Source organism: Anguilla anguilla, chromosome 3 (genome assembly GCF_013347855.1).
Source record: "Anguilla anguilla isolate fAngAng1 chromosome 3, fAngAng1.pri, whole genome shotgun sequence".
NCBI classification, from domain to species: Eukaryota; Metazoa; Chordata; class Actinopteri; order Anguilliformes; family Anguillidae; genus Anguilla; species Anguilla anguilla.
In genome coordinates, this window is record NC_049203.1 from 30437624 (window position 1) to 30509712 (window position 72089).

The 72089-nt window shown below is 40.0% G+C and overlaps 1 protein-coding gene across 2 annotated transcripts; it reads right to left on the bottom strand.

The window, feature by feature from the left end:
- Nucleotides 1-10240: 10240 nt before the first annotated feature.
- bbs5 (Bardet-Biedl syndrome 5) lies at nt 10241-57853 on the bottom strand. Of its 2 annotated transcripts, XM_035409210.1 has the most exons (12): nt 57657-57853; nt 42280-42362; nt 41405-41470; nt 31446-31495; nt 25771-25898; nt 25388-25523; nt 17983-18078; nt 17674-17736; nt 16665-16799; nt 11482-11565; nt 11246-11269; nt 10241-11144 (listed from the first exon to the last, which is right to left on the bottom strand). In XM_035409210.1, the coding sequence occupies exons 1-12, from the start codon at nt 57722-57724 to the stop codon at nt 11040-11042; spliced, it is 1038 nt and encodes a 345-aa protein (XP_035265101.1). In that variant the 5' UTR covers nt 57725-57853; the 3' UTR covers nt 10241-11039. The 2 variants fall into 2 exon arrangements, with proteins under 2 accessions (XP_035265101.1, XP_035265102.1); XM_035409211.1 differs by lacking the exons at nt 41405-41470; nt 42280-42362.
- Between the last annotated feature and the right edge of the window lie 14236 nt (nt 57854-72089).

The window sequence follows — 72089 nt, forward strand, 5'->3', positions numbered from 1 at the left end:
TGTTTATCTCTGTATATTTACTTTGTGGGGTGAGAGTGATGTTGGAGAACCTATCTCGGTGTGGGGAAAAGTGGTGTGTATGTACAGTATGTGTCAAATGTAAGATGTAATATCTATTATTATGGCTCTGGTTTTATGTTATGTTATGTTATGTTATACTGTGAATATGGAAAATGAATAAACAGAATTTTCTAAAAAAAATTTAAAAGCAGGAAAATCTGAATTTGGCACCGATTGGCTACTTGGTGACATTATAACTGTCATTTGAATTTCCAGTATTTAAAAATCATAGCTCCTGGATCTTTTGAGGTAGAGACTTGAATTTTGCTACTAAAATGCTTGTCCTCATGGCCAACTCAAGCCCTTAGTCATAAGATCCACCATTTAGATTTTTCCACCATTTAGAATTTTTTGAAAAACATTTAACACAACATCTCCTCGTAGACCATCTGACATGTCAAAATGAAACATTCACCATTTTTTTCATGACATAACATGAACAATTTTTGAAATAAATTGATGAAACATGGTAGCTGCATTGGTACTCCCATCAAGAGCATGAACTTAACCTGAAACATAAATCTGTACCTTTTTTATTGCCACCATTTTGGAAATGCTATGAGCCATTTTCCTCAGTTCAGGCCTAACCACATAGGTGAGACCTATGAAACATGGTGCAGTGGTATCAGGTACCTCCCTTCGGCCACCGTGATTTTGGCACTGATTGGCCACTTGTTAAGTGGCGTATAATTGGCTGTGTGTGCTTGGACCCAAAATATCACTGCTTGCAGCAATATTTTTCCTTTTACAGTGCCAGCTATTGGAGAAAGAAGACCGAACTTAGTATGCTGCCTCCAGGATCGCCACTGTATATTTATGCCAATTTTCAGCTGTTACTCAATTTCAGACTCCACAGATGGCCTAATTTGGTGATGTTCAGCTTAGGCCTTGGACTAGTTCGCAAAGGCAGGTTTTGTCAAAATTCAAAATGTAGTAAAAGCAAAGTTGTTATCTGAATGAGTTGGATCTACTGATGTAAATCATATGATTTACCATTAACCACAGCCAAAGATACATTCTTTCAAAAGCTGCTTATTTGTTGTAGCACCTCGTAATGGTTGACTGATGCCAAATTTGGCATGGTAGTACCAAGTCAAGCAGTTAACATACTGTGGCAGGCTCACGGGTGTGGGGTTTCCACGTCACCAATTCAATAACTAAACAATCACACGAAACACGACCGGAGTGAAATAGGGGGGATTTATTTAGGGAAAATTTACACAAGGAGGGGAAGGGGGAATTCAGCAACCAATCCAAAGTCCACAATCCGTTCTCGTTGTCCTTTTCCGTAATCCAGGGATATCCAAAAACCAGGTCCTCAGCCAAAACAGTTCGGTACACAGCGGGGTTTGTCAAACAGTCCGGGTCACAACAGGTAATCACACAGATAATTTTCGCTCTCACTTTCTCTCCACCACACGCGTTTCCCTCACGGTACTTTGCGCCGTTTGTTCACTTCGCTTCCCCTTTTATCCCTCTGCCCTTAATGGCTTAATTAGGCCCAGGCTTGCCTCGTTGGGGCAGGAAGTCCATATAAGGCTCGGGGGTGGAGCCAGCGGGCGGCAACGTATCTGCCCTCAATTACTACTCCCCTCACCTCTCCCTGCCGTCTGCCACACACCCCCCCCCTCAGCTCCGACCGGGAGGGAGGGGCGGTCCAGCTCCCTAGAGCATCCCTCCTGGAGAGGGCATCGGCATTTCCATGTGCTGCACCTGATCTGTGGATGACAGAGAATGCAAAGGGCTGTAAGGATAGGAACCAGCGGGTGACCCGGGCGTTACTGTCCTTATTACGTGACATCCAAACCAGTGGTGCATGGTCCGTTACGAGGGTGAAGTGCCGTCCCAATAAGTAATACTTCAGCGTTTCCAGGGCCCACTTGATCGCTAGACATTCTTTCTCCACAGTGGAATATCTTTGCTCCCGTGGTAACAGCTTCCGGCTAATGTATACGACTGGGTGTTCCTCACCTTCTTGTAGCTGTGATAGGACGGCCCCCACCCCTGTTTCGGACGCATCGGTCTGCACCACCAGTGGTTTGGAGAAGTTTGGAGTCACCAGCACGGGTCCAGAACACAGTGCTCCCTTTAAGTCCTGGAAGGCCTTCTCCGCCTCCTCGGTCCATATCACCTGGGCGGGCAGATGGCTCCTGGTCAGATCCGTCAGGGGGCTGGCTCGGGAGGCAAAGTTGGGAACAAATCTCCGGTAGTAGCTCGTCAACCCCACAAACGTGCGTACTTGCTTCTTGGTGCGGGGGCGTGGCCAGTCCCGAATCGCCTCCACTTTCTTCACCTGGGGTTTTACACATCCCCACCCGATCGTGTACCCCAGGTATTCAGCCTCCCGTAGGCCGAGTCGACATTTTTTTGGGTTAGCTGTTAGCCCCGCCCCCCTTAAGGCCTGTAAAACCGCATTCACCTGGTTTAGGTGGATCTCCCACTCGTTCCCGTGGATTACAATATCGTCAAGGTAGGCTGCGGCATACTCACGATGGGGACGGAGAACCTTGTCCATCAACCTCTGGAAGGTGGGTGGGGCCCCGTGCAATCCAAAGGGCAGCTTTCTGTAGTGGAACAGCCCATCAGGGGTGGCAAAAGCAGTTTTCTCCCGTGCCTCGGGAGCTAAGGACACCTGCCAATAACCCTTTGTCAGGTCAAGTGTGCTGATAAACTGGGCGGTCCCCAGCCGTTCTATTAGTTCATCAATTCGGGGCATCGGGTAGGCATCGAACTTCGAGATTTCATTCAATTTTCTAAAATCATTACAGAAGCGAATGGTGCCGTCTGGTTTCGGCACCAACACTATGGGGCTGCACCACTCACTATTTGACTCTTCGATGATTCCTGCTTCCAACATCATTTTTACCTCGTCCCTTATGGCGTCTCTCCTCGCTTCTGGTATGCGGTAGGGTCTCAATTTTACCTTTTTCCCAGGTTCAGTGATGATGCGGTGCTGTACCAGATCGGTGTGTCCCGGTTCACTGGAGAACACATCCTGGTTCTGGCCGACCAACTCCCTCAGCTCCTGCTTCTGTGCTTGGCTCAGCTGCTCCCCCAGTGGCACCTCCACAGGCTTGGTCTCTGTAGTAGCCTTCTTCGGGGGAATAGAATATAGTACCTCACGTGCATTCCATTTTTTCAACAAATTCACATGGTAAATCTGGGTCAGATGCCTACGCCCTGGCTGTCTGACCCTATAATTAACTTCACCCACCTTCTCAAGGACCTCATATGGCCCGTTCCATCGGGCCAAAAACTTACATTCTGTGGTGGGGACCAACACCAACACTTTGTCACCTGGCTGGAAGTCTCTGCGTTGCGCCCCTCTGTTGTACACCCGCGCTTGGGCCTCCTGTGCCTCCTGCATGTGTTCTCGTACCAGGGGCCACAGGGTTGCCATCCGGTCTCTCATGTCTTCCACGTGTTCCACCATGGTTCGATGGGGCGACGGTTGCTGTTCCCAGGCTTCTTTAGCCACGTCCAGTAGTGCTCGGGGTCGTCTCCCGTACAGGAGTTCAAAGGGAGAGAAACCTGTTGAAGCTTGGGGCACTTCTCGGATCGAGAACATCAGGTAGGGTAGTAGCTGGTCCCAATTCCTCCCGTCCGCCTCCATCACCTTCTTCAGCATCTGCTTTAGGGTTCGATTGAATCTTTCCACCAATCCATCGGTCTGCGGGTGGTACACTGAGGTGCGCAACTGGGTTATTTTCATTAGTTTGCAGAGATCCTTCATGATTCGCGACATGAACGGGGTTCCCTGGTCGGTTAATATCTCGTCGGGGATGCCGACTCGGGAGAACAGTATGACTAGCTCCCGTGCGATTCCCTTGGTAGCCATGGTGCGCAGGGGGATGGCTTCTGGGTACCTGGTGGCATAATCCAAAATCACCAGGATGTATTGGTGACCTCGGCTGCTCTTGGGTAGAGGTCCTATCAGGTCCATTGCGATCCTGCTGAAAGGGAATGAAAGGATGGGTAGGGGAATTAAGGGGCTACGAAAGTGTCGTTTTGGTGCCACCTGTTGGCACTCCGGGAAACTGTGGCAGTAATCTTCCACTGCCCTTTTCACACCAGGCCAGTAAAATCGTGCCTTGATCCGGTCTAAGGTCTTCTCCACCCCTAGGTGGGCCCCAAGAAGGTGGGAGTGCGCCAACTGCAGGACAGTTTGTACAAAGGGTCGGGGCACCAACAACAATTCCAAACATTCGTCGTTTTTCTTCACCACCTGATACAACAATTTCTTCTTTATCGCAAAATGAGGGTATGTGATCTGACTTACCCCCTCGATAGGCTTTCCATCCACCACTGTCACCTGCTGGAGAGCGCTGGCCAGGTTGGAATCCTCCAACTGGGCCGTCCCAAACCGGCCCATTAGAGAGGCGGGCTCTGGCGCCCCCTCGTGATCCATTGGGAATATGCTGTCCAGACTCGCCTCACCTTCCTCCAGTCTTGCATCATCTGCATCGTCCTCAGAGAGGGGTTCTGTTGACGCCTGGGGGTCCACTTCCTGGAATCCGCACATCTGGTTATCACCCCTTCTGGTGTCCCTCCCGCCTCTCCGGCTTCCTCCCTTTTGGTTCCCTCGTCTCCCCACGTCTCCGGACATACTGGTCCACAGTGGACGGAACATCGGGGAATCTCTCCCGATAAGGACCGGCACCGGTAGGTTTGGGACGACTCCCGCTGGTCCTGTGTGTTGTCCCTTTGTGGTCTGTAGGTGGAGGAGTGTGGTAGGGTAGTTCTTCGTTTCCCCGTGTATACATGTGATGGCCACGGTGTCAGTCAGGTTTGGGGACTGGGCGTAGTCGGGGCGGATCAGGGTCACCATACTCCCGGAGTCCAAAAGTGCTGTGGTGTCCTTTCCATTGGCCCTTACCGGGGTAACAGGGGTAGGACTACTTTCCTCAGCCCAGCATGCCATCAGCAACCCGCAGGGACGCCCGGTGGCTACCTCACTGGCCGAGGCCGAAGGCATCTGGACATCATGGTTTGGACAGCTCCAGGCGATGTGTCCCGGCTCACCACACTCGTAGCACTTCCTGCCGTCTGTGTTCAGGAAGGGGCGTCGTCTCGGGGAGCTGACCCTCGGGGTCCCTCCATCCTTGGTCGTGGTCCAGGCCTGGTCCTCCGTCCTTTTCCGCTCTTTCGGGCGAGTGGAGGGTTCCGCCTTCAGTGGTCGTCCGCTGCGCAGGACCTCCAAAGCCACCTGTTGACCTTCCACCAGTTCCACCAGCTGATCCGCGCTCTGTGGGTTAGCTTGGCTTGCCAACTTCTTAGCTTCAAATGGGAGAGAGCGTAGAAATTTATCAATGACCACTTTCTCGAGGGGCGTGGTCGTCAGTGGTTCCGCCGTTAGCCAGCTCTTGGTCAGCCTAATCAGATCATGCATTTGTGATCGGGGGGACGCTGTGGCATCATACGTCCAATCATGGAACCGTTGCGCCCGGCCGATCAGCGTGTAACCATAGCGGCGCAGGATCTCCTTTTTCAGCCCCTCATAATGCGTCGCCTGTTCAGCCGTCAGATCCTGATAGGTCTTCTGTGCCGCGCCTGACAGGAAGGGTGCTAGCAGGCTGGCCCATTGCTCATGGGGCCATTTCTCCCTAGCCGCCGTCCTCTCAAAGGCTTGGAGGTAAGCCTCGATGTCATCCGCTTCTGTTAGTTTCAGCAGAAACATACTGGGTTTAGGATGGGAGACTGCGGCGCCTGCGGCCACGGCAGCATGGGCGGCTGTTAGCTGGCTGAGTTCAGCTCGCAGGAGAGCGGTCTGCTGACGCTGTTCCTCCAGCAACTCCCGATGCATAGCCTGCTGCGCTATGTTGGTCTCCACTAGTTGTTTCACTAAGGCTTCCATTATGCTCCGTGTCTGTTTAGTTATTGAGCTTGGGTAGTGCCCGCATTCTCCACCATATGTGGCAGGCTCACGGGTGTGGGGTTTCCACGTCACCAATTCAATAACTAAACAATCACACGAAACACGACTGGAGTGAAATAGGGGGGATTTATTTAGGGAAAATTTACACAAGGAGGGGAAGGGGGAATTCAGCAACCAATCCAAAGTCCACAATCCGTTCTCGTTGTCCTTTTCCGTAATCCAGGGATATCCAAAAACCAGGTCCTCAGCCAAAACAGTTCGGTACACAACAGGTAATCACACAGATAATTTTCGCTCTCACTTTCTCTCCACCACACGCGTTTCCCTCACGGTACTTTGCGCCGTTTGTTCACTTCGCTTCCCCTTTTATCCCTCTGCCCTTAATGGCTTAATTAGGCCCAGGCTTGCCTCGTTGGGGCAGGAAGTCCATATAAGGCTCGGGGGTGGAGCCAGCGGGCGGCAACGTATCTGCCCTCAATTACTACTCCCCTCACCTCTCCCTGCCGTCTGCCACAATACTTACAAAGTTTCATAATGATCGGTCATTCCTAAGCCTCTCAAATGGTTGCTGATATCTGATTGGCTGATGGCAGCCATGTTTTGTAAGATCTTTTGGTGATTGCACTAGGTTTTGATGCAGGACACAAAATTTCAACTCAAATTGGTTTAACTGCATTTGTGTACCAAGTTTAGTGAAGATCATTTAGTAAAAATGGCTACACCCATATAAATTGATTGATTTTTTTGGTTATTATTGATGCAGAGACTCCTGAGATTCTTTCACACCTAATTTGATGATAAGTTTGCAAAAGTAGGTTTTACAAAAAATCTTAAATGGCAGGGACTCCAATTTGGCCAGATTTAAATAGAAAATATATGTTTTGTTGGGCATGAGCGATCAAATCAAAATAATTTTTCTTCAAGAGCACAAGACTAACTCATGAGTTCTGGGCCAAAATGTTTATATTTTGTTACAGTGCCACCATCTGTCCAGTAGGCATCATTGTGATATCCTGAGTAGTGGGGGTGCATATGAACATACTGGCCAAGTTTCATATTTTATTTACGGTTTTTGCTGCCCATTCAGTTTTAGGGAATGTTACGGTTCAAGACTGCTGAGTTGCAATAACTGGCTGCCAGCACAAAGGCCGAACACGTTTAAAACACCACAGCGTCCTTTTGCACAAAAAATAAGTAATTCATTATAACATTGCACAAATCTGTAACACACAAACAGGACAGAGCCAGAAGGACAGACCTTTCTCTCTCAGACCAGAACCGATCTGAACTGACTAAAAGTAATTCTTCTGACCTCACACAAAACGAGGACGGGACAGAGAGTCAAAACAAAAGGGGAGAAAGGGGGAGGTGAGTCTTCCGGGCTGCTGCTGACCTATCTTGACTAACTGAAAATAAAAAGGTGAAATAAAGAAAACAACCATTTACCACAATGCCAACCAGCAGTGTTAACCGCTTTTAAATAAACCACTATTATTTCGATAAACAGAACTAAAATCGCAAGTACAAGACAAAAGAACAAAACCAATAGTCACGTTGTGTTGAGGTGCGTGCCTGCAGGATCAGAGAGAGAGCAGCTGCCTCGAATCGCCATCTTTAGCTTCTTTTCCACTGTAGGGCCGAATGGTTACCAAGGGCGCTCCGTACCGTTCCGCACTGCTCAGGACTCATGGGAACGGTTACCATTTCTGTTTCTATCTGTCGGGCTGCTAAAACCCCAACTAGGAAGTATCTAAGAAAAACTAGTGATGACAGCAAGTGATGCAGTGGATCAGCGACGGCGTCCCTTTGTGCATGTAATAAACATGCGCAAGTTGTTTTCGTTGCTCCCCATTCTGTTTTGTTTTTATGTTCTGTTTCGTTGGCTGACGATATGGACAAGGATTCTGTGTACTTTGGTCTGTTTTTGGTTTCTCTTTTTAGCGTATCCTCCACTGACAATGACACAGTTTCGGGCATTTTTATTTATATTAGCTTCTCGGAAGAGGACGTGAAGAGACCGGATGCAGAGTCACAAAACTGACGTAATGCTAGCTCGACACAGTTCTGTGACACGCAGGTCATTAACCCATATGCAGTTCAGTAACTATGGAAGTTTAAACTACTTTATGATCGTGATCCTTGTAGGCTATTCATCAATTGCACTAATTAGTCATATGTTCAGTTTTATGCTGGCCAACTAGATTCTTGTGTTGACATACGATGAGTAAAACAACTCCACTAACTCTACAACTTATCGAATCATGCCAAGTAAAATCACATATTCTTATATGTAATTTGGGTATAATTGGGTTGAAAATATGACTGTAAATCACTTGCTTTGGCAGAAAAAGACAGGAGATTTTCCATTGTCGTGGATTTTACCTTCAATGGAGGCAAATGATTAAGTCAGGTCACAAAGTAATTCAGCAATACAACTTTTATTTGGCCAAATAGGAGAAACCGTTCAAGCACTCATTTCAGAGTTCAAGAAGGGAGCCTCAAACTTCTGTTCACAAGTTCTGCCTCTTATATCTTTCTGTAAGCCGTCTTACCAACTTTCTGTTTTCCTGAGAACCTTTTTGCTTCATCCCAGAAACCCTGACGAAAAGTCTAGGTTCCTGGAACCTCAAGGCGGGGGAAGGTATTCTTATTCTCTCTTGCATACCATCTTGTTTCATACAGCTTATCTTCATTTGACATCATACACAATACATGCAGTATTCAATAGAAATGCATAGGCTATTGATTAGGATATGACATTTTGCAAGCAATGGTCATACACCTGATTATATGCTTATAGCAATGGTACTTTTAGCTATGAATTTTACGCCATTTACAAAGTATCCCTCAAGTCATGTTTACATATTCGTGACCTTCTCAGACCCCTGTGTCAAGCCTCTTGTCTCCCCTTGGTACCAAAAATTATTGCTCTTTAAACTTGGTACACACAGATCGTTATCTATCTATCTTAGCTCATCCACATGCCTTTCTCCTATTTTAACAGTTAAATTGCGTTTCTACTATATTTAGTGGATGATATATAAATAAAATGGTTGTTTATGGTGATTAAGTTTTCACGTATTAAGCCACACCCACATTCATCAATCATAACCAAACTGTTTTGAACAAGCACTTGGATCAAGACCATGGCTTTTCAATTTCATGATAATCTGTCAGTTAATTTCTAAGAAACAGTGTGTAGTGCCCCCTGTTAACCAATTAATATCATATCTTGCAATCCGCTTTAATGTACGATTGGAAACGTCTGCCAAGTTTTGTGATGATCTGATGGAAATTGAGAGATACAGCCATTTTTGTTTGAGGAAACCACATCAATCTCAAATTCATTTGGTTCACAGTTTCTGTGCTTCTTATCCCATTTAGTTACAAAGCGTATTTAGGTAACCCGAATATATTCTACAAGTATCGTTCAATTTGGTGCAGAAACAAGAAAGCTTTAGGGACAAAACTGTTTTTCGTAATATGGAAAATAGAAAAAAAATCCAATATGGCGGACTTTAAACTGAAAGTAGCAGCATTGTACAGGTTACTCCTGAGATCATGTGTAAAACATTTCATATGAATTAGACAAATGGTGTAGGAATTAAGGAATTTTAAAGGGGTGACAATTTGACATTTAATTATAGCACCACCATGTGGGCCTAGGGGAAATATTACATATGTGCGTACCCTCTGTATTTGAATCTTGCTGCCAAGTTTGAAGTCACCTATGGCATGTACCCCACAGGAAATTGTGCAAATGTGAGGAGAACAACAATAGTAAACATGATGATAATAAACGCACTGGAAAACAATAGTGGTTAAAGCCATTTTTGACAAAAACAAGAGGGTTCCTGTAGCTTCACTGCTTGGAGACCTAATAATAATAACATTAGTGAAAAATTACCATTGGTGACTTTGCAACTGTTGGCACTTGGCCCCAAAAAAAAACTTGGCGAACTTCCCAGTTTTGCTGCTGGCATGCGCAGCCGTGCTTCAATGTTTGCGCAAATGCATCTGTGTACACAGTGGATGGAACCAAAGCCCTAGAAAGAGTTAGTTATTTCATTTCCTGTTATCTCAGGGAAGAAATTATGTTCCTAGTTTGTTAGACATGAGCATTGCATTTTAATATAAACTTTTTTTAATGTTTAAATTTAAGTATTCTTCAGTTTACTTCCATATAATAAACTACTTTAGTATTGGGACTTCATGTCCAAGATCAAATCTGGGTCCTGAAGCAAAACCAGTTAAAAACCACTGACCTAGCACACATGAAGATGTTTTATTAAAAAATAAAACAGGTTTTGTTCCAAACACAAGCTTTTTATTGTTATTTAAATTTTTATTCCATAAGATTGGGAAACTGCCATAAAGATGTTGATGTGGAGCAGTGGGGGAGGGGTATGCTATTTGTAAGCCACCATCTACCTCAAAGCATCAAATACATTACCATATGACATTAGTCCTTGATTCATTCATGTCCATGATCTGACATCCAATAATATGAAATATAGAATTAAGTTTTGGCATCTTCATAGGTCAGGTCAGATGTCCAACAAATGACCTTTTCTTATTTGTATAAAAAAATCCTTCAGCCTTCGGCAAATTTGTAAATAGTACTTGGATCACTGTTCATGTGGAATCACAGCTCTTTTCCCTTTTCAAACAATTTCACTCACCTGTGTGTCATTGACAAAAACATTTTCAAAGCAAAAACCCCACTAGTTTTTCAACAATTGTATCATTTAAAACTTAACAATGAATTGCAACATTGTACATAAACAATGTCTTGCTATATAAAGCAAATACATAACATTTGGTTTATACATATTTTTTCCTCAAGTGAAATTTACAGGACAAATAAGTCTAGCCATAAAGTCTACAAACACTGATTAAATGTTTACTACTGCTAACAGAATGAGATACTCAGTAAAAAACACACTACAACAACATACAGTTATGTATATTCCTATTTCACCAAATGCATGCAATAACTCACAAACATTAAATTACTCTAACTACCAATGAGTCAATAACTCATGAACATTAAATTACTACACTAATCATACAATGTCATTATATGAAAGTAAGACTTCTCAAATTAACAACCCATAACTTCCCAGAGCCCTTGAAGATTAAAGCCATCTTTCAGCTTCTCGATGGCTATGCCAAGCTCTTCAGAAAACACAGGTTCCCGGTCTTGTTGCTTTTGAAAGAAAGAAAACATTTGAAAAAAAGAAACTCAAAACCATTGTTTGTGTGTACCAGAAAATCTCACACACAAAATGTCTCACAAAGAAACATTACCTTGTTGCCATCAGCAAAGTATGCCTTGGGGGTGGGAGTGGGGGGGGGGGGGGTAGAAACAAAACATAATTAATAAAAATGTGCATGGATTCATTCACCAAAGCATTTCAATCTAAATTCATAAAACTTAACGGATTTTTGAAGAACACTGTGGAGGTTGCAACCTGCCATTAGCAATGTGCTATTATGCTAAGTGTCAAAAAATCTTGAAGAAGAGTGTGATGCTGCCTACTTACTGTGAAGGCATCAGTTTGCTCATCTGGCTCTATTTCCATATCATCAGGAAGCTGTTCCACTGTCAGCTCCTCTAATGGTTGAGGCTGGAATTAAAGTTGGTTAGAATTAAATCAACTCCACCACCACCACACCAGTAAAAACCTAATTTGGCACAACTGATTCTGCTAATTAGTAGCTCAACAAGATCTCTAGCTGTTGAATGAGGAGTGCTTTAAGTGCTTTGATTATAGTGAAAACCTATGGGGTGGTAGACCTCCAGGAAGAGCGTTGGGCAGACCTGTGCTAGACACATCACTTAAAATTGTTCTGTGGAGGTACAGTCTGAAGGTTTTGGTGCATTTTGAATATGTTTGGCAGACATTTTTTATTGGAGTGGCTCAGTCAGAATCCAGTCTCATTTTCACTCTCATAACATTACAGTATTACCAGCTTCACCAGTTTGACATGCTAACGCGAGAAATGTCTGCCCAAATTCTGGGGATGCACTCTGATATTAAACCATTCACTTAATTTTTGTTCTATTCCGTTACTTCATCGGTCACATATTTCTGATGAATCTGAAGCAACTGAATTCAATTAAGCCACAATTTCACACATCCATAACATGCCTACTACATTTCAAGTTTTCACCATACCATTTGGGAGATATGAGCGTTTTCCCAGATGAAATAATAAATAAAAAAGTAAATAAATACATATGCAAGCAGCAATGACGGGGTCCAAGCAACCTACCCTAAATAGCAAAAAAAGGAATAGGCATTTTAATGGTTTCATTACATAGTAGAAAATGTAACGTATGCTTTTTGTTCATATTTTGAGCTCTATAGCACCATCATGTGTTTTGATTTAGCCAATACTGTAGTCTTTGAGTGCCCATCAATGCATATACCAAAGTACATCATATTAAGTCAAGCCATTTTTGATTCATTAGCATTTTTGTAAAAAGTCACACCCACTGGTAGTTTATTGGCTTACTGCGGCCATGTTTTTGGCATGGCAACTTTAAAAAAAAGATTGTCTCCTGAACAAATTTTTTCATGCTGCATTCCAATATGACAAACGGCCTAGGAGGAGATTTAAGTGTTTTACAAAAAATGGTTAATATTTTCCACCAATTTTCCAATATGGTGGACTTCATGGGTCCTTAAAGCATATTTATTCACTGTGAAGACTTGCACCTATGTACCAAATTTAGTAACTCTACATCAATCTACATGCTTCCAAAATTTGCACATTCAAGGATCTGTTATAGCGCCACCATGTGATTGATAAACACCATGTTAACAGAGCTTGCACTTACTCTGACCCTCAAACCAGCCAAGGTTGGTGAGTTTTTGTCAATCCCTGCTGATATTTAGCCCTTGGTGTCAAAAACTAGAAGGAGAAAAGGTGAAAAACAAACCATCCAAAATGGCAGCCAGTTAATGATGGGGCAACCCATAGAGATGATAAATATGTTCCAAATGAAGCTATTGATCACTGGATAAAGTTAGATCTCTGCAAAAGAACTGCGATTTTATGTGAATTTTTAAATTATTTTCATAGATTGAGCTCTGTAGTCCCACCATAGGTTTATATTTGGCCAATAATGTAAAGTCTAAGCCTCTGTGTGCCTGTCAATATATATTCTCATTTTATGTCAAACGATTTTTGATTTCTAAGCATTTTTGTAAAAAGCCACGCCTACTGAATGTTCATTGGTGTACTGTGGCCACTCCGCTTTGCAGCAGCAGGGCACCTTGCACCCCCTCCCATCCGAGTAAAGGGATCACGGAGCTTCTCCACCCTAGCTCCCCAGGGGTGGAAAAAACTCCCTGTCCCTCTTCGAACCTCTCCCTCACTACCCATCTTCCGCCGTGGTTTATAGTCTATAGTCTCTACAGACTATACCTGGACTAACTGCCAACAATCCGTGAATCATTTCACTTAAAATCCCCCCTTTCATGGCACTCATGTTACATGTACCCCCCATTCCAATCTCAATTAGGCATTCAAGTGCTGAGTAAATTGCTTGAAAGCAAGCCGCCACTACCTGAAAAAATCAATCCTCTCTATCATCTACCCATCCTAACTTTTACCCCTGCTTGGAAACCCTGTATATGTTAGTTAGCTTACAGTCTTATGTTCTTCAAGCTCATGTCAACAGCTTTCTAACACAGTTTATGGCTTCCTTCTAGCTGAAATTATGGCTTAGTTATTCCGCTACATACCCAGTTACTTTCACTTTGCATTTTTGTTAACACACAAGTGGCAGCTTAGTGCACGCTTCATCAATTGTTTATTGGAGCTTTGGTTATCAGTAAATCCTGGCATAAACGACACTGCAGTACTGACAAAGGGGATTATATTACTGTAAATCATTTATGATTTTATTCTATATATTTTATTTTATTCTATATATCTTTTAATAATTTAAATTCTCCTCCTTGTGGGCTCCGTGATCAGAAATATTGTACCTCTTTGAGCTAACAGCACCAGTTGGGGAAACCTTTTTACCACGCTGGACAGCTTTTTTTTACCACACTGGAGAAGGTGAGAGGTCAGCATAATCTCACTGTTATTGTAGAGAGCACTGCCTGCTCACATACGCGTGTGTGTATGTGTCTGCGTGTGAGGCTGTTGTAAATTCTGTGATGCTAAACAAGTGTCTCATATATAATTTAAAAGTTGTGTGCAAAGGTACTTTTGAGGGTGGCAGTGTAGTATAATTGGTAAGGAACTGGTCTTGTAACCTAAAGGCCGCAGGTTCAATTCCCAGGTAGGACTCCAGCTGTGGTATAAATCAAGTGCTTTAGGGGATTAAAGGACCTCTAGGCCCACATAGTCAGTCTTAATATGTCTCCCTGATACTACCTTATGATTGGCTAATGACGAGTAAATTGAATCTTTGCACATGGTGATTAAATTAATCTCATAGGCTGGAACAACAGTTCTTTGTCTCTGAAAACTATATAAACTCATGCATTGCACTTAAATTTTTGAAGACTACTTGTACCTCTTCCCGACCGGTCATTTTATTAAATTATATATTTTGTTAAGAAATTCCTACAGTGCCATTTGGAGAGGTTTTTTTTGGGGGGATGCTTGGGCCCACCTTTGGGAAAACACAAGTCAAATTTTACTGCTTTGTTTAATCAAAAGTTTGTCCAAACATTTATCCTGGTGATTTATATGTCCTGGGGTACAACTGAAAAAATAAATCTCAAGGTGTCCTCCAGAATCAGTGGATGTAATCGCTACAAACGATTTTTGGATTTTTCTAAATTGTTTTTCGGAATAAATGTGTCCTGTATGTTTATACGATGAGACTCCCATAGGATTAAGTTAGGATTTGGTCATTTTGGTGCAAGTGTTCTTTATTTCAAGCTTTGAACCATGTCTGTATTGTTTTGGAGATAATGGGGTTCATTTACAACCCCAATTCCAAAAAAGTAGGGACGGTAAATGAAATGCAAATAAAAACAGAAAGCAGTAATTTGTAAATTTACTTTTGACTTTTATTCAAACAAGGTATTTCATGTTTTATCTAATCAATCTCATTGTTTTTTGAAGATATACGTTCATTATGAAATTTATGACTGCAAAACGCTCCAAAAGAGTTGGGACAGTCGAGTGTTTACCACTGTACCATTTACTTTAATGACACTTATTAAGCGTTTGGGCACTGTTGAAGACACCAGTTGGTTAAGTTTAGCAAGTGGGATTTTCCTCCATTATGCAAGTCTAAAGCTATGCAGTTGTACGGGGCCTTCATTGCTGTATTTTGTGCTACATAATGCGCCACACGCTCTCAATCGGAAAGGGATGTCCCTGGAGAAGACGGCGTCTGGATGGCAGCATATGTTGCTCCAAAATTTGTACATATCTTTCTGCATTAATGGTGCCGTCACAGATGTGCAAGTTACCCATTCCATTGGCACTGACACACCCCCATACCATGACAGACGCTGGCTTTTGGACCTGACGCTGATGACAGCTTGGATGGTCTTTTTCCTCTTTGGCCTGGAGAACACAACGGCTGTTTTGTCCAAAAACTATTTGAAATGTTGACTCGTTGGACCACAAAACACGCTTCCACTGTGCTACTGTCCAACTTAGATGAGACCGAGCCCAGAAAGGTCAGCAGCACTTCTGAACAGTGTTGACGTATGGCTTCTGCTTTGCATAGTAAAGCCTTAACTTGCATCTGTAAAAGTATCGGCGAATGGTGTTGACTGACAAAGGTTTACAGAAGTATTCCCGAGCCCATGTCATGATATCCATTACAGACGCATGACGACTTTTAAGACAGTGACGTCTGAGGGATCAAAGATCACGCGCATTCAGAAGTGGTTTTCAGAATTACCCTTTACGCACCGGGATTTGACCAGATTCCTTGAATCTTTTAATTATATTGTGCACTGTAGAGGGTGAAATGCCCAAAATCCTACCAATTTGTCTTTTGGGAACATTCTCAAATTGCTGGATTATTCGCTGATGCATCTCTTGGCAAACTGGCAAGCCTCGACCCATCCTTGCTCTTGAAGGACTAGGCCTTTCTTGGAGGCTCCTTATATACTACAACATGACTGCCTCACCTGTTTAACATCACCTGTTTCACATCACCTTGTTATTTCAACTTGTCACATCATTATTAGTCCTAAATTGCCCCTGTCCAAACTTTTTAGGTACGTGTTTCAGGCATAAAATTCATAATAAACATATATCTTCAAAAAACAATGAAGTTGATTCGGTAAAATATGAAATACCTTGTCTTTGTACTGTTTTTGTTTTAATACAAGTCAAAGTAAATGTACAAATTACTGCTTTCTGTTTTTATTTGCATTTAATTTACCGTCCCAACTTTTTTGGAGGTTGTAAGACAAGGGGAGATTCGTACAAAAAGCCTTAGGTTTTAAGTGGGGTTTAAGGGGTTAAACAAGTATAAACAAGTTTTCTATTGAAAACTCTACCATCACAATGTAACAATTTTGTCAGGGAAATTTCATACATTGGAGGACATTACAGTGATGGCTGATCAGTGACAGACAGAAAAGTGAGAATTTTGTAATGTTCATAATTCAACAATGTTAAGGGACTCCAAGCAGTGAAATCACTTTCAATTTTCCCACATTCAAAAGCCAGAACTGTCAAGTTTTTCAAGGAACTTCAGGAACCTCGATCCAATTAAAATAAAATGCACCTTTTCCTCCATCTCATAGTCCACTCCAAAGATGGGACTTGCAGAGTAAACCTTGTGGAGAGAGTTAATCTCTTTCACTGCATCCTGTAGTTTCTCCATAGGGTCAATCTTGAAGCCAAGTACATATCCTCCTGTCTTGGACAGTTAGAAAGGTATAGAGACATCAATATAGAAATTATGTACACAGCTCATTAACTATAGCATGTGGTAAGAATGTTTTTTTAATGTGCATAGCCTCACTTGTCAGCATCAAAAACCTATTATAAAGCACTTTAATTTCAGCATATTCTTAAAATTTCATTATTATAAGATTCACTTATTAGTGCCAATAAAGTGACCTACTGTGAATAAGCAGTTAAAAAAACAGGCAACACTTACACATATGGTAATGTAACTATTTACCTACATAAAAAAAGTTTTTCAGTCACTTATTTGGCTAAACTGTACTGCATGGATATGAAGCATATGAAGCTAAATTAAATACAAAGGCGGCGGCATATGCACCACACCAAGCTACAGCTTTTATCAATATTGTTACTACAAGAGTTTGTAGACATCTGGTATTAATCCCAGATCTATCTCATAGATGCATTATTTCAGTGTGTCAAAAGCTGCAAAAAAGCTACAACAGAAGCGACCAACAGATGGTGATATTTCAAGTGTTTGAGTGCTTTGAACAGTGATACTTTCTTGCTGTAATTGCCTCAATTACTCAATGTGTCAAGAGGCATCGGCCGTGTCCGAATCAGCACACTTGCCGACTACTGAGAATATCAAGTGTGCTGATTTTAACACAGCAGTTGTTTCTACCATCCCAATCTAACAGTTCATCCCAAAAACAGGAAATTGATTCAGCAGTGAGTAAAGAACAAACTAAGCTGACTTGCACAGACTCATAACAGTAATGACGATGCCTGCTTGTTTTTAATGAAATGGCAAACCCCAATCCAAAATACGGATTCATATAATACATTGGAACAGGATAAGAACATAATATGTTCAGAATCACCTGCTGAGAACTCTCAATCACCAGTGCCAGTCCAAACTTTGAGTCCCTAATCCTGATGGAACGCTTAGGGGGAGGAAAGACAAAAATAAGAAGTAAAAATGTCATCCAATTAAATATGTATAAATAACTTCACAACATAAAGCCTACCATGAAAACACAATGAAGTAAAATAAATAAAGGGCTAATGTGGCAGGCAATATTGTTTTAAATAAAAAAAATAGAATCAATGTTGTAATTGTCTCATATCTGCATTAACAAATAACAGAAAGCTGCAGAGCCAAAGGTTTCAGAGATACTGTTGATACATACAATCTGGAGGTAAGGTATGCTGACATTGAAGCTCTCATTCATGTTGGCATGCCACACAATTCTCACATTGGTGATAAAGAATGTTCCCAGGTTTCCCTGCAAGAGAAAGATTATGTTAACACAAAAGATAAATAAACAAGAGTTTCACAGGGCAGTTGATGATTGTGTTTTAAGTATGCATGTATAGGTATAGGAAATGAAGCATCACATTTTTTATTACATATTGTCTATTTTGTTTATTTTTTATTGTTGTTTTATCTGGTCTTTTTCCACTTCTCTCTCCATCTGAGAGTGATAAATCCCCATCTTAGGGTGTAGAAAACCCGATTAGAAAAATCCCAAACACATCCTTGTGCTTTTAGGAACCAAAGCCACAACCTCACAGCAATTTTGATGCAAAAATCCTGAAGGGATTGATGGGTTATGATTAAAAAATTGGCTTACAGAAAGTGGTATATGAACAATTATATGAAATATCGTATTGATCTTAAAGCCATTTTGTTACAACTTTGAAGGTATGCTAAGGGTCATTATTCTGCTGGAAGACCCAGTTGCGACCAAGTTTTAACTATCTAGCTGATGTCCTGAGGTGTTGCTTCAGTATTTCCAGATAATCCTCCTTCATCATGATGCCACCTATTTTCTGAAGCGCACCAGTCCTTTTCCAGCAAAACACCCCCACAACATGATGCTGCCACCCCCATGCTTCACAGTTGGGATGGTGTTCTTCAGACTAAAAGCCAGAGAACACTCCTCCAAATGGCTAGGTCTTCATCCTGGTGATCAAACTTCATTCTGGCTTTTTTATGCCAGTCTTGGAGTAGGGGCTTCTTCCTTGCGCGATAGCTTTTCAGGCCATTGCAATGTAGGATTCTCTTAATGGTGGATGGAGATAATTTGGTACCTGATGCCTCCAACTCCTTTGCCAGTTGAACCTTTCGGACCAAAGTTTGTTCAGCCCTGGGAGTTAATTTGTGCCTCCTTCCTGAATGATGTAGTGTCTGTGTGGTCCCAAGATTTTTATATTTGCATACAATTGTGTGTACAGGTGCTTGTGGTACCTCCAGTAGTTTGGGAATTGCTCCTAAGGAGGAACTGGACTTGTGGAGGTCCACAAATTTTTTTCTGAGGTCTTATGTGCATGTGTGTTGTGATACAAAGTCCTATATGCAGGGGCGCAAGACCAGAACAGGGTTCTGGCTGCTATTTTATTATGGAAAATAAGACCACAGGTAGATATTCCTGTTGCGGTCCAGGGCGCAGGCCGGGTGGCCGGGCTGCTATTTTATTACAGCAAATAGGCTAAGACCACAGGTAGGATTTCCTGTTGCAAGCCAGGGGCATAAGACCGCATCGGGCGGAGTGGTATTTATATTTTGGTATGGGATTCTGGAAGTAAGTGTACATCGGTAGTGAAACTAGTAGGTGGAAAAAGGCGTTAAGCCTTACTGACAAAGTGACAAGTTAAGACCAGGTAGTTAATTTAAATTAATTCACAGAAATGATAGTATAAGAACTGATAATAGAGCAAAAATCAATATCTAATTAGCCTATATTTTCTAGTCAAAATGTTTAAACTCAAAGCTAAAGAGAAAAAAGTAGCACATAAGAAATGTTCTCCTGTTGACTTCTGACTTGCTGAGCTTGCAACTCTGAGACACTGCTGCAGCAAACTAAAAGGTTGGGGAAACTTTTAAATTTCCTATAAAGTGTCCCCAGACCTGTTTTCCCATCTGTCTGCAGTCCGAGGAGAGACTGATGTTATCCCTTTTCTATAAGGTATTTCAAAGACCAATGGCATATTACTACTACTTAGAAATAGGAGGAAAACAGCTCTTCATTACAAGAGTATGCCGGCATTTAATATGTATATGTTTATATTATAGAACTGAAAGTTGTTCCTATCTGAAAAAGAGGAACTGGTATACATAAGATGATCTTAAATTGTAGTTTTCAGAAGATGGATCCTTTGATATGTGTGTAAAAGCGGTTTAATTGTTTAAAGGGGGGTTGATGAAAAAAAATCCTTTAACCCCGTAGCGCAAAGCCCCTAGTGGTCGGCACGCCGGCGTGCCGAGATTACTAAACTCAGACATTCGGTGCTACTGCAACCAAAGTATGAGTTAAAAACAGAAACGCATTGTTTAAGTTTCATTAGTAGACGATACATGACAACTATGCCGAAAACTGAGTTTCACAGCCCCACCATTGTCGCTCAGGTCGTTCATTTAACACGCACCCCCTTGACATAATGGACAATACTGTCTATCTTGGCATTCATAAAAATATTCTTTCACCACTAAAAAATCATATTCCGTCATAGCAACAAGATAAACCCGACAATAGCCCTAAGATATGCCAATACAGCAGTGAAGATGCTGATCACTGAATAACAAAATATACAAGACAAATTCTTCTACAATTATACCATGTCATCCTACTGTCAATATCTGCGACTAAATATGGAATAAATATACAACTTTACCATTGGTTTTACACGTAGAGATGTCCCTTTCGAGACTGAGTGGTCATATATTGTCTAGGACAATCTGTTTCTGAAATATACGCTCATGGCTGGGTACCTTCCAAAACAGCTGTGCATGATACCACACATGCTGTTTACAATGTCGCCCTTTTGTATAACAATCTGGCTTGACTGACAATTAATTTATCCAATAGGTGACAGTATAAGATATCGAATGATGTATAACATGTCTAATTTCACTTTTGGAATAGCGTTTTATAAACCTGTGTAACCCAGAGCTCTGAATCATCATCACCGTCTTACGCATTCACTCTGTGGTAGCAGTAAAAGACACTGCACCTGGAAAAATGTTATCGATCAGTTTCTTCTTATTTTGTGAAATATTATTATTACTGAGGACTTCTGAACATAGCTAAGCCATATGTTTGCTGATAGACCTAGCTGACATAGTTTTCTTGAGTAAGTCAGAACAGGAGAACGACAGCGTTGATTGTCTGTCTCTGTCTTTCAAGTGAACACAAAAATAATTTCATCATTGCTATGCAAGTATTACTGGCCAAAATATTTGGGTTATATACATTATTTTTTAAATTGTGTGACTTTAAATAGTCCAGTAGTGTTTATGTTTTCATGCACCGGATATGACGTGAAAGCTGGAACATTTCCAAAATGTGGTGGAAGGCTGAATATTGTTTTAATGTCATCCCATCCCCATACAAGAATACATTACATACTGTAGAGTACAGAAAAACATACTAGAGTTAATGATTACACATTTAGGTACTGTACCACAATGTGTGACAATGTTTTTGCATTATTAATAAATGTGTCATCTTAAAGCTTCATAAGGAGCACATATATATGCTTTATAATGGATAAAAAGCATGTTATTTTGGATTTTGGATATGTTTCAGGACCCCTAAATATTTTAGACCACTGTACTGATGGAAAGCTTGTAATTCCCACTTGCAAATGATGCAACAGTGAGTTTCTTGAGTCAAAACAGTTGTTTTGTAGTGAAATACATGATTATGTTGTGATTTACAGAAATGCATAATTTAGACATTTGGATAGATTTGGAGATACTGGGTACACTGCTTAGTTTTTGCTTCTTAGATCTATAGTAGTTCTACATGTCCACCCTTAGATTTCATGCTCTTGTGACCAAGGAGTTTTTGATCCAGGACATGTATATAGTTTAACCTGTTTTATATAAGGGATCTTTCAGTATTTCATTGCTAACTAAAAAAGAGTAAATTGAATTGAAGTTACACTCTCCATGCTGAGTCATTGCTTTTGCACGGCTATACCGAGGGAGTGCTTGGCCAGGGCTGGTCAGAGAACCTGGTGTGTCTAGCCTGCACAGATAAAACTGTGTGTCTTGCTACAGCACTGGTGTATAGGTGAGTGACTATGAGGTACAGATATCCTGAGTTCTATGCTTATGTTAGGTCCCTGAAACTGCTAGGTGTGCAGCGGTAACAGTCAAAAAGGAATGCTAGGTTTAAGTGAATGCAGTTTATTTCACAGTGTATGCAATGATGGTAATATACAGATGCAAAAGAGTGTGTGTAGTGAGATGGCTATATGCGAATGCCATGTAGGAGTATGTACTGGCAAGTCCTCCCAAACCATTTCACCTTTCCCCTTATATACTAAAAGATTAAAGCAAAACACTGTCATCAAATAAAGACACATTCTTAACAAAACAGTACAAATCAATGATCCTGTTTCCATGTTTCCTGTTTGCTTTCCTACAATACAAAACATGATTACACTGTGTTATGGAGAACCTAAGTTTTACATAATGCTGATCAGTAGGATGTTTTCAACTGAGCATTGTCTATTCATCAGACCCTGCTTACTCCCTGTGAGCACAATAAACAGACTGTTTTCATTTGGGGGTCTGATAAGGGGCACACTCCTGTAAATCACTCAACAATCTCTTCAATTGTACAATTTGTATTCCACAGTGCAAGTGGCAGGCTGTTCATAGAGCAAAATAGTATCAAGTTCACAACTTTGTAGTCCTCTTGATGTGCAGCAAACAAAGTAAGTAAGGCCTAAAATAAAAATGTGCCATGAGACCCCCAACAAAAGACTACTAACAGGCAATATTCCTGAATCCTTAACATATAGCCGTACCATGAACAACATAGCCTACAGTGCCTTCGGAAAGTATTCGGACTTGCTTGTTTTGAGGGTTATTTGCATTAAGTTTTCTCTTCAGCACATGAAACACATGTTAATTTGGATTCAAATCGGGTGACTAACTTGAAAAACTCCTTTGTTGCTTTAGCAGTACGTTTGGGATCACGGTTGATAGGTTTGAACAATTAAATTGCTTTCAGTGTCTTAACTTCACATTCTGAATACACATTCCCACACTCACACTCTGTAACGGCTTCCCATTGTTACAGACCACAGCCACAAAGCCACAAAGAGAGTTCAATCGCTGTTTAAAAGGATATACAATAGCCACAGATCAAAGCGGTGTTACCAGCAGCAGAACATTTTGGTGTCCCTGGGAAGTCTGGTGCAATGCATATTCCTTCCTGGGAACGTTCACACGAGGCAATCACCACACCTCTCAACAGAATATTTAAACCTTCACTTGTAGCTGTCTCGTTGAGATTCACACAGAACGCTTGTCCTGGCTTCGTGGCGAGTCTCCCTTTGCTCATCGAAATAAAACCTTTTCAATTGGAAAGTGGTCCTCAGCGTGTTACTTCACCTTTCCCGACTTGGTTCCACACGAGAGAAGATTCCCAACACTGTCTTGCCATAGGATAAATTGCTGCCCAATGAGTTTGGAGCCATTTGCTTGCACTTGAGCAGGTAAGATGTTTCTGTCAATCAATGAAGACAAGAGAGCCAGTACTCATGGTAGCCAAATCGCCCCCACCAAGTTTCATAGATGAGGTGGTATGCTTGGACAGTTCCTTTTGCTCGCCACACTTTTCTCTTGCCACCACTCTGATACAAGTGATTCTTGGTCTCATCTGACCACCAGAACTTTACGATGCAGTCCCGATAATCATCTTTCATTGTTGTCAAATTGTGTGATAAGATCTGAAGAATTCTTCAATAAGAACAGAGATTCCATCCTATGATTACAGTAGCCAACGTCATCTGACGTCCACTTATCCCACACACTATTTTCATTATTATTATTATTATCGTAGAGGTTATGACCCACAGGAAAACTACGGTTAAGAGTAAAAGCTGTTCTCATGAGATTTCCCACAAAATATTGTTAGGTTGCTTCATACAGCCCACAGCCAAGGTGACAACCAGACTAGGGGAATTTACCCAAACATTTACCCAAAAACCCATCTGGGAAGCTTTGATGTATGGGAGACAATGACTGATAGAGGGTATGCACATGACGTCACAGTAAGTGGAAGTCACTGCAGTTACACCCACTGAGTGGCAGAAAGACTACTGAGTGGCAGCGTTCGCGTTCAGCTTGAATGCTGTGAAAGCACAAAAAACACATCTAAAATGGGAAAGAGCTGTTGTGCGACTGACTGTACAAATAGATTCAACAAGAAATCGGAGCTATCTTTTTACAGACTGCCGAAAGCTAAAGAAAAGAGAAGCAAATGGATCACTGCAATTTGCAGAAACAACTGGAATCCAGGCACCGAAACGTGGATTTGTGGTTGTCATTTTGTGTCAGGTAGGCTAGGTTGGATTTTTGGGTAAAATCATACCTTAAGTTATGTACTGTATTGACTACTCATCAATTAAATATTTAGCATCTTTCATTTATATTCTGTGTAACTGTAAATGTTTTGTCAGCATTTATTAAAAAACATCCATGATGATGAGCCTTGTGTTCTACAAACAAAGGGGGGATGGTTAGATATTATTAGCTAGCCAAGCATTAAAATTATTAAGGTATGATTTTACCCAAAAATCCAACATACCTGAGACAAAAGAGCAACCGCAAATCCACGTTTCGGTGCCTGGATTCCAGTTGTTTCTGCGAATTGCAGCGATGCATTTGCTTCTCTTTTCTTCAGCTTTCGGCAGTCTGTAAAAAGATAGCTTCGATTTCTTGTTGAATGTCCATGGACCACTGGTTCTTTGGTAAGTTCTTTGGTAAGGATCATTGTCGAGTCCAACTACCTTTAATTTAAGCAGATAAGCGTTTGTTTTACTCCCGGTTTTGCAGTTTCCTCTACTAAAGGCAGTCATGTCGCAGCATGTTTTGCCACTCAGTCCTGACTGAGGGGACGTATTCCGGTGGGAAAGTGACGTCAATGCATACCCTCTATAGTGGATTTTAAAAGGAGGAATGTGAATGTGAGTTTTTGTAAGGGGGAATTCATTTCAGGCATCTGGCAACATTTCACACAGCTAGCCAAGCTGCACACAACAAGCTGATTTATTCACTTGTTTGTTCATTTAATATGGGGCAAAATTATCTGAAGTGGGAGTTGTCCTTCAAGTTGTGTTCAGAGGCAATTCTGTTTTCTTTCTTTGCTTGCCAGAATTTCAGAATCCAGTTGCATGATGGCATCAGCCTTCGTAATAGCCAAAAAACTGCAAATAACTTTTAGGAATAACCCCCATCAACTCTGTCATTATCAACTAACTCCAACCATTAATTGCGACTTTGGCACATTACAAGTTATTTGGCTATTGCACTTATTGTACGTCACTTTGGATAAAAAACGTCTGCCAAATAAATGTAATGCAATGCAATGCCTATTCCTTATTATGAAATTTGCAGTTGTGTTACTGTCTTTTCAGCATCTTCTCCACAGTGTACCAGAAAAGAAAGGACACACAAACCTAATACCCTGATTTGACACTTATGCATACAATCTCTGTATAAACTTACATATAGACTGACATATGTATACATTCTTACAAATAGTTTAATAGGATTTAAAAAAATGACTACAATACCTGGTCACTGGATAGATTCCACACTCCGTTTATTTTGTCATACACTTGTTCTTGTGGCAACAGTCTCAGCTGCTTATTCTGAATGAGAGCTCCTCTTAGTTTCAGGTCACGGTACATTTTGGAGGTTTCATAAGCCCTTTAGACAAGTGATGAATACCGCAAATTTAATAAACACAATATTTTTTCATGAAAACTGTCAGACTGTCAAAAAATTTTCAGATCGTATAAACTCATGCATTCTCAAACATAACATTTTACACAATTATGAGTAGTAGAAAAAAATTAAACTTCATCATATTAGAACATGTAAATGCTGTGTAAAACCACACAGATAAACCAACAACTACTTTTAATTGTTTCCTTGGATTAAATTACTAGAATACCTGTGGACTGCAATGACAGATGTGAACAATCTTGGGCTTCCAGGAACCACATTGGTGAAAATGAATTCAAATCTGGTATTAAGACACTTGGTCAGGATGTACAATGCTTCAGTCTGTCCTCTAAGTTTCTGCAGAAAAGAAAATGGAGAATTCTTATGCACTAACATGAACAAGCAAAGCTGCAAGCAGCAATGTCAGGGGCCAAGCACCAAGGCTGAGCTGTAGCACATTGCGGGTACTTTGTCATGGACTGCAAACCTAATCCCAGGGCTTAAAACAAGGAAAATGTCTGTGCCTGAAATGTGTCCGGGGGTTAGGAGAAACAATGGAGGAAAGGGGGTTCACGAAATGAAGAAATTAATTAATATAAAATGAACACGTTTATTACCACAACTGATACAAATAACAAATAATAACAAATTATATAATAATAAATTGTGCTAAACAAACAAAAAGGTTAAGTGCACTGTCTATTTCCTGACTATACGCTCAAAACGAACAAAATATACGCGCACAAACAAAACACAAATGGAAGATATAGAGATACTTTGGTGGTATAAGATGTTAAAAACACAGCCTAGCGAGCTGTAGGCTACAAGCCAGATGGATGGCGGCTGTGGCGCATATCGCGACCCGTTTCAGAAAGACAAGAACACCAAATCTAATCGTTTCTAAATGTGAATCCTCACGTTAACTTGAAAGGTCCAAATGGCGGAAAAATGCATTATCTACTCACCCTTTCCTCAATCGGAAACCGTAGTCTGGTAATTGTATCCAAGTCCAAGCACAACTTTCAAAGCCATAAAGAATATCCAATACGCCTATCTTTCAAACTTTTCAATGCTCGTTCCTCCGTTGGTCTCTAAACAGCATATGCGGCATAGGCCTACTGTTATCAAACGATTGCCAAATTAGTCCAAAAGATTGCAACGATGATATGAAAACAAAACGAATAGTCTATTCATTGCAGTGCTTTTTGAAAGTAGCGCGGTCACGTGCATTATTGAGCTTGAGCTGACACTTCGCTGAGCCTCAGTGTAAACGAAGGAAGTAGGTCTACTTTATTAATACAAAATATAGGGTTCCTTATGGCTGTATACATACATCTCATAAAAAACACGTTTTCAACGTACAAAAATGCCAAGTTACTCACACATACAAGACATACCCTGTCTATAACTCATTCATTCAGACTGCCAAAATCCAGGCCTGCCATTAAAAGTACTGATATCAAAATGACGCCAAGTTACGGTACTACAAACAATATAGGCTATCTTGCCTCACCGAAATTACATAAGATGTATTCCAAAGCAATGCTACTCAATATTTCCTCAATTCCTCAAGTCTGATGAGCGTGTATCGTTTAGCAGTTTTGGTTTGCTATATATATAAAACAGTGGCTGTGACAAAGGGTGCGGTGGCGTAAGTGTAAACGCATCAGAAACGCAGGTGAAATATGGCCAGTGTATGTACTCACGGATTTGACGGCCATCCAACGAGCCTTGATTGACAAAAGAATCAGCAAGCCCGTAGAATTAGAGCTCCCTAGGTCGCAACTTGTGTACCCTTCTGTCTTGCTCCGTTGTCTGTTATTTCGTGGAGATGCACTTTTAGTGTTTGTAAGGTTTATAAGGCATTTTGATAGGCTTATCTGCAGGTAGGAATCCTCTTCGCTGTTTTGCTAAGCTAGAACCAGAAAACTTGATAGTGGAGAATAGGAGCAGACGCATATGTCCCAGCAGGCTTTGCATATGAGAAAATAACAACAGTGTGAGAGAAATTAGGATGAAATGATGAAATTGCGTAGTTGAAACAATATGTTTTTAGCAGAATGGGCATGTAGGTGAACGTTGACATGATCACAGACTATCGTGCGAAGTAAATGAAGTGACCATGAGCGAGCTTAGTTTCCTTATCGAACGGTATATATAACAGTTGCTATAAAGCATTAGCCGTGAAAGTGGAGGGTTAAGTAACGTGAAATCTATTGCACTAATGTACTTTTCTCATGTTCAGTACTAGTAGTTATAATTATGAGTGAGTCATGATTTTAAATGTAATGTTTTAATGGGGAATTGCAGAACGTACATATGTAGTAATTGTTTGTATGTGGCAAGATAGAGAACAGGGCGAGGTAACATGAATGTAGAAACGTGGCGTTTGCTGATAAGAAGGTTTTGTATGGTAGCCAAGTGATAAAATATAGTTAGTAGAAATGGCAGATTGGTGAACTTGTGTAACTTTTTAATAAAAGGAATACATTTGCCGTCATGAAATGCATATGGGTGGCCGTGAGTGAGTTTTGGTAAAGCAAATATAAGCGTAAGAAAACGTTAGTGTAAAAGGGGGAATTATCTGCCTGAGGGCGAGGCGGGATTCAATCCTTCAACCAGAGGTTTACCAGTCCATGACTTTGTTAGTGCAGCACCATGACATAGCTATGCAATGCGTGAAATATCATTAGGAAACCTGTCCGTGGTTTTAAAGAACACAGGCCAGTGAGCACAGAAGAGCTCCCGTTGAATCCATATGGCTTTGCAATATTGTAGCCGGTTAATAACTGAACGTGCAGACAGTACGTCATAATGCAGTGTATACATTCGGTGAACGGCAGGTAGATATGGTGCAAAAGCAATAATTGGGAAGTAGTAGACAATTATGAGTGAGGGTAAAAGCAGGTTAAAGAAACGTGTTCCTAGCTGGGCTTGAACCTAGGACCCTGTGTTCCCAAGACTGTAACCTTGCCCACTAGGCCACAGCAGACTAGCTGTTCAAACTGGAAATGTTTCAGAGTAAAAAGTGATGGGTATTTTGCGTGTGTATGCGAGTTTTTGATTGGGTCGTGTAGGTGAATATTTGGCTGGTGTTGGTAAAATGTCCAATGGGGAGACATGTTGTTAGTGGGATTGGCGGCAGGAAAAATAAGAAGAAGAAGAAGAAGAAAACGCAAAATCCCCTTAGTTTGGGGCTTTGTGTGGACATGTGAAGTTGTTTATGAATTCTGTCTGTTGAAATGGGGTGAGAATGTATAGAATTTCATGTTTTTAAGGGCTGAGTGTCTGTGGCTGTTGTGGTTATTTCTGTGGGGAACTCTGAAAAGTGCCAAACTCTCGGTGCTGTATAGGTATGGGGCATGCCCCCACCAAGGAGTAACTTGGCGGGATCGCATACCTGCCATCCCAATATACAGCCATATTCTTGCTATGCGACAGTTAAAAAAAATACGCAAGAATATTTTTTTTTCCATAGACATAATTATAATTATCTATTTCTGAATCTAAAACGGCCACGCGCCGGAATTCCGGCACAGTGCCGGAGAACTTTAAGCCCTGTAATCCAAATACCATCCATTCAAATTTTGGTGTGTATTGAATGCAAGAGTTCATCTGTAATAATGATTTGAAAATTGCAATTTTGAAGTGGTGCCATAGTGCTACCTAGGGTGATGACACATCACCTACATGGGTCCATCGTCAATTTGTACATTTCAGAAATTTTAATAGAGGCTAGATTTAAAGGTGTGGCCATCTTTATGCATATTTGTACTTTGTTTTCTTAAAGAATCTAGTACTGAGAGGGACGAGCTTCTCAGGAAAGCTGTCTGAGCACCCGCTTCTCAGGAAAGCTGTCTGAGCACCCCCTATAGTCCATATTGCACTTTAACACTGCGAGCCTGTGCATACTTGTCCACAATTTGGCAATACAATATACAATGAGCACCATAATTGGACAGTGACACATTTTTTAAGGGTGCTGTCATTTCTAAAAGGTTCATCCGATATGTATGAAAATACCCTAAAATTAAAGCTGACAGTCTGCACTTCAACCTCACTGTCATTGTATCCTTTCAAACTCAAAGTGCTAGAGTACAGAACCAAAATAACAAAAAATATGTCACTGTCCAATGTATTATAGTGCTCGCTGTAGCTATCTTCCCCTGCACTCGTGGTTATACACATATTTTGGGAGTGGTCAGCCATTTTCGCTACATTAAAATGGCAGTTCTGCAGACATCTTTTGACATCAAAATTTCCATCACAATTTAACATGGGATCATGCTGTAGATCATGCATGCCAAATTTGGTGAGAATCAGACAAGCGTAGGAGATGCATGATTTTTTCGTAAGATTCTAAATGGTGGAAAATCCCCTATTGGACATGCATACTGAATTTCATGAATTTTAAAGCATGGGAAAGGAATGGAAATTTAGCAAGAGGCAGAAAAAAGTAAGAAGAGAAAGCAGAAGTAGTAGAATGAATAATTGTATCATCCTTGGTGTGGCCCACAAGAAGAAGCAGAAGAAGAAGAAGCATGCCCCTTTTCCACCAAGGCATTTCGAGGGCCGGTTCGGAGCTGGTGCCTAATCACGAACCAGTTTTTCGCTTTTCGACCGCAGAAGAACCTGCTCTCGGCCAGGAAAACTGGTTCCAAAGTGGCACCAACACTTGGCTGGTCTAGAACCAAGAACAGCTTATGTCAGGGGCTGGGGGCGGGATTATCATGACCAACCAAGACTAACTAAAACTTTGTGACCACCAGGTAGAGTGAGACCCCCTTCGTTCGACAGACAGGAAAACATAAACTGATTTGCAACTATATATGGAATAGACAAAATATCGGTAACGACCTGTACCTAGGTATGTAGTAAAAAATGTCCTTGTTATCCTCCAGTGATTATTTTTTCTGAGCCGGCAAATAAGTCAGAGGTGGTCCAGCGCTAGCTTTTGGTTGCTAACCCATATAAATGAATGGAACTTGACATAAATTTGCTAGCATACTGTTAAAGTGTCCTGTCTTGCGTATTTGAGGTTAATATGAGAAAGGGTGGTCGCTATCAGCACGTCTAGGAATCCGTACATATTCACTGTTGTAACTGCAGGATGCAAAATAGCCGTTAGCGCAAAACGAAGTTTTAGAATGTCGCCAGCAGTGTATGCGCATTTCTCACAAAAAAGGTAGTTTGTCGCCTTTTTTAGTTCATTACAGTGGTGATAGAAGTGACAAGAATTAAGTGGTACTGTGCTGTTAGCCTTTACATTCGATTATCAGCGGCACCAAAATTTTCTGTCACACCCTTAATAAACGGCAAAAGTCCCAGTAGAACATTGAATTAAATCTTTCAAAGTTATATATTTTCTGAATCGTTATCCATTCCACTTGGTCACAGAGAGTGAAACTAGGCGATATGAGCGTACAGTTGCTATGTACATTAGCTTACGTGAGAAGGATTCAGCCTAGTTGTTTGCTACCTAAACTTCACAGCACACTCATCACCGTTAACTAAATGTATATGTATGAAGTTGGTACATTTTAATAGGTAACGATGTTGCTGGTAAAGCGGAGATGTATACAGACGTATACAGTGACGTGGCTCTCTAGCCCGTGGAAAAGCAAACCGGTTCTTAGAAGGTTCGCAAGTTGAACCAACTGTGAACCGGTAATAGCACCAGCCCAGAACCAGAACAAGGTTTGCGTTGATGGAAAAGAGGTAACAGAAGCAGAAGCAGCAGCAGCAGCAATTGGGGTACTAAGCATCCTTGGTGTTTGGCCACCTAATAATCCTAGCAAAAACAACAGGGGTCCTATATGTATGCTTGGTGCTTGGCCCTCTAATTAAAAGACGGCTCCAACTGAAAAGCTGTTTAAAAAAGAAGACACCTACAAATTTTCTTACCGAGTTTGCAGTCCTTGTTGTGATGTTGATGATGGAATTGTATCCTACAGCTACAAGAAATCACAATGATATTACTGATTGTCTAACCCCTTAGCACACATGCCAAATATGCCCAATCCTTGCCTATTTAGGGGGTACCCTATTTAAAGCTATCCAAATGTGAGCAGCACAGAGAAAATGGCTTAAATACTAACAAAAATGAATTTGCTCTTTTTTTAGTTTGCAATGAAATAATGGGAGATCGCATACATAAAACAGGTATAAACTATACATGTCCTGGATCAAAAACTTGATCAGTAAAAGGTGCATAAAATCCAGGGGTGGATATGCGAAACTACTAAAGATCTATGAAGCAAACAGTAAGCAGCGTACCCAGTGTCTCCAAATCTATCCAAAATGTCTAAATTATGCATTGCTGTAAGTCACAACATGATCATGTATTTTACTACATATCAACTACATGTCTCAAGAAACTAATTTTGCATCAAATGCAAATTACAAGCTTTCCGTTGGTACAGTGGTCAAAAATACGTAGGGGTCCAGAAATATATCCAAAATCTCTCCAAAAATGAATAAAATGCTTTTGTCCATCATTAAACATATAAATGTGCCCCTTATGAAAGTTTAAGATGAAACACAGATATCAGATTAAAAAATAATGCAAACACATTGTTATACAATGTGGTACAGTACCTAAATGTATAATCATTAATAGTATGTTTTTCTGTACTCAAGAGTATGTAATGTTTTCTTGCATGGGGATGGGACGACATTAAAACAATATTCCACCGTCCACCAAAACCTTATGTCGACGCTCCAGATTCAGGTCAAATCCAGTGCATGAAACATAATCACCACTGCATAAGCATGCATACGCTACAGTGTAAAACATCCTCATTTTAAAATGGCACTAACCTATTCAATTTTAAAAATAATGCATAGAACCTAAATATTTTGAGCAGTAATACTTACATACAGATGGTGAAATCTTACCTGTGTCCAATAGGCATTTTCCTCCTCCAGAGAATCATGCTGTCATTATCCACTTCTGACTAAGGCTGTCAAAAGTGCCATGAAATTGAGTTCGAATATTAGCTTTTGTAATTAGTTAAAGTTTGAATGTATTTGAATATCATTTGCCTATAATTCACAAAAATAAGCTGCTTATTGTCGGGCGCAATATGCACGTGACGTTCCCTCTAAACTGGCCTGCGTGTTATTTTCCACAAGCGGGCAGTAGAATAGAGGACATCGGTGAACTTTCATACTAGGTTACTACATCTGGGGCCTCATTTATAAAACATATTTTAGATCAACTTTGTGGCGCGTATGTATAAAATCACGTCAAAGTAGCGAATTATAAAATTTCAACATGACTCGATTTGACCGTGGAAACGGTTGTGGCTCTACGTCAGGTCTTCACTTTGCGTATGCACGCAAGTTTATTTTATAAATGAGCCCCCTGCAGTTTCTATAGCCTAATGCGCAAATGAATTGAGCACTTTCTCGTGGATGTAATTTGCCACAACTCAGCATTTATTAATCACAATAATAGGGATATTATTGTTTATAGGAAATCCCTGTTTATTTCTTAACACAAAAACTATTCAAACGGCTAATACCTGTAGCCCAAAACAACAAATTACTTACTCTGTTTAGTTTAACTTCTTTCATCATCCAATTTTACCATAATCTTCAGAACAGAAAGGAAACATAGCCTGCCATGGGAACATTATTTAGCCTAAATTGTTAGCTGACCAGATCAGTTGAACAAAGTGAAAAAAGAGACTGGCTCGCGAGGCTAGCTGACCAGTAACGTTAGGTGTCAGCTGAAAGTATCACGGAGGTTATTGGCAAGGAAAACCATCCACTTGCTCTGGATCCAGGGCAGAACGTTTTTTGTTGACAGAGGAAGTAACGTTAGCACAGGAAATAAACTTTGCGTGCATGAACATGATTCGCCAAATGAAATGTATATTCATGTTAATTACAAAACACGGGATCCAAAACTAATATTCGAATGCTCAAATTTAGGTTCGAACTTAAAAAGATTTTCGAAAAGTTTTCGAACTTCGATTATTTTTTGACAGCCCTACTTCTGACTGCAGAAAACTATGTCAGCTACGTCTATCAGCAAACATATGGATTAGCTATGCTCAGAAGTCCTACATAATAATGATATTTTCCAAAATATGACAGCACTCAACAATTAAGTTTCGGTGGGTGCAGTGTCTTTTATACCGCTATCACAGAGTGAAAGCACAAGGCAGTGATAAGGAGACAAAAACTTTCAGTTACACCAAGCTATAAAACGCTATTCAAAAAGTAAAATTAGACATGTTATACATCGTTAGAATGCATACTCTGCCGCCTGTTGGATAAAATAATCATCAATAAAGCCAGAATGTACTAAAAAGGGTGACAATGCCGCAAACAGCATGAGTTGTATTACGCACAGCTATTTTGGGAGGTACCCAGGCATTACAAATGAGTGTATATTTCATAAACGATTGTCCAACACAATATATGACCACTCAGCCTTGAAAGGGACATTAATACAACGCAAAACCAACAGTATGGTTGTATATTCTTTCCATATTTAGTTGCAGATACTGACATTAAAATGACAAGGTATAATTTTAGAAAAATCATTTTGTTATTCAGTGAGCAGTGTTTTCACTGCTGTATTGGCATATCTTAGGGCTATTGTTGGGTTTATCTTGTTGCTATAATGGAATACGATTTTTGAGTGGTGAAAGAATATTTTCATGAATGCCCAGATAGACACTATTGTCCAGTGAGTCATGGGTGGGGGCTGTATTTGCAAATGAGACTGCAGGGAGGTGCTTGGTAAATGGACGACCAGGGCGTGATGCTTAAAAACTCTGTCGTCAGCATAGTTGTCCTGAATTGTCTACTAATAAAGCCTGAACACAGTTTGTGTTTTAAACTCAGTTTGGTTGCAGGAACATTGAAAGTTTGAGTTGACCAAACTCAGGACGCCCGGTCATGGCCACTAGGGCACTGCACCAAAAAGGTGAAAAAGTGGTGAAAAAGTCCTGTCCAACTCAATTTCTGTAACCATAAATTGTAGCCACCTCCCAGGTCACATAAACTACAATGGGCTTTAGGAGAGTCATTCCAGAATACTGACCTTCTTGTTTTTAAGCCATTTCTTTGTCATTTTTGCCATTTGCTTTGCCATGTGGGAAAATGGAAGGTGATTTGACTGCTTCAGGAATCCCTTCACACTGCTGGATTATGAACATACAAAACTACTCCCTTTTTTGTCTGTCACTGATCAATCATCACTGTAATGTCCTGCAATGTATGCAATTTCACTGGCAAAATGGTTACATTGTGATGGTATTGGTAGAGTTTTCAATAGAAAAATAAGACTTGTTTATCCGTTAAACCCCACATACAGCCTTTTTGTAAGAATATAAAAAAACCCATCTCCAAAACTATATACAGTTGAGGACAAAAGTTTACATACGCCTAAGCTAAAGACATTCAAAACTCCACACATTTCATGTTATCATACATTTCCTGTGTTAAGTCAATTAGGGTTTCTACTTTATTTCCATAAGAGGTCATTTCAAAATAATAGCTACGAGACAGATTTATTTCAGTTTTTATGTACTATAACATATTTTCAGTGGGTCAAAAGTTTACATACACTTTGTTAGTATTTGGTGGCATTGCCTTTTAATTGCTTAACTTGAATCAAACGCTTGAGGTAGCCTACCACAAGTTTCTCACAATACCTTGCCGGAATTTCTGCCCATTCTGTTGACAGAACTGGTGTAACTCAGTCAGGTTTGTGGGCCTCCTTGCTTAGGATCAGTGTCCTTCTGGAAGACCCAGTTGCGACCAAGTTTTAACTTTCTAGCTGACGTCTTGAAGTGTTGCTTCAGTATTTCTAGATAATCCTCTTGATGCCATCTATTTTCTGAAGGGCACCAGTCCCTTTTCCAGTAATACACCCCCATAACATGATGCTGCCACCCCCATGCTTTACAGTTGGGATGGTGTTCTTCGGATTAAAAGCCTCACCCTTTTTTCTCCAAACATAACGCTCATAATTATGGCCAAACAGTTCAATTTTTGTTTCATCTGACCAAGAACACTCCTCCAAAAGGCCAGGTCTTTGTCCTGGTGATCACCTGCAAACTTCATTCTGGCTTTTTTATGCCGGTCTTGGAGTAGGAGTTTCTTCCTTGCGTGAGAGCCTTTCAGGCCATGGCGATGTAGGATTCCCTTAATGGTGGATGTAGATACTTTGGCACCTGACGCCTCCAACTCCTTCACTAGTTCCTTTGTTGTTGTCTTGGGGTTCAGTTGAACCTTTTGGACCAAAGTTTGTTCAGCCGTGGGAGTTAATTTGTGCCTCCTTCCTGAACGATGCAGTGTCTGTGTGATCCCAAGATTTTTACATTTGCTTACAATTTTTTGTACTGATGCTCGCGGTACCTTCAGTTGTTTTGGAAATTCATGCAGTTCAAGGTCAACATTTTATTTAGTCTTTATCTATTTTGCATTTTGATCTGCTATGCTGTCTCATTTCCACACAACCTGCAAACTTTCGAAGCTAGTTCATTCACATGCGAAGCAGCTCTACATAATCTTTGATTTTACATGGTGAAACATGGCATTACATAAATCAGGTACGCAGAAATAAATTTAAAAAAGAAAAAGGGAGGAAGAGATAGTAATTTCAAGAAACCTAATGGCAAAATTCTTTAAAAAGAGGGAGAGCATGGCTACCTTGGTAACGAGACGACAGAGTGTATAACATTAGTACAGACAGCTCTGAAATTAACCACAAAAATCTGTGTTGGGCTTCGTAGATCTTATAGAAATGACCACAAGACAATGACTTCTTCACGGCAAGTATATTGATTTCCTTTAAGTCAAAACAGTCACATTCACTGCTGTGCCTGTACTGGTAACTACTTTTTAACTAGGCTACAGTAGCTAAACTGCAACGCCGCTTTTCTCAATTAATGTTAGCTAGTCCTATATATCCTCTACCGACATACAAACAATTAGTAGGTCTGTCATGTACAATACCCCATTAAAAACACTTACATTTAAAATTATGACATACACTTTCATTCATTCGTCATTCATGTAAAGGAAAAATGATTGAATCCATGCCTAAGTGTTTCTTTCAGCTAGAATGTAGGCTATGTGTGTTTGCATGCATTTATGGGTATGCATGTCTCTCATAGACGGCATAAATAATGAATTACAATTATCACGTACAAACACAAAATTGTTTCAAGTAATGAATTCCAAAATTATAGTGTTTTTTTATATAGGCTAAGGGAAAAATGTATCCAGGCATAATGAGAAGAGCAATAGAATGTGCAAAACATGACAAAACAAAAAAAAAAAAATACAAAAAAAAAAAAAAAAAAACCGGTTGAAAGAAATACAGTGTTTTTTTTTTGAAGTAATATCTTCAGTCATAATGAGCAGGAGCCGCACATAAATTAACCAATTAACAATACAGCAGTTGTTAAGTAGTCTATTCAGCTTACTCAAAGTCTCAATTTCAGTAAAAACCCGAAGGTATGTCAGTGGCATTATCTCTGCTGCGTTCTAAACCTACAATTTCTATAACTACAATGCCTACAATTATTTGTCCTGACCTTGAAGTCATTATCAACTTCATCACATGATTGCAATGAATGAATTTTGTGTGATTACATATGTGATGCAATTTAAGCAATTTGTATCAAAGCGTATGTGAATTCAGATTCCCAATAGAGTGCCAAAGGAGAAAGTAACACATTCATAGCAGGCCGGGTACCAAAACCTGAGTTGGAGTATTTTAATTCTAAAGTCTAAACACCCATTGGTGCCAATAGGCCTTTCTAGTATTTGCATTCTGATTGTAGGGGATACCGGGGTCGGCTGTGCCCCATTTAGTCTTTTACGTGATTTCTAAGACATTTTTAAGACATAATTTTTTAAGACATAATTTAGACATTTAGGGTAGATTTGGAGACATTGGGTACACTGATTACTTTTTGCTTCAGTAGTTCTGCATATCCACCCTTGGATTTTACACACTTGTGGTCAAGGAGTTTAATGGGATCTGTCATTATTTCATTTTTGCTTTTTTGCCTAGACAATTGCATTTGTGGCATGAAAAACGATCAAAGCCAAGTCATCAATTAAAGATACGAAGATGACAAACAATACATTAATAATCCAGCTTGTACTATCTCTGTAAGTATACCATACTAGGTTAACCTTTGTATCTGGCTGGGCGCTGACCCATACGTATCAAGATCTTTAATGAGCGCCCCACCACCAAAGACCAGCTTGTTCCCCATGACATTGGCTTTCCAACAATGCAAAACATTGTGTAATTTTTAAGAGTTAAATTTATCCTGCCGTACTTTTGTTAGAAAAACAAATGCAGGCACGTCTTCATTTTCAAATCGGTAGTTTAATGTAGCAAAGGAACAAGTGGCTCTGTTACCCAAGTACAGATAAACAAAGAACCAACAAATGACGGAGACTGTCAATACTAATACCCTGGTCCCTTCAAGTCAGACTGAAATTGCTTCGCTTATATTTTGTACTACCCCTGGTGGTAAAATAGGCAGTGTCAGCTGTTTTATCAAATCATTTACAATTTATAATTTTTTGTTTTGAATTATAGAAATTGGTGTTTTAAAAATCACTGCGCCACCTACTGTGCTTTTTTCCCCACATTTTTTAAATTGCCGCTTCTTGACGCCAGGAAGCGGTCTCAGTTGCATGCAGCCTATCACAGCGTGTATTTGCTTATGATTGACATTGAGGGCTAGGCTGCATTTGCCACTGTCAAGTCTGGCAAACATGGCACCTTGCAAGCGGAACTGTTGTGTTGAAGGATGCACAAACTCACTACACGCAACCCCGAAGGACACAAATGTAAAAAAACAAGTGGGTAGAATTTTTATCAGGTTCATTAGCGTCAAACAACACAGGAGTCTGCAGTCTGCATTTTAAACCAGACGACTTTTTGAATTGGGCGCAAAACAGAGTGGATTTTGCAAAGAACTGCGACTGAACCCTGGAGCAGTCCCCACAATTCGATCAAGCACAGTACGGAGCAGTACGGAGGATAACCACAAAGTAAGTTTCTTATATTATTACATTTTGGTTGTATAATTACTGAGTGTATGAATTACCTTCGTCTGGCTTACAAGGAGGATAGCTAACAGCTACATTTGCAAACGTTAGCTGGCATAGCTGAAAAGCAATCTTAGCATCAACATAATTATCACACAAAATATAAAGCAACTGTTCAGGAAAGCCAAATATTATTTATCTAGCTAGCTACAGAGATTTGTTGACTTTGTGCAATATGACAACTAATTTAATTTTACCTATCTACTGAAATGTAGCCTGTCACCCTATTATTTTATCTTGATGGCTGTCAGTCAACATTTAACCACCACCTGCACTTTAATTTTTTCCCCACCATCGTAATTTGAGTTTGCACGAGTTCATTGTACTAGCCTACTGGGAGGGAATGCTAACTGCAGCTGTCTACTTTTCTGTCATTTTAAAATGTATTTTTAAAATAACTTTGCAGTTCATTGGTAAACGAAGTGATGCCGTTTGCCAGACCGAGACATGCACCCGTGACGTGGGTTGTCAAACGGAACCGGCGGTCACTCTAGCTGTAGTCTCAGCCTCAGACGGTCCGCCCACTAGCTGTCACTCAAAACGCAAGGAGTGCGCCCTCGACCTCACCCACGCAGTATCCGACCTCCATAGTAACATGATAGTAACAACATGATATATCCAAAAGTATACATTTTTAACATTAAAAAAAACATTTTAAAACCATTTAAAAACAATTTTGCAATGGTATCGAATCCTATAAATAATGATACAGTATTTCAAATTTCAGTCCGACTTTAAAGGAAACAAAGGGCCAAATGGTCATTGCCTTACACATCACTTCAGCCAATTTCCATTTATGTCCCCTCATTCCACTAACAGAACTCAACCTGAAGAATCTCTTGTAGTTCACTTTGTTGATCCCCTTTATGAATTTAAAAGCCTCAATCAAATCACTCCTGAGTCTCCTTTTACTAAGCTTGAAGAGGTTAACCACTTAGCGTAATCCTCCTAGTGGTCGGCACGCCGGCATGCCTAGATTGCTCAAATCAGACATGCATTGCTCCTGCAACCAAAGTATGAAAAACAGAAACGCTTTGTTTTAGTTTCATTAGTAGACGATACACAACAACCATGCCGAATACGAAGCTTCGCAGCGCCACCAATGTCGCTCTGGTCATTCATTTAACACGCACCCCCTCCCTGAAGTCTCATCTGCAACTAACCCCCTACCCAAGACATAATGGACAATATTGTCTATCTGGGCATTCATAAAAATATTCTTTCACCACTCAAAAATCGTATTCCAACATAGCAACAAGATAAACCTGACATTAGCCCTAAGATATGCCAATACAGCAGTGAAAACACTGCTCACTGAATAATGAAATAAACAAGACAAAGTTTTAAAAAATTATACCATGTCATTCTACAGTCAATATCTGGGACTAAATATTGAAGAAATATACAACCTTACCATTGGTTTAACGTGTAGAGATGTCCCTTTTGAGACTGAGTGGCCATATATTGTCTTGGACCATCCGTTTGTGAAATTTGTAATGCCTGGGTACCTGACAAAATAGCTGTGCATAATACCCCATGTGTTGTTTACGGCGTTGTCGCCCTTTTTAGCACAGTCTGGCTTGATTGACAATTCATTTATTCAGTAGGTAAGAGTATAAGCTTTCTAATGATGTATAACAAATCTGATTTTGGTTTTAGAACAGCGTTTTATAGCACAGCGTATCCAAAGGTTTTCTCATCATCTTAAGCATTAACTCTGTGGTAGCAGTAAAAGACACATTCCACCCCACAAAACGTTATCAATGATTTTCGCAATTTCTTGGAAAATATTATTATTGAGGAGTTCTGATCATAGCAAAGCCATATGTTTGCTGATAGACCCAGCTGACAGTTTTCTGGAAGAAGACAGAAGAAAGATCGAACGACAACATTGATTTACTGTCTCTGTCTCTATCTACTGAACACAGATAACATTTCATCATCGCCATGTAAGTGTTACTGCTCAAAACATTTTGGTTATAAACGTTCTTTTTTTAATTGAGTGTCTTACATGTTGTACATGATTTTTTAATCTGATATCAATGTTTAATCATAAACCTTATCTAAATATTGTAAATGGCACAAATATCTTGCTTCATTTAAGCCATTTTTCAAGTCTCTGTGATGCTCACAACTGGAGTTTTAAAGCTTTAAATAGGGTACCCCCTAAATGGGCAAGGATTGGCCAGATTTGGCATGTGCCCGAAGGGGTTAAAGCATCAGCAATATGCGTATTCTTATAATGCAATGCAAAGGTAAAGAAGGATCTTTATTCTTACTGTGCTTAACCTCCTCCTTAACTTTCCTATTCCTACTGCAGTATTGAAAGAAACATTTAGGATTACTTTGCATCCAAGGCAATTTGCTTTTCAAAGAGCCTTTTTGCTACCCTTAGCTCACACAAGTAAAGTATATTGAATCTTGTCTGCCTACTTTTTAAATTCCATATGCACATAAGAAAACTGCGATAACAAACCTGTTCAATTTATTAAAATTGAAATTGACTACTTAAAAACCTGCACAATTTAAGTCATCCAAGAAGACTGCACCTTTGACAAAACAACAAAGGAAAAAAACAGAAGAATAAATAAATCCTCCATTTTTTTCCAATTCTGGTTGATTTGTCATAACATGCATGCACCTACACTACAAATCATTTGATGCTGATCTTGGATCTTATTAGAAAGAGTATACATACAATATGTACAAAATACTTACGTTGCACAGAGTTCAACATCAAACATTTTGCAGCACGATGTACTTACATAAATTGACTCTGGGCAAAGCCATGGAATGCCAGATTATTCTTAAATTGGTCACCAGTAGCCTGCCTGCAAAACAGTGCAAATAAGCAAAGGGCAAAAGATGGTAGAAAAAATGGATTTTGTGGGACCGTGGACTAGGGGAGGACCCTGCCTCTGCACATGCCTGGTTCAGAAATACAGAATGAATAATACAGCACAAGAACCCATGGCATATTATAAATATTTGTCATTCCTAGGGGGTGTTGTTAGGTACAACACAAAGAGGGTGCAAGCAAACTCTCTAGACATGTCAATGTTCATGACATACCATGGGTTCGAGTGCAATATCTCATTCATAGAATAGTGTCTATTATATCTTACAATAATTTATCAAAGAAAACACAACTTTAAAGGTAATGTTTGTTATAGATGGTGTGCTGCAACCTTCCACTGAATTTCTTTGGTTATAAAGCAACCATAATTTCTTTTTTGGACCTACTTTAACTGGCTACATAAACCAGTTAACGTTACCTTTTTAGCTAAAAGACAAAATTTAGTCAGTTAGCTAGGTACATAAACACTTTAAATATCGCCTTTCCTTATTGTAGGCCTACAAGTTTATTTAAACAGACAGTCAAGGTGCAGTTACTGAAGTAGCTGACAATGCAGGTGGAGGTGTTCATCGATTTCGCCGAAGTGCAGTGTTCATTCTCAGCCACTTAATGGATTAGTTATCATTACAATATTTAAAGTTGTTGAGCTTGCAATGATATAAAAACAATGTGCAAACATTCAATTTATCCATGTTTTATGAGGGATTATCATCATAGCTAGAACACAAATTGACTAATAGGAAAAATGGACAGGACCTATCCATTTTATAAATTTAAATGTACCTCTGTCTCCATTGTTCCCTTTGGTATCTTCAATAGAATCCAGGCAGTCTATCAGGACTTCACCAGGTCTCATTTTCATTTGCCTTTAGGGTAGTCAACTTTGTTAGTTACTAGATACAGTCAAGGAGGTTCATCACAACATGAATCAACACACTTTTTTTGGATTCAGAGCAGACCTGGGTAAAATACAAACACGTATTGGTATTCGTATGTGAAAAGGTAGTTAAATACATATTTGAAGTATTTTCAAATACATTTACACATGAAATACTTTATATTTGATTTATTTAAATAATTTTCATGGAAAACTAAATACTTTCCCAAATAGTATTTAAAAAATACATTCCTTTAAATAAATACTTTCAAGGGAAACCACATACTTTAGTATTTAGAGCCTTTTAAAAATACATTAAAATACAAATACAAATTTAAAATAAGTTGAAATATTTCTGTGATAGACAACAGAAATGACTGAGCCAGCAGCAATGTAGGCTTCATACTGAAGGTGGTATCCCATAGTTCCTTGGATAATCTTTGTGAGTGGCCCTCGTTATGATGTCAGCAAGTTATAATACAGAGGGCACTCCAGAGGAACTACTAGGGGCTGGGGGAAGAATTCAGATTATGGGCAAGGGTAGTCTATGCTAGCAATTTTAAACAGCCGACGCACTGCCTCTAACAGACAGTAGCCTAAATGCCCATACATGTCTTTGCATGGGGGAATGGCAAACTCAGACTTCTTGATAAGCTACTTGCCAGTTTATTTGTACCCGCACAATCTTTTTAAAGTTAGTGGCCTTTTACTGTATTTCCTCTTTTTTCTATTGTCAGAGTGGTCAACAGCCATATGTACAGTTCCATCTTTTACATTTTGTAAGGTTAGACACTGATAAAAAAGAAGTTGTGCATATTCACTACCAATTAACCCCTTTGCGCACATGCCAAATCTGGCCAATCCTTGACCATTTAGGGGGTACCCTATTTAAAGCTTTATAACTCCCGAAGTGAGCATCACAGAGACTTGAAAAATCGCTTAAATTAAGCAAGACATTTGCACCATTTACAATACTAACTTAGATTAGTTTATATTCATAATCTAGGGAGAAATAAAGTTCCACAAATGCAACTGTCAAGGTAAAAAAAACAAAAATAAATTTGCTCCTTTTTTAGTTTGATATGAAACACTGAGAGATCCTCGATAGCCTATATAACAGGTTAAAATATACATGTCCTGGATCAGAAATACCTTGACCAGAAGTGCGTAAAATCTGCAGAACTACTAAAGATCATGAAGCAAAAAGTACAGGTGAGGCCAAAGGTTTACATACATCTCATTTAAAGATATTAACACAACTCCACACATTTCATCTTAACATACATTTCTTTTGGCAAGTCAATCTACTTTGTTCACATCAGAGATAATTTTAAAACAATCGATTAGAGACAGATATATTTCAGCTTTAATTCACTATATCAGAATTCCAGTGGGTCAAAATTTTAAATACACGACATTGCCTTTCAATTGCTTAACTTGAATCAAACGCTTGGGGTAGCCTTCCACAAGCTTATCACAATACTTTGCTGGAATTTTTGCCTATTCCTCCTGACAGAACTGGTGTAACTCAGTCAGGTTTGTGGGCCTCCTTGCTCGGACATGCTTTTCCACATCAGTCCACAAATTTTCTATGGGATTCAGTTCAGGGCTTTGTGATAGCCACTCTAATACTTTCACTTTGTCTTAAAGTCATTTTGTTACAAATTTGGAGGTATGCTTAGGATCATTGTCTGGCTGGAAGACCCATTTGTGACCAAGTTTTAACTTTTTAGCTGATGTCTTGAGGTATTGCATCAGTATTTCTAGATTAGTGGTTCTCAACTTGGGCCAGAAAGGGCCGGTGTAGGTGCAGGCTTTTGTTCCAACCAAGCAGTTACACACCTGATTCTACTAATCAACCTTTGGAGTCTTTACTAAGGACCTTGATACGTTTTATAAATGAGGCCCCAAATGTAATAACCAAGTATTAAAGTTCACCGATGTCCTCTATTCTACTGCCCGCTTGTGGAAAATAACACGTAGGCCAGTTTAGAGGGAGCATCACGTGCATATTGCACCCGACAATAAGCAGCTTATTTTTGTGAATTATAGGCGAATGATATTCAAATATATTCGAACTCTAACTAATTACAAAAGCTAATATTCAAACTCAATTTCATGGCACTTTTGACAGCCTTAATGTGTAATGCCAAGCGTCGGCTGGAATGATGTAAAGCACACCGCGATTCAACTCGGGGGCAGCGGAAACATGTTCTCTGGCATTCTGATGGACGAATCTGTGTTCGGCAAGTGCCAGGAAAACACTACTTGGCTGAATGCATAGTGCCAACAGTAAAGTTTGGTGGAGGAGGAATAATGGTCTGGGGCTGTTTTTCATGGTTTCGGCTAGGCCCCTTAGTTCCAGTGAAGGGAAATCTTAATGCTACAGTATACAATGACATTCTAGAGAATTGTGTGCTTCCAACTTTGTGGCAACAATTTGGTGAAGGCCCTGTCAGCATGACAATGCCCCCTTGCACAAAGCGAGGTCCATAAATAAATGGTTTGCAAAGCTTGGTGTAGAAGAACTTGAGTGGCCTGCACAGGGCCCTGACCTCAACCCCATCAAACACCTTTAGGATGAATTGGAACGCCAACTGTGAGCTAGGCCTTATCACCCAACATCAGTGCCTGACCTCACTAATGCTCTTGTGGCTTAATGGAAGCAAATCCCTGCAGCTATGTTCCAAAATCTAGTGGAAGTTTTTCACAGAAGAGTAGAAGCTGTTATAGCAGCAAAGAGGGGACCAACTCCATATCAATGCCCATAATTTTGGATGAGATTTTGAATGTTAGTTGTCCACATTGGCTATGTATCCATCGATCAATTGATAGGTTTGAATAATTAAGGTTAGCTTCAGGTTGCTTAACTGTGTCTTAACTTCATTCTCAATGCACATTTCCACACACACACCCACACACTCTGTAACAGCTTCCCCTTGTTAGAGACAGATGGCTACATATAGAGTTAAATCATTGTTTGTAAGAATATACAATAGCCACAGATGAAATGGGTGTCACCGGCAGCAGACCATGGCTGTGTCCCAATACAAAGTCAGCTGCCTCACTGTCTGCTACCTTAGAAGGCAGCTCCCTCTGCAGGCATTATCCAAACAGTAAAGGAACCTCAAAAGGCAATGAAAAATGCACTTTTAAGGCAGAATGAGGTCACAGAGAGTTCACGAAACCAACACGAGATCAGCGTATACAGTTACAGCTGACGGCTTTGCCAGCTGACAAACACTACGGAAATAAATATGGATTCTGTCGTTGTAGCCACAATTATTCTGATTCTCTATTTAAGGGAAAACAAAATTAATTTCACATTCAGCTAACTACATAGGCTAACTATCCACTAGTTTGGCTACTTTTTTTTTGTTTTAACCAGATTATCGTGATTTCAGTTGTTTACTGTATGTAAGCCAAGTTAACCCTAGCTACGTTGTTCTACTGGGAAGTAATGTGATTACAAGCAAATTAGCTGGCTAGTTCAGTTTAACTGCCTGATGCTTAAAAACATTAAATACATTACTCCAATGTATTAAATTATTAAAATGTACTTTTAGATGTGACTATAACAAATGATCGTGTATTCACATTTCCACCACTTCGCTGGTTTGAGCTGCCATTAATTTAATGGAAGTGAGAAGTCTGATGAAATCGCAAAGACCTATGGGATAGTCTTCCAGCTGAAGGATGCATCAGACGTTGCCTTCAAATTTAACCCAATTAAGGCACCTTAGAAGGACGCATTTTTTGATGACTTCGGTTTTGGACATGTCTACGAAGTGTGGAAAATAGTGAAAATTCTGCCTTCAAATGCCACCTTCTAAGGCACTTGACTTCGTATTGGGACACAGCCCATACGGGTGTCCCTGGGAAGTCTGGTGCAATGTATTCCTTCCTGGGAACGTTCACACATGGCAATCACCACACCTCAAAACAGAATACTTAAAACCTCACTTGTGGCTGTATCATTGAGATTCAGACAGAATGGTTGTTCAGGCACAGAGTCTCCCATTGCGCATTGTAATAAATCTTTTCTAATTAGAAAGGGGTCCTCAGTGTGTTACTTCACGGGTCACAACATGGTTCCACAAGGGAGAGGATTTCCAACACAATCTATCTGTCCATCTATTGATCTATCAGTTCAATGTTTGTTGAATGTGCATACATATCAACAAAGCCAATTAGAGCACAAACTCTGTAGACAGACACCAAGCACTTCAACATCTCACCTCTCTGCCTCTGTATTTCAGTCCTCCACTTATTTAAGGTAAGTGTCTAACAGTATGTTGAGAAACAATGCAGTTCTACATGGAGACTTCAATCAAGGTTGAATAGGCTACATGATACCATAGAGACAAGTACAAGCAACTATAATTCTCTGAAAATAAAAAAAGTTTTTTCCTCTTAGACAGGCAGTGAAACTTGCAGTTCTGGTAAAGAGAACAAAAATATTTCTTTCTCTAAGGGAACTGATTTAACATGGGAGATTATATATTTGGCAGCATGTCTAGAACATTTTGAGCAGCCAGGAAACCACAGTAAGGCACGAAGCATAAAGAAAAACACACCAAATAAGTCGTCTTGTATTTTGTAATTTTTCACAAGAAAGAAGACTTTAAAATATTTCCACATAGTAGGCTATATTATTATTTAACCCCTTCGTGCAAGCTCCCTAGAGGCCAGAACGCTAGAATCCTGAGATTACTCAACTCATTCAGTCCTCCTGCACTGTGTTCTAGTTTTATTCGTAGACAATACACGACAACCATGTAAAATACAAAGTTTCTAAGTGCTATCATTGTCATGTAGGTTGTCCATTTAACAAGCACCCCTCCCTGCAGTCTCATCTGAGACTATACCCCCAAACATGACATGACACACAATAGCATCTATCTGGGAGTTCATAAAAATATTAATTCACCACCAAAAATTCTTATTCTCTCATAGCAACAAGATAAAGCCAAGGACAGCCCGAAGGTATGCCAATACGGTATTCCAATTCAATATCATTCAAGATTCAGTGGTCACTTATTGTCTTGAACAATCCGTTTGTGAAATGAACACACAAATAGAAAGCGGTCACGTGCAAAACCCCACTTTTACACAATCAAAACTCTTTCAGTTCATTCTGGTTTGACTTTATCCAGTAGAGGACAGTATAAGGTTTGCAATGGTGTATTGCATGTCTAATTTGAAATTTATATCAAGGATTGAGGGCTTGAACTGTTTCTTCACTACAGTGTGCAATCAACCATAACATTACACAGTAATATAAAACCACTTGTTGAGACGTAATTGTTCTTCAGTTTTTGGACGATTTTACAAATGTTGCCAACTCAACAGCATGACTAAAGTTAAACACAGTTGAGGCCAAAAATATACACCTAGGCTAAAGACATTCAAACTCAATTTTTCACAACTCCACACATTTTGTGTTACCATACATTTCCTGTGTTTTAAAAGTCAATTAGGGTATCTACTTTATTTCCATAAGAGGTCATTTCAAACTAATAGCTAAGAGACAGATTTATTTCAGCTTTTATGTACTATATCAAATTTTCAGTGGGTCAAAAGTTTACATACACCTTGTTAGTATTTGATGGAAACCCCATCCCCATCCTCCTGTCCTCCCTGGCAGCTATGGCGATCTGTGGCACAGCACTAGACTGGATCGAGTCCTACCTCTCCGGTCGCTCCTTCCAAGTCGCCTGGGCCGGTGCAGTATTGGCACCTCGCCCCCTTGCCACAGGAGTTCCCCAGGGCTCAGTCCTTGGTCCCCTCCGGTTCTCCCTGTACACCCAATCTCTTGGTCCTGTAATCTCTGCCCATGGTTTGTCTTATCACTGTTATGCCGATGACACCCAACTCTTTCTCTCCTACCCCCCCTCTGACACACAGGTCTCCGCTCGCATCTCTGCTTGCCTGAGGGACATCCAGAGCTGGATGGATAACCACCATCTTAAGCTGAACCCAGGTAAGACAGAGATGATCTTCATTCCTGCTCCATCCTCTAACCTCCTTGACTTTTCTATTTCCCTAGGGGACACCGTGGTGTCATCATCACCCACTGTCAAAAACCTCGGAGTGGTGATGGACAACAGACTGTCCCTCTCCCAGAACATCGCGGCGGTGAGTCGAACGTAAAGGTTCTTCCTGTACAACATCCGGAGAATCCGTCCCTTCCTCACCACCTACACAACCTAGCTCCTGGTTCAAGCGATGGTCCTGTCCCACCTTGACTACTGCAACTCGCTGCTGGCTGGTCTGCCAGCATCCGCCATCAGACCCCTGCAGCTCATCCAGAATGCTGCAACTTGTCTGGTCTACAACCTCCCCAGACATTCCCATGTCACCCCCCTGCTCACTGACCTCCACTGGCTGCCTGTTATGGCTCGCATCAAATTTAAGACTTTGATGCTTGCATACCAGGCAGCTAAGGGGTCAGCACCAGGATACATCCAGAGGATCATCAGACCCTACACACCAGCCAGACCTCTCCGTTCTGCCACCTCTGGACGCTTGGCACCTCCCCCTCTTCTTGTCTGTACTTCCTGTTCGCGTCTGCTGTCTGTCCTGGCCCCTCGCTGGTGGAATGACCTTCCCGTGGAGGTCAGAACAGCAGAGAATCTGACTACCTTCAAGCGCAGACTAAAGACTCATCTCTTCAGGAAGCACCTCTCCCCACCCCTCCCTAGCCTCTAGTTTAGCTCAATGTACCTAGTTAGGCTAATGCGATCTCGTTAGTTTTGTATTTGGCAGGATTGTTTTGTTTGATTCTGATTAGGCAAATGTGATTTCAGTGCTAGTTTTGTACTTGGCAGGATTGTTTTGTTTATTTGCTGAACAGGTTACCCTACAGGGTTGGAGTCCTGATCTATGTGGTCACTATGATCTTTACTTCACTCTAGTGTGTTTTTCTGCACCTCTGCACTTTGAACTGATGCACTTGTTGTACGTCGCTCTGGATAAGAGCGTCTGCTAAATGCCTGTAATGTAATGTAATGTAATGTAATGTAATTGCCTTTAGATTGCTTAACTTTAATCAAATGCTTGGGGTACCCTTCAACAAGCTTCTCACAATACTTTTCCGGAATTTTTGCCCATTCCTCCAGACAGAACTGGTGTAACTCAGTCAGGTTTAACTTTCTAGCTGGAGTTGTGAAAAACTGAGTTTGAATGCCTTTAGCCTAGGTGTATGTAAACTTTTGGCCTTTGGTATCACCTTGCTGACATGGATTTGGGCAGTGGGTCAGAAGAGTAGGAAGCAGCATGAAGTTTAGCCAGGATACATATGAACATGGCAAAGGTGTAGGCTACATATTACTGCTAGTATCATTTCAGTTATTTACGTTGTGTCATATTTTTTATATTGTTGAATTCACATTAGTCGTAAGAGACAACTGTTAGCCTTGCTAATAATGCTCAGCATATTAAATACCTGTACTAAATAGCTGTTAGTATTGGGACAATTGTTAATATACTCTGAGCAGAGTTAGCATAGTCGCCTGGTGTTAGAATTCATGCCACTCAAGAGGTCTGTGCTATTCTCTAATATGGGAATTTCACATACTGTAGTGTAAGCGTTCATTTATGTGGCTCAGTTATCTGTTTGATGTTTGGTTTACCATGAAGCTAGAACATCACCAATATTTTTCTTACTGTACATAATGTGGGCTATTAGTATCTCAACTTGCTATAATTGTTGCTTAGGCATGGAAAATACTCATTAAAATTTACTGTGTGCAGATAAGTGCTAGATGAACTTAAAAATGTTGACCACAAATAGTAACATTTGTAAAATGTCGACCCATCTCCATGGAACTAAAGATTACAGTGGTTTAGGGTTTCAGTTGACACACTTGCTACTGCGGGAGAGGTTCTGTCAGCCAGAGGGAAATGCTTTGGGGTTCTGACAGTAGGGGGCAGCAGAGTGTAATTTTTCCTCATACGGACAGCTTCCACCATTCTGCATTGTACTTCACGTCACGTCGTGTTGCATTTCGGGTGATTCACTGTCTTGATGAATTCTTAGCTCTGTGATTTGAAGACAACATTATTATTTGAGAAAAATAAAGCCCTAATACCAGCTAATATTGGGCTGGTATCAGCATAGAAGCCATTAAAATATTTTTACGGATTCGGTAACTCTTGTCGTTTTATAACAGTTAGCAACATAAAACTCGTAAGACCCTAATAGGGACAGTTTATTTTTGACTATGTCATAAATGCTACTCAAATAAAACATATAAATACCTAACTTGTCAGAAAATAACAGCTGTTTTCTTTAATACGATTTATCCGCTTCCCTCTTCCTATGTAATCCCTGTAGTTGCAGAGGGAGGTGACACTTTCTGTTCGCACATGCGTTCCACGCAGAAACATCAAAACAAAATTGACATCTGAGCTCACTTTAACAGGTCATTTGACTTTATGAGCATTTGTGCCTGCACCTAACACTGCACTGAAGTCAATTGGGTCATTATAAAAAATCTAACCTCATTGAAGGTATTATTACACATTTTTGCTACAAAAAAAAATTGCTGTGAAATGTTTCAATTTATTCTGTTGTTATGTATTCATGCTTTCATATTAGGTGTCCTAAAATGATAAGCTGCCAGTGTCCTCAGGAACTTAAAATTCTACAGCAATAGTGTGTTATAGTGATTACGTCTTTTTGTAGGCTAACCCGGATGTTTCTTCCGCCATGGGTTCCCTCTGCAGATTTCCCGTGTTTTTTTCCCATAGGGATTTCGTTTTATGCCAAAAATAAGGTCTGTGTGTAACGTATGCCTAAGACAGTTTCACGTTTTGTTCTACGAGATAAATTACCCCCATTAATATCTCAACTGTGAATTTTAAAACTGTTATGTGCTTTAACCTCTTAGCGCACAGCCCCTAGTGGTCGGCACGCCGGCGTGCCTAAATTACTAAAGTCAAACATTCGGTGCTACTGCAACCAACGTGTGAGATAAAAACAGAAACGCGTTGTTTTAGTTTCATTAGTAGACGACACACGACAACTATGCCGAAAACGGAGTTTCGCAGCCCCACCATTGTTGCTCTGGTCGTTCATTTAACACGCACCCCCTCCCTGCAGTCTCATCTAAAAAACACCCCCCACCCTTGACATAATGGACAATATTGTCTATCTTGGTATTCATAAAAATATTCTTTCACCACTCAAAAATCGTATTCCGTCATAGCAACAAGATAAACCCGACAATAGCCCTAAGATATGCCTATACAGCAGTGAAAACGCTGCTCACTGAATAACGAAATAAACGAGAAAAAGTTTTTAAAAATGATACCATGTCATTCTACAGTCAATATCTGGGACTAAATATTGAATAAATATAAAACCTTACTGTTGGTTTTACGTGTAGAGATGTCCATTTTGAGACTGCGTGGTCATATATTGTCTTGGACAATCCATTTGGGAAATATACGCGCATCTGTGACGCCTGGGTATCTTCCAAAATAGCTGTGCGTAATATCACACCTGTTGTTTATGGCGTCGTCGCCCTTTTTAGTACAGTCTGGCTTGATTGACAATTCATTTATTCAGTAGGCGAGAGTATAAGCTTTCTAACGATGTATAACATGTCTAATTCTGCTTTTGGAATAGCTTTTTATAGGTCAGCGTAACAGAAAATATTCTTAGCATCGCATTCACTTACGCATTCACTCTGTTAGCAGACAAATACGCTGCACCTAACGAAACGTGTTCAAGGATATTTCGCAATTTCTTGTAAAATACTATTATTGTTGAGGACTTCTGAACATAGCTAAGCCATATGTTTGCTGATAGACCTAGCTGACATCGTTTTCTGGAGCAAAACAGAAGCGAATAGAACAGTATCATTGATACTGTCTCTGTCTCCATCTACTGAACATAGAGGAGATTTCATCATTAGCCGCGTTTCCACCGCAGGAACTATACCCCGGAACTAGGAACCTTTTGAGGAACTCAGTGCGTTTCCACCGCAGGAACTAGGGTCTTTAGTTCCTGGGGCTTTATTTTACCCCCCAAAAGGTTCCTGCTCGGGGGGTAGTACTTTCCGAAAGTACAGGAACCTTTTGGGTGGAGCTTGCAGCGCTGAACATTTCTGATTGGTCGAGTACTCGCAGCATTTTTTTGTGTTTTTTGTTTTCAGGCGCCATTTTTAAAAATAAGCAGGCGCAAACCAATTTATTTTCATAATAACTTCAAATCAAACTTGTATGTTATGCGGCGCAGTAGCCTACTTTTGGTTATAGCCTGCCAACGTCTTGGAATTATAACGTGTGCTCTTCTGCTCTTTTCTTGCTTTAGTATTCGTTTTATAAAATGCTAAGCATTCGTGCTGGGACAGCATATTACGTACTAAAACATTCAAACGGATTAATTTGGTTGCTGAATATTTTCTTCCGGATTTTCTTTGTTAGCCCATTGTAATTGACTCAAAACGTTTGATTCAGTTACGTGAGGTATGCGGTAGTTCTGCGTAATTAACATTGGTGATACAGTAAAAGCAAACTGGAAATCACCTTCCGCACTTTTTGTCAGGGTAAAATAAAAGGTTAATTCTAGTAATCGTCCCTTTAGCTTTTTCAGACTGCCGTAATTTTACTCCATTTTACTGCCATTCTTCAATTCCACGAAAAGACTAGGAAGACTATGGACTAATTTATGGTGCATGGTTCGCATCTGGAGGGCACACTTCGCTGCTCGGCTAGCAGTAACTTCGAAGGAAAGCAAACGGTGGCTGTACCACTACTAATTTACATTTTCACGCAAGTCCGAGTTTTCGTTCTATTCTTGTCATTTTGCGATTAGCCTATATGGAATTGACGACGAGAAAGTAATCAAACAGCAAATTGTTTACAACGTGTGGATGTTTTCTGCTGTTGTTGCCAGTTATACATATAAATGTGAATGCATTCTGTCGCTTCGGATGACAAGACATGAAAGCAAATGTTCGCATAAAAACATAATGAATGTGTTTGAGAGGATATATGAAAATCAATAAATACAAAAGTAACCATATATAGTCATTGTTGGTAACCCGTTGTATATAAGTGGAATAAACCCATCCGGGCTGTCCCGGTTATTAGAAAATAATGTAGGCTACTTCGGTGGTAGTATGGGGTTACAGAAGAAATCATATGACAAATGGACCGACGACAACGTCGCTTTTTCATACGTCAGTGGGCTAATTTGCCTAATCTTCACGGTACTTTAGACCCCGGTGGAAACGCAGACAACCATTGGCTGAAGGAACCTTTTAGTTCCTGGTAAAGTAGTTCCTGGGACTGAAAGTTCCTGGTAATTTTGGTGGAAACGCGGCTATTGCTATGTAAGTATTACCGCTCAAAATATTTCGGTTATATACGTTATTTTTGAAATTGAGTATCTTTAAATAGGTTAGTGGTGTTATATAATGTGAATATTTCACACTGTAATGTAAGCGTTTTTGTGAAGCATAAAACAGTGATGACGTCAGAGCTGGAACATTGCCAAAATGTGGTGGACGGGTGAAAATTGTTTTCATGTTGTCTCATCCCCATACAAGAAAACATACGAGAGTACAGAGTATAGAAATACACACAAGTTAATTATTACACATTACTGTAGGTACTGTACCGCATTGTGTGACAATATTTTTGCATAATTTTTTTTATCTGATAGCAATGTTTCATCTTAAACCCTCATAAGGGGCTCATTTATATGCTTTATAATGCAAAAAAAAGCATTTTATTCAATTTTGGAGAGATTTTGGATATGTTTCTGGACACCTAGCTATTTTAGACCACTGTACTGACTGAAAGCTTGTAATTCCCATTTGAAAATTATGCAACAGTGATTTTCTTGAGTCAAAACAGTTGATTTGTAGTGAAATACGTGGATATGTTGTGATTTACAGCAATGCATAATTTAGACATTTTGGATAGATTTGGAGATGCTGGGTACACTGCTTAGATTTTGCTTCATACATCTATAGTAGTTCTACATATCCACCCTTAGATTTTATGAACTTGTGGTCAAGAAGTTTTTGACCTAGCACATGTATAGTTTAACCTCCTGTATATATGCAATCTCTCAGTATTTCATTGCAAACTTAAAAAGTGCACATTTATTTTTGTTTTTTTGTCAAAACAATTGCATTTGTGGCACTTTATTTCTTCCAAAATTATGAATATAAACTAATCTGCGTTAGTATTGTAAAATGTACAAATGTCTTGCTTCTTTTAAGCCATTTTTCAAGTCTTTGTGGTGTTCACATCTGGAGTTATAAAGCTTTAAATAGGGTACCCCCTAAATGGGTAAGGATTGGCAAGATTTGGCTTGTGCCTTAAGAGGTGTAAATGGTAAGTTGCTATATTGAAACTACAACAGTTGCTGCATGCAGGCGGGTGGTTGCAAAAATGCGACCATTGTTGTAGTTTCAACATAGCAACTTGTTAGCAACTTACTTTTAAAAAGCATGTACTGTAACAGCTTCAAAATCCAACCGTCCAACAAATCGTCTCTGGTTGTCTACAATTTAGGCTAGTAATCCGCGCTCTCAAATTTCCACATATTTTTTCTACATTACTTATTTTTCTACATTCGATCCCTGGGGTTCTCTGTAGCCGCTAGACCCTACTCCCGTGAGAAAACATAAATTATACAGTAGCATTTATGCCATTATGGATTAAAAATAAACTGTCAAACTCTGTTTGCTGCAAAATCACCAAAACAGGTTTGACCTCCCTAGGGATATGCATCATCGCACACTGGCAGAAGGTTGGGAATTGGGAATCAAAAGACACATCTCCTTATCACCGTGATAATTTTTAAAAACACCCATTTGTAAAACTAAAATGCTTTATACCAAACTGTACCACACTGAAGACATGATCTTGGTGAAGCCTAGATAATGAGCACTACACTACATACCTGATTATCTAAATCACTTATGTTGTCGTAAAATTTCCCGCGACCGCAACAGATGTGGCTCCTGAGTAAATCAATCGGTTTTTCGTTGCAGCACTTTCGACACAAGCAATATTGGAAGCGCTGTCCTAAAATTTCTTCTTACCTTGAAGAGTGCCTGACCCGCAAACATAAAAATGTGTTAACACGGCAAAACAAGTACATCGAGAATACCATCTTCGGAAAAAAACTCTATATTCTGTAACTGCATTTAGATCAAACCTACCATGCACAAAAATATAAAAACGCACGGAAATCTGTTCATAATGCCATCATAGCATCATCGAGTGTTTAAAACCATAAAACCACCCCCTTAATAAAATAAAATACAAACTGTAGGCTACGCAGTAACGTTAAAAATAGGTCACCTAGTATGATTTTGACAACTTTGTGATTAAACTGGCTCACGTTTCAGTTCATAAAACTCAGAAGTAACTTCAACATCCACCAAGCACTAGTGACTTACTACTACTTAAGTATTTTAGTATAAATTCTGCAGCCTACTTGAGAATACTTGTGTACTAAATGTTGCAAAGAAGTTCAAGTGTAAGCTTAAGTATATTTTCCTGATGAGTAGGCCTATACTTGTTCAAAAGTGAACCAAGTAGACTCTCTTATGTTAAGAAAGAATGCTATAGGCCTACTAGCAGGGACGTGCACAGACATTTTGAGGGGCTGTTGCTCTAACCTGAAAAAGGGCAACACCCCCCCAACAATTTGTTGTTAAGACCATTAAAAGCTTAATATTATGCCATTTTGGGATTGGGCCATTTTTTTGCCCAGGAGTGTATACACATCAGGAAAATATACTTACGCTTACACTTGAATTTATTTGCAAGCTTTGGTACAGCAAGTATTCTCAAGTAGGTTTCAGAAATTATACTACAATATTTAAGTAGTAGTAAGTCACTAGTGCTCAGTGGATGTTCAATTTTCTCTTGAGTGTTATTAACTAAAACGTGAGCCAGTTTAGTCCCAAAGTTGTCAAAGTCAGACTAGTGGGTCTCTACATAATGTGTAGCCTACAGTTTTTTTTTCTTCTATAGAATTAGGGCTCTAAAAAGAATTCTCATTGACTGAGGAGGGGAATTTGGGAATAAGGTGCTGTGAAATATCCTACTACTTGAATAAAGGAACTCTGAAAAGATGGACCATATAAAGTTTTATAAGCACACTAATATAGCATTCTTTCTTAAAATAAGAAAGTCTACTTGGTTCACTTTTGAACACATATAGGCCTACACATCAGGAAAATATACTTAAGCTTAGACTTGAACTTCTAACATTTAGTACACAAAGTATTCACCAAGTATTGTCAAATAGGCTGCAGAATTTATCCTAAAATGCTAGTAGTAAGTCACTAGTGCTCAGTGGATATTTAAGTCACTTCTGAGTTTTATAAACTAAAACGTGAGCCAGTTTAATCACGAAGTTGTCAAAATCAGACTAGTTGGTCTATATTTAAAGTTAACGTGTAGCCTACAGTTTTTATTTTATTTTATTAAGGGGGTGGTTTTATAGTTTTAAACACTCCGCGCTATGATGGCATTATAAACAGATTGACGAGCGTTTTTATATTTTTGTGAATGGCGTGTTTGATCTAAATGCAGTTACCGAATACAGCGAGCGTCCCCCCCCCATAGATGGTATTTCTCGATGTAATTGTGTCGCAGTGTTAACACATTTCTACTCTTGCGGGCCAGGCACTCTTCACGGGAAGAAGAAATTTTAGGATAGCACTTCGAAAGCTGTCTCCAGTTCTTGTATATCTCGATGATGTAAACAAGTAAGGCATTCTTCACGGTCGGAAAAAACTATGACAGCGTAGCCTAGCAGCCAACATATTGCATTAGCCAAGTTAATGTTAGCTGCATAATCAGTGGTTAACCTTGTAGCACTAGGTCGCACAACAGTCCGTTACTCGACATCGCTAAGCTAAAACTGTTCTGGATTTAGCTAGTCGAAGCTACAACTGAATGGTAAAATGATAACCACCTATCCATTGAGCCAGATAAATGATAGCTAGCTAGCATTAATTTAGCCAAGTAATTTAGGCTAAAAAGGTCGTGTCAGTTAGCTAGCCAATATGATCTAGTACAAATGTTGCTGGCTTGGTAGAAGCTTGCTTCCACTCTTAGCTTAAACCAGAAATGGCTTAATTAGGCAACACTGTCATCGACACCAGTGAATGGAAACCTGAATGGCCAGGCTACCCGTATATTAGGTTTGCTAGCTAAGTTAGGTGCTACCGCGTTCCTAGTTACGGATAACTCAACACCTGGCAAAGAAAACCCGATAGTTAAACGTATTCATACTTACTGCGGGGTAATGTCAAATCTAACATCTCTGTCCTCCCACAGTGCATCCAACACAGAAGCCATGGTCATGTTTTTATTAGTAAAAAAAATAATAATAATTTTCTATTTGACTGGGGATTTTGACCAAACAATTCCTACCGCCTAATCATACAGCGACAAACGCTTCTTCTTCTTCTTCTTCGGTGTTGTTTACCGGCAGCTTACATCCTTGAAAGTTACATTACTGCCATCTTTCGGAGTAAATTAACTCCTACAGCTTATTGACTGTCACACTATCATTAACAGTCCCGTTCCCTGAAGGTAGTTAATAAAACATCTCCTCCCCTGCCCACTAGCACCACACTCCAGTACATTCCTCAATCCTGCTCCTGTTATCCCCAATCCTCCCATCTCCTCCATCATATCCTTCCTTTCCGACCTATATTTATTGCAGTTAATGATAACGTGTTCTACGGTTTCTGGTACCTGACAGATTTCACAAAGACCGGTTGGATGTTTACCTATAAGATGAAGCGTGCTGCGTAAATTGCTGTGTCCTATTCTTAATCTTGATATTACAACCTCCTCTCTTCTGTTTCCTCCCCTCTTTCTTACACTGCCTACTCTATTTTGTATCAGATGTAAATGTCTCCCCCTTCTCTCCTGATCCCAGTGCTGCTGCCATTCTTTATTAATATTTCCCCACACAATGCCCTTTCCCTCTGATTTAGATAACTTGATATTGATTTCAACACTTCCCTTTTTGACTGCTTCTTTTGCCAACGTATCTGCTCTCTCGTTTCCCGGGATATCTAAATGTGCTGGGACCCACATGAATGTAACACTTTTCCCTTGCCTAACCACTCTTGAATTGGCAAACAAGATTTCATACAGCAGATCCTGGTGATTTCTGGCTGTACCTGCCTTAATACTTGCAATGGCCGACACAGAATCACTACATATTACTATTTTGTTAACCCTACCCCGTTCAGCCCATTCTAATGCCATCAATATGGCAAACAATTCAACCGCATACACACTTAAACAATCCGATGTTTTCTTGCTAATTCCCACTTGGTAACTAGGCACAGCAACTGCAGCCCCTGTCGCATCTGTCTGCGGATCCTTTGATCCATCTGTAAAAATCTGAACACTGCCTTTATACTTACAGTCCCTATAGTTATAATATTCACTAACTAAGTCAGCATTCTTATTACTATGCTTAATCTTAAGTAATTCCAGATCTACCCCCACACTTTCTAACTCCCAGACAGGTCTAACAGGCCACACCACAGTTTCGCCAAACTCTTTATCATATACTCCCATATCTCTTGCCACTTGATCTCCTGCCCATCCAAAACTTGATTTTTCCATCCTCTCCTTCTCCCAGCTTGTCTGCAGTACCCTTTTTGTTGGATGACTATCTCCATGCCCCCTTAGATTAACCCAGTAGTTAGCCACCAGCTGTTTCCGACGCAACCACAGTGGCATTTCACCAGCTTCCACTTGGAGTGCACACACTGGGGAAGTTTTAACTGCTCCTAAACACACTCGTAAAGCCCAAGCTTGTATAACATCTAGGTCCGCCAGCACAGATTATGCTGCTGATCCATATACGATACTTCCATAGTCTAATCTTGATCTAATTAAGGCTACATAAATATATTTCAGAGATGCTATATCAGCTCCCCACTCCAATCCTGCAAGACACCTCGTGACATTTATCACTTTTTTACATCTACTAACAACATATCTAATATGCTCCCTCCATGTTAACCTCATATCAAAATATACTCCCAAAAAAACGAAAACTCACAACTTTCTCTAAATTATTTCCATACAATTTCGAATTGCATTCCCTGAGTTTCTTTCTTGTAAAGAGCATAGATTTTGTTTTTTCAACTGAAAATTTAACTCCCCACTTTGTTCCCCACTTTTCAACTTGATTAATTCCATCTTGCACTGTCTTCACTATGTGTTCAACATTTCTCCCTCTTTTCCACAAAGCCCCGTCATCTGAAAACAATGACTTCCCCATATCCATAGGGATATTCATAAATATGTCATTTATCATGATGGAAAATAAAGTTGGACTTACTACACTTCCCTGAGGTGTCCCGTTTTCCACAACATATTTGGTTGATAACTCTGACCCTATCTTCACCTGAATAGTCCTTCCATCTAAAAAGTCCATAACCCAATTAAACTTTTTCCCTCCAACTCCCATTACGTGCAGTTTGATTAGAAGTCCCTCTCTCCATAGCATATCATACGCTTTCTCAACATCAAAAAACACTGCAGCCACTGTCTCTTTATTTACTTGCGCTTTCCTTATTTCATTCTCCAGACACAACATTGGATCCATAGTATTCCTTCCTCTCCTGAATCCACTTTGATACGACGCCACCATACCTCCTTTTTCCAAAAAATACATTAACCTCTCATTTATCATACGTTCCATTAACTTACAAATGTGTGATGTCAAGGCAATCGGTCTATAGTTTCCAGGCCTGCTGGCATCTTTTCCAGGTTTCCTTATTGGAATAATTATCGCCTCCTTCCAGCTCCTTGGCATTCTCCCCTCTTCCCACACTTTATTATACAGTGACAACAATTTCCCCAGACTTCCTACACTCAGATGTTTTAACATGCTATAACATGTCTCATCTTTACCCGGTGCTGTCTTTCCTGTTTTATCTAGTGCCCTTTTTAATTCTCCCATGATGAAAGGTAAATTTTGTCCATCATCATTACTATCCTTTCTGCATAAAGCCTCCATATTTTCAGACTTTGTTTTCTCTTTGCCTCTTCTTCCTTCTACTGATAAATTATTGGAGCTATGTACCCTAACAAACGTATTTGCCAATAACTCTGCCTTTTCTTTATTTGTTACTGCAGTTTCATTTCCATCGGTCAGAGCCGGATAACTCCACTCCCTCCTGTCCCCTCCCATCTTTTTTATCATCCCCCATACTTCTCCCACCTGAGTTGTGTTTCCAATTGTACCACAGTACTTTCTCCAATGTGTCTTTTTTGTCTGTCTTATTATCCTCCTTACTACTGCCTGGGCCTGCTTGTACTGAATCATATGTTGAAAATTATGAGTTCTTTTGACTAGTTTAAACGCCTTATTTCTATTTCTCACTGCTTCCTTACACTTATCATCCCACCATGGTACCACTTTCTTCTTCATACTACCTTTACTTTTAGGAATGGATTCGAATGCAGCTGTCATTATGCCTTGTTTTATTTTGCTGTCAAGTGACTCTGTGTCTATGTGTCCATCATTAACCTGACTTAAATATCTATCACTTCCTTCCAGAAATTTCTCCCAATCAGCTTTCCCAAGGATCCATTTCCCACCTGTGTTCTCTATGGTCAATGAGACAGCAATATTTATCTTACACCAGACTGGGTAATGATCACTCCCTATAGTACCTTCTTGGTACACTGTCCAATCACACACTGCTGCTATGTTGTTTGACACAAGTGTAAGATCAAGTGCAGCCTCTCTCCCTGAATTAACATCTATTCTTGTACTACTGCCATCATTTAAACATACTAAGTTATTTTCATCTAACAACTCTTCTATCACCTGCCCATTAGCATCTGTTCTGTCACTCCCCCATAATGTGTTATGTCCATTAAAATCACCACACCAAACCGTGCTACTACCATTCTGCCCTTCTATCTCCTCAAGCTTGCTTAACTCTAGTCTTTTGCATGGATTATAGTAATTCACAATCACTAACTCTTTCCTTTCTGCCCACACTTTTACTACCACATACTCTTGCTCATTACCTATACCTATTACTCTGTAAGGGACACCTTGCTTTACAAAAGTGACACATCCTCCTCCTCCCCCCTCTGTCCTATCTCGCCTCACTGCCACATAACCATATAAAACAAAATCCAAATTAGACTTTAACCAGGATTTTTTTTCTCTCCTACTGGCTACAAACTGCTTAAAATCTTGCCCATTAGCAACCAGGCTTCTCGCATTCCACTGAAGAATTAAAATTATTAGTACAATCAACCCACACATGCCGTTTCTTGACTTGACTGTACACTGAGTTCATCCCTTACTTCTTCCCATTTTAAACCTATCATATCCAAGTGGTGTACTGCTGCTTTGACAATAACCTGAATCCTTTCTGTTTTAGATTTTATCTCAGCCGTTGCATTTATCACTCCTGCTATGAAGGTCACCAATTTCTTCTTCTCTATCCATGCACTCTTCTTATCTTGCTTTTCTTTTGCTACCGCTTGTTCTTTGCTACATCCTCCCTCCTCATTCTGTTTTTCCATCCTAACTGCCTCAGCAAATGAGACTTTTTCCTTCCTCCTTATCTCCTGCACCTCCACCTCTCTTCTCAACACTTCACAACCCCAATAAGCCACACTATGATTCCCTCCACAGTTACAACATTTTGGTCTCACTCCCTCTCCACACTTCCCATACTCATGTTCCCCACCACATCTAGCACACCTTCTCTTCCCTTTGCACACCTTAGCCACATGCCCAAATTCCTGGCAGTTAAAACACCTCATTGACTTTGGTATGAACTCTCTAACTCTGTATCTCACAAATCCAAAGTATAATTCCTTTGGGAGAACCTTTGTTTCAAACTCAATCAAAACGGTCTCAGTTTCTTCTTTCTCCACCCCCCTTGTCATTCTTTTAGCACTTTTAACTAACCTATTCCACACCCTCAAGTTCTCTACCAGTTGCTTCATGCTAACTACAAGAGGTAATCCAGAAATTACCCCCTTGCACCCACCACCCCTCTGCTCCCCCACTCTTACTACTTTGGCTACTTTAGCTTTTCCAACACTACTCATTTTCTTTGCCTTCTCCATCTGACCTTCATTGTCGCATCCTATAAGCAAGTTTCCATCTCCCAAAACTCTTGCATACTTCACTTCACCAATTTGTCCTCTAATAGTTTTAGTTAGCTTCAGCGGATCGACTTTCTTTATTCCCCCCTCTCCCTCAAATCTCACCACTATGCCTTCGGGTCCTCCTCCTTCCTCTCGCTCCCCTCACTATCCGTTCCACCTGAGCTAGATCCGTCCTCTTTTCTCTCTCTTTTACTTCTACTTTCCTTCATGCCTCTGTTCCCTCTCACCACCTGCCACTCACTCGCCCCCCTCTCACCTTCCTCCATGCTGTCACCATCGGTCTCCCTCCCCGCCATCCTGTCAGGGATTGTAAGGAGGAGCAGTGCAGGAATACCGTTCCGGACCTATGCAGGCCGTCGGTCGATATTCCTACAAAAACTCCCCGGGACACCCAAACCTATTGCTACCACGTCCCGACGTCCGCAAAACAAAGTCAATATCGTTTAATCACTCAAAAAAAAGCCAAACTAAGTAAAAAAAAAAACAAACAAAAAAACAGACAAAAACAAAACCAGCGTAGCACAATGCACCCTTCCAGAGACAAGTTTTATTTTAAACTGTTGCCCGTCGACTCCGCATTAATGTTGACGTTGATTTGCAGCTAACCAGCTAAAAGAAATCACAAACACTATCAGCCGATATTCCCACTTCCCACTCGTTTACCGCCCGTTTCCTGAATCTGAGACAGCTACGGCAACTCCGTATGGACCAAACTCAGCTCCACCTAATCGTCGAACTGGCGCTTTCCCTATTTTAAACCTTTTAAATGTCTTTCTACACGGCTAACCCCGGCCGGAAATCCCAAGCCGGGATGTGCTCGTGCTTCTCTAAATCCTAATCCTTTCAGAAGTGTCCACACCTAACAGTCAAAAGAAAAAAAGAACAAAACAAAAGCCATAAACTGTTTGAACTTCGCTCCACCAAAACACCACACCGCTCAACAGATCACAGCACCCGGATGTCCAGCGACAAACACTGTTCGAGTATATGAGGCGCCGTTGTGGACAAAAGTGGTTCGAAAAAACGACTGCGGTCACGCCATCCGCACTTTGAGAAAAATCAGTCAAGCTATCGGCACCAAAAAATGTCTTCATCGCTCTTTACGGTAAACTGATTGTGCCGCAATTCTACCGCAGATAAAGTTCTTGCGCTTTCCAAAAAAACAGCCTAAATAAATGAATGAATAATCTTTTTTTAAATACTCCAGAATGGAGTATTAAATACTTCAAAATTGAGATTTAAATACTCTAAAATGGCAATTGCGTTAAATTCATGCCGTTTTTAAAAAATTACATAAAATAATCAATTCAAATAGTTTTGCGAAAATTCAACTCGATTTTTGAGTTCCTACATCCCTGGTATTTGTGCAAAGGTGTTTGTGTATTTTTACTGTAGGAATCTGGAATTATGGGATGGCAAAATCCTCCAAAATGGTCATTAAATTCTATACATACCATTTTTTAAATGCAGTAAACTGATTAAATCAAACTATTTTCTGCAAAGTCAAGTATATTCTTGAAGACCACCTTCCCACGTATACATGCCATGGATTCTGTGCATTTTCACTGAATGAATTTGGAATTATGGGATGGCAAAATATTCCAAAATGCCCATTTAATTCAATACATGCTACTTTTTAAAATTAAATTTAAAAAAATTAAATCTCACTGTTTTCAGGAAACTTCAATATATTCTTGAAGACCACCTCCCCAGGTATTCATGCTATGGATTCTGTATTTGTACCACAGGAATTATGGGATGGCAAAATCCACCAAAATGCCCATTCAATTCAATACATGGTAATTTCTAAAATTCCCAAAAAACAAACAAAAATAAAATTAAATAAATAATAATAATTAAACCATACTTGTTTGGCAAACTCCAATATATTCTTGAAGACCACCTTCCCAGGCATTCATGCCATGGATTCTGTGTATTTTTACTGTAGTAATTTGAAATTATGTGTTTGCCATTTCCCCCAAAATGGCCATTCAATCCTACGTATACATGGTACTTTTAAAAAAAAGCTATAAAAAAATGAAATCAGATTGTTTTCTGAAAAGCCCAATACAATCTTGAAGAAGACCTTCCCAGGTATTCATGCCATGGATTCCATAGATTTTTACTATGGGATGGCAAATCAGCCAAAATGGCCGTTCTTCTTTAAAATTGAATAAAATAGTATAAGCCAACTGTTTTATGCAAACTCCAGTATATTCTTGAAGAATACCTTCACAGGTATTCATGCAATGGATTTTGTGAATTTTTACTGTAGCAATTTTGATTTAAGGGAATGGCAAAATCCTCAGAAAACAGTGTTGAATGTTTTAGATGGTGCTTATAAAAATTTCCATTTCATTAAAATTTAAATCAAACTGTTTTTTGCAAACTCTAATACATTCCTTAAGTGCTGCTACCCTGGAATCCATGCAAGGGATTCTGGGCATTTTTACAGCAGGAAATTGAAACTATAGGTTAGTAAAATCGTCCAAAATTTACTTTCAATTCCCTACATACTGCTATTTAAAGTTTAATAAAAATAATTAAACCCAACAATTTTCCACAAACTCCACTAGATTCTTGAAGTTCACCTTGCCAAATATTCATGCAGTGGATTCTGTGCTTTTTTACAGTAGAGGTTTGGAATTATTTCTTACAAAACACCCTTGATGTTTGAAGACCCTATCCATAGGCTCAGATTTATTGAGACAGAGATATATAAAGATATAATTTATCTATAATATCTGAGTGTATGGATTACTAGATGATCATTATATGAGTCTGTATAATCCTGTATGATTTTCAGATGATCATGATCAATTTTCAGATGATCATTAGAGATTAGAGATATCTTAAATTAAAGTTTTGACTAGTCATAAATTAATTACAGATATCTGTAATGTGAATCTGGAGAGGCTATTAAATGTTAAGAGGGCTTGCCATAAATAACTCAAATTCAAGATATCTCCACTTCAGTTTTGACTAGTCATAACTCCAGTTCAGGATATCTACTATTGTATTTTGACTAGTAATATCTTAGTTTCAGATATCAAAAAAGATAATTTAGATATCTTCAAAAACAAGGAATTAAAGATATCTTTACTTGGAATTATGACTAGTCAGAACTAAAGTGAAGATATTTCGAATCTGAGTTATGACTAGTCATAATTTAAATGGAGATATCTGGAATTCACGTTTTAGATAGTCAAAACTGAATTGTATATCTTTATTTGGGGTTCCTTTGAACTTAATGGCGAAATCTTACTAGTCAAAATGTAATTACAGATACAGTATGTTAAATTAGCGTTTTGACTAGTCAAAATGTAATTAGTGATATCTTAAATTGGCATTTTGACTTGTCATAAATGAATTACAGATATCTGTAATGAGAATCCGGACAAGCTTTTGGATGTTAAAAGGGCTTGCCATAGAGCTGAGATTCTCCTCTCGCATTCAGCTAGTCTATGTTTTTTGTCCGAGTCTCCGAGACCTCATCGATTTATTGCTCATCAGCACTGACTATCGAGATATACAAGAACTGGAGACAGCTTCCGTTTACCGGTTCCATGGATTCCTATGGGAGCTGCTCACAAGCGCATGAAGCCAATTCATGGACGGAGCCATGTTTGACTCAGAGTCTGTAAAAAATATGGACAAAGCTATTGTGATGTCACCCATTGACTCTCCGTGGGTCTTGAAAACACATTTTGAAGCTCAATGGCAGGCGCGGCCATGGCAAAGATATTTATACACTGTAGGGGACATGCCGCTACTTCTCATAGTGGGGCACCAAACTGTAGCAGATATACATCAATATCCTCACAGGTGGCGCCAGCATGTAATAATCAGTCTCATAATTATACAAACTTTAAATTAGCAATTCAAATTAATAATTAAATTAATTATTATTAAAATTACACATTATAGATAGATAGATAGATTCAACTTTATTGTCATTGCACAGAATACATGTACTGAGACAACAAAATGCAGTTAGCATCTAACCAGAAGTGCAAAAGAAACAGTAAAGTGCAGTAAGGTGTATGTACATTAGTGAATAAATATGAATACAATATGATAAATATGAATACAATACAATGTGGTATAAACAGTATAGACAATTATAAACAGTATAGACAGTGGATCGGTATAAATATGATAAATATATTATTAGCAAGGTGCGGCAGTGCAAGGTTCAGTCATTGGAGTAAGTTGAGTGGGGGGGGGGGGGGGGGGGGGGGGCTGGGGGGTCCAGGTGGGGGTATCCGGGGTGGGGGATTATAGTCAAGATTAAGATTATAGTCAATCTTAATCAAATCATAATATCATTCAGCTAATACTAAATTAATATAAATGATTTAGCTAAGGGGTGAAGGTATTCATTCGCTACCACTCATCCAAAACAAGGGCTTGGCTGTCTGCCTTCCTAGCTAACCCTCGTCAAAACTGCTGTATGCTATAAGCTTGTAGGATATGTAGTGTTTAGATTTTGGCCTTAGAGAGGGAGACAGTGAATAAGAATGTGGCCAGGCCTCCCCATCACAAGCATCAAAGAAAATGTGACTGGGGCAATTTTAAATTCCACTGATACCCTAGTCTAGGCTGACAATCTATGGGTCTCACCTCTTCAGAACAGACAAACCAGATGACACAGGACACCATATCGGGGGTCGGAGACCCTACATGCCTAACATTTCCCTTTCCCATGTCCTCTTTAAGTTTGAATGCAATCTTTAGGTAGGCCAGTCCTTGTCATAAATTAGTCTGGCCCCCCTTCCCTTCTATCCTACACCTTAACTCAGCATCACCCAATCAGGGCAAAACATCCTCAAGCCATGCTGGGTAAGGTATTTAAGATTGCCACAGGAAAAAGGTGTTGTGTTGCTTTTGGTTTCAGAGCCTGGAAGAAGAAGAGTTTTCCTCTTTTTATTTTGGTGGTGGTTCCTAGGTGTTTTTAGCTGGTTTCCTTGTGGCGCTGATGCTGGAAGTGGGTGATACTTTGGCAAGGTCTGGCCGATCCGTTTCCCTCTCTGTCTCACTCTCTTATCTGTCTCTCTCTATTTTCTGGTATTTCTAGATTAGTTGTTTAAGGTTTTGCTGTATGTCTTCTGTTGTGTAATTTATAAGTAGTGTGCCTGCATTCAATAAAGAATGTATGTTTTCAATTCATTAATATAATTGACTGCTTCTTATTGAATTCAATTATTTAATCTGAAAACCTGATATACAGCTTGTTTTGACTTGTTAGTTGATTCCACCAGTTTTCTGTAGACTGACCTATCAAAGAATTTTGCGATTTAATTGATAATTCTAATTTTAAACATAATTATTAAATTAAATCTTATAAAATATATTTTACATGTAGGTTAAGTGAGGGGTTCTAGCATGCAATATCGCTTGGTTCAGTATTCAGAGTGCTGAACATTTTAACAAGGACATTCACTGTTGGAACCACTGGATTCAGAAAATAAGTATATTCTTAATTAATCCTTGCTTGTCCGACAAGCTATAGCTAAGTTAGTCTATAGCTAATTTACCACTATTTGCTGTAATAACACAGCTGTAAGCTAGCTTATAGTAGTAACAAGAGAGTAGTCGTGATAATGTTACTGTACACTAAACATCGCTGGTATAACGTTACATTAATATTAGGATAGCTAGTTTCACATACAATATGAAAGCTCGAGCAGCATAGCTAACGTTCACGATTATCTAGTTTTGGACAAAACTAGCTCTAGCTACGGAAGCCTTGAAATCATGAATATGTAGCTACAACCAGGTCTGAGTCTATCTGGTACAACTTATTCATATGAAAACCAAACATAGAAGCCAGATGCAGTATTCCTGATGGGATATGTAGTCCAAACAGATTTTCACACAGTGTGATTGACAGTCCGGTGCAGAAGCGCCCATCAACCTGAACGAACGATTGCAGAACGAACTCGAGGTAAGCTGACGGTCTACCGTTATGTTTTAAAATATATTATCAAATGTTTACGGAGTTTAATTTCCATCCGTGACTGTACTGTGTCATTGTTACGTTCCACGTCGTTGTGTGTGTTTTTTCCCTCTGTAATGCTGCAGGAGGGCCATTCATCATTCCATTCGCTATCCCCACTGTCAATCATCGTTATTCTGGTCCTGCCTCCACCAATCACGTCCCTCTTCTGGAACATAAAAGCTGAGTGGCTGCTACCGCTCACCGTCTCTCTCTCATTGATCTCTGTTCATTTTTGCTGTGTGTTTGTGTATGCGCCTGTAGAGATTTAGAGACCTGTGTGTGTAATCGTCCTCCTGCTTGTGTGTATATGTGGTTGTCTGTGTGTGGTTCAGGCCCTGGGGCAGGTAAGACAGAGGCCTCTATACACCGATGCTACACACAGGAGGAACTTGTATAGACACATTAGAAAAGGGGTGGTTGCCAACCATGTATTTTGTTTGTAAGAGTAGTTAGATAGGCAGTCTTTTGTTGTGCTTAGTTAGTTAGTCAGATTATCTTTTGTTCTAGCTCTGTTTGGTTTTGTTTATTTCATTTCTTTGGCTACATCCATGTCCCTTGGCCTTGTGACCTAGTTGTGTCTTCGTTTTGTGTAAAACACAATCACTTGCACTCTTATAATATAACACCTTTAATAGCACCTGACACCTTGTCTGTCTTGATTGTTTCCACTTAACATGCACAACACCTTTCCACCCGGTCATTTTATTTCACAAAATATGTTACATACTCCCTCCTACCCCTAGACACCTGAGAGTCGTAACAAATTGGGGGCTCATCCGGGATAGCGCGTATTTCGTGTGAATAATCTTGTGTTTTGCATTGTGCATTACTGCATCTCTACATCGGTGTGTTGTGTAGCTCTAGAGTTGTGCAGTGTTGGTGTATTGTGTGTTTATTTCGTGCTGTGCATAGTGAAGGAAATAAAAATGGCTTCGTTTGATTTAGGTGAATTTATTGCAGAACCTTCGTTTATTGTTTTCGACCAGTGCCGTAAAGCAGACTTATTAGCGATTTGGGATCACTTTGGTATTTCGGTTTCGAGGAGTCTTCTTAAAAGGGAGATTAAGTCCGTGGTGTGGGATAAGCTGGTGGAGTTGGAAGTCTTTACCTTGCCTGTCCTGTTACCTTCCAGCCAGCTTGACGTGTCGTCCCTGGTGTCTGGGAAAGATCCCGAACCACCGCTGAGCGCTGGGGGTTCCGCCAGAACGGAGGTAAAGGCAGAGAATCCCCCGGCTACCTTGCCAAGGTTCGAGGCTTTCTCGCCGAGCTCCTCTGGGTCGAGGGTTGATGCACGGCTGAAGGTCCGTTTGGCTCATCTTCAACTGGAGGCCCACGAGAGGGCTCGGGAGTCACAGGAAAGTTCTCAGAAACTTGAGTTTGAGCATAGGCTAGCCATTAGGGGTGGGAATCTTCAGTCACCTCACGATTCGATTTGATTACGATTCAAAGAGCTACGATTCGATTACAAAACGATTATCGATGCATCTCAATTTCTGATTAAAAACAAAATAAATATTTTCTCCCTATTTTGCGATGTCCAATTACTCCATACTATCCTAAGTCCCCCTTGTCAATAAAATAAATACAAACAATCAGGTGAATTAACTCTCTTTTATTTAAACAATTATTTGTAACAAATGAGTCACTTAATTTAAACAGCTGCCCCTTTCAAATAAATAGCAGCTTTCTTTTCAAACACTGAAAAGTACTACAAAAAATAAAGATTTTTTGTAGTGCATATTAAAACATCAAAATAAAAAGCAGGTCTAATATATAGCACTGTCAATAGAACATGTGGTAAATAATAACATTATGCATAAAAATGCCACAATTAAATGGACAATGCATGTAAGTGCAACATGTGCTTAGCTAGTGAATGCTGGAATTTCTAAATTCTTGTGTAAAAACACAAGTTGGTCTACATGCTCAGGTGTTAATGTGCTTCGCTGAGCTGTAACTACATCTCCTGCAGTGGAGAAAACTCGTTCTGTGGCAACGCTGGGGCCTGGGATGCACAAATATCTCTTGCACAACTTGGACAGGAGGGGAAACATCACCTCATGGACACGTCACCAGCATAGAGGGTCCTCAGAGAGAGAAAGTGGTGGAGCTTTACGGTACCTTTCCATTTCCTCCTCAGCTCTGGCATAGGCCGTCTTGGGCTGAACTCTACCTTCTGTGAAGGTCTGCCCCAGCAGATTCACAAGCAAAGATGAAGCCCTTTTTTTGGGAGCAGAAGGGCACTGGTCTTGCTCCTCTATGATCTCGGGCAGTGGTGTGTCTTCTTCTCACCTCTCTGTATTTTCCTCGGAGTCGTCACCCTCTTCTACTCTCACGATCTGCTGTAGGTAAACACAATAAGAAAGAACAGCTAAATACAACAGCTAAATACAACAATGCCAATCATCACAACATTCAAGTTAACCAAACAAAAACCGACTTCCTCTAATCCATATCAAAAGCCTCGTGTAACTATTAATTATCCTATAATACTATTACTGTTATTACTTTTTAAATAATTATTTTATCATGCTACTTTAATTAATTTATTAATTTCTTCTATTTTTAATCAAAAACATTTTTTAATTATTATTATTATCATCATTATATCAACTGTTATTTAGGGATTTTTTGTCAAAGTTGTTTTAAGCCCAGATTGACATTTTGCATCTTAATATTAATTTTAACATAAAAACATGGTAGAATTAACTCCAGTGATGCAGCCTCAGCAGTCACTCTTTTGTAGGTCTCCAGACTTTCCTCCTCTGTGAGGAAAGGCAGTGCCTTGAAACGGGGGTCAAGAGTAGAGGCTGTATGAAGAGTGTTTTTCTCCTCCTCAATGGTGTACCTCTTTTGGAGGTCCTCTTTGATGGCATGCTTAATATCCCGGATCATTGGTGACTCTCCAATGCTGTCTGTTATGTTCTGGATGAGTTGGGCATGCAAAAGAGCAATCAGACACACTGTGGGGTTGCTCTCTTCTGACATGAGAGTGGTGGCATCTTTCATTGGCTTTAAGGCCTAAACAGCATCCTCTGCATCTGACACATCTGCTTCGCTTAGAGTGCAGAGGTCGGCCTCTCTTCTTCTCACCTGGGGAGACAGCAAGGTGGCGCAGATAGCAGGTTGTTGCTCTAAGAACCTGTCTACCATCTCATAAGCACTGTTCCACCTGGTGCTGACATCTGTTTTCAGCCTATGACATGGTAGACCAAGTAGCTTCTGCTTCTCCTCAAGGTGATACTTTGCAGTGGTGCTGCGATGGAAAAACGTGGTAATCCGTCTGATCCTCCCCAGTAGCCTTGACACACTTGGCAGCTTGAGCACACACTGAGAGGCTAGATTCAGTGTGTGGGCATAGCATCTGACATGTGAGAAATTTACCCATCTGGGCAGCAACCACCATGTTGGAGGCGTTGTCAGCAACCAACACTAAATCTTTGGTCATGAGCTGCCATTCTTCTGCTACGTTTTGCAACAGTTCAGCCACATGGGCACCCGTGTGACTTTCATTCATGGCTCTTGTTTGGAGCACATGTGACTGTAGCTGCC

Excerpts from the sequence above, each read along its gene's own strand:
- bbs5 (XM_035409210.1), bottom strand. The coding sequence starts at position 57,724 with ATGACCATGGCTTCTGTGTTGGATGCACTGTGGGAGGACAGAGATGTT. Across the intron at positions 16,800-17,673 it reads TGATTGAGAGTTCTCAGCAG|ACAGGAGGATATGTACTTGG; the intron begins GTGATTCTGAAC and ends TAACTGTCCAAG. Across the intron at positions 11,566-16,664 it reads ACTATGAGATGGAGGAAAAG|CCTCAACCATTAGAGGAGCT; the intron begins GTGCATTTTATT and ends CTTTAATTCCAG.